At 40.0% G+C, this 72,089-nt stretch overlaps 1 protein-coding gene across 1 annotated transcript; it reads left to right on the plus strand.

Annotated features, from left to right (window-relative positions):
* The first annotated feature begins 27,439 nt into the window (after positions 1-27,439).
* Positions 27,440-58,362, plus strand: n4bp1 (nedd4 binding protein 1). Its single transcript, XM_063066916.1, has 7 exons — positions 27,440-27,897; positions 32,485-34,040; positions 47,143-47,273; positions 47,588-47,684; positions 48,537-48,644; positions 51,668-51,772; positions 55,500-58,362. Exons 1-7 carry the CDS (start codon positions 27,538-27,540, stop codon positions 55,747-55,749), a joined length of 2,607 nt encoding a protein of 868 aa, XP_062922986.1. The 5' UTR covers positions 27,440-27,537; the 3' UTR covers positions 55,750-58,362.
* The last annotated feature ends 13,727 nt before the right edge of the window (positions 58,363-72,089 follow it).

Genomic DNA, 72,089 nt, shown 5'->3' on the forward strand with positions numbered 1-72,089 from the left:
ATACACCAGGTTTCTGAAAGATGTAGCTGAAGAGATTGTGAAGGCATTAGTAATGATCTTTCAAAAATCAATAGATTCTGGCATGGTTTCAGAGGACTGAAAAATTGCAGATGTCATTCCACTCTTCAAGAAAACAGGGATGTAGAAGAAAAGAAATTTATAGGCGAGTTAGTCTGACCTCAGTGGATGGGAGGATGTTGGAGTCGATTGTTAAAGATCTGATTTCTGGGTACTTGGAGGCACATGACAAAATAGGGCAAAAATGGTTTCCTTAATGAAAAATCTTATCTGACAAATCTGTTGGAATTCTTTGAGGCAGGATAAGCAAAGGAGAATCAGTGGATGTTGTGCAGTTGGATTTTCAGAAGCCCTTTGACAAGGTGCCATATATGATGCTGCTAAACAAGGTAATAGGCCAGGGTATAACAGGACAGATACCAGCATGGATAGAGTCTTGGCTGATTAGCAGGAAGCAAAGAATGGGAATAAAGGGGACCAATTCTGATTGGCTGTCTGTGTCTAGTGGTGTTCTGCTGGGGTCATGTTGGGACTGCTTCTTTTTACGTTTTATGTCAACGATTCTCAAGTCGGAGAACTTGGAAAAAAAGTGACGCAACAGACTTTGTCATAGAAAACAACGTAGAACATAGAAATCAACAGCACATTACAGGCCCTTCAGCCCACAATATTGTGCTGACCACATAATCTACTCTAGAAACTGCCTAGGATTTCCCTACCGCATAGCCCCTCTATTTTTCTAAGTTCCATGTACTTGTCTAAGAATCTCCTAAAACACCCTATTGTAACCACCTCCACCATAGTTGCTGGCAAGGCAGTGCGTTCTACACACCCAGCACTCTCTTTGTGGAAAAACTTGCCCCTGACATCCCCTCTGTACCTACTTTCAAGCACCTTAAAACTATGCCACCTCGTGTTAGCCATTTCAGTCCTGGGAAAAAGCCTCTGGCTATCCACATGATCAATGCCTCTCATCATTTTATACACCTCTATCAGGTCACCTCTCACTGTCCGTTACTCCAAGGAGAAAAATACAGGTTCACTCAACCTATTCTCATAAGGCATGCTCCCCAATCCAGGCAACATTCTTGTAAATCTCCTCTGCACTCTTTCTATAGAATCCACATCCTTCCTGTAGTGAGGTGACCAGAATTGAACACAGTCCTCCAAGTGGGGTCTACCTAAGGTCTTATCTCACTGTAACATTACCTCAAGGCTTTTGAACTCATTCCTATGGTTGACGAATGCCAACATACCTTACGCCTTCTTAACAACACTGTCAACTTGTGCAGCTGCTTTTTATGTCCTATGGACACGGACCACAAGATCTCTCAGATCCTCCACACTACCAAAGAGTCATACCATTAATATGATATTCTGTCTTCAAATTCGACCTGCCAAAATGAACCACTTCACTCTTATCTGGATTGAACCCCACCTGCCACTTCTCAGTCCAGTTGTGCATCCTATTGATATCCCATTGTAACCTCTGACAACCCTCTAGACTATTCACAACACCCCCAACCTTTGTGTCATCAGCAAAATTACTAACTCACCCTTCTATTTCTTGATCCAGGTCATTAATAAAAATCTCAAAGAGGAGGGGTCCCAGAACAGATCCCTGTGGAACACCACTGGTCCCTGACCTCCATGCACAATACAAACCATATACAACCACCTTTTTCCTTCTGTGCGCAAGCCAATTTTGGATCCACAAAGCAAGGTCTAATTGGATCCCATGCCTCCTTACTTTCTGAATGAGCCTGGCATGGGGAGCTTTATCAAATGCCTTGCTGAAATCCATATACACTACATCCACTGCTCTACCTTCATCAATGTGTTTTGTTACATCCTCAAAGAATTCAATCAGGCTCGTAAGGCATGACCTGCCCTTGACAAAACCACGCTGACTATCCCTAATCAGATTATGTCTCTCCAAATACACATAAATCCTGCATCTCAGGATCTTCTCCAACAATTTGCCCACCACTGAAGTAAGACTCACTGATCTATAATTTCCTGGGTTATCTCTACTCCCTTTCTTGAACATGGGAACAACATTTGCAATCCTCCAATCCTCCGGTACTTCTCCTGTCCCTATTGATGATGCAAAAATCATCGCTAGAGGCTCAGCAATCTCCTCCCTTACCTCCCACAGAAGCCAACGGTGTATCTCATCTGATCTTGGTGACGTAATGCTTTTGCACATCCTCTTTCTTAATGTCTATATGCTCAAGTGTTTTAGTCCGCTGTAAGTCATCCCCACAACTGCCAAGGTCCTCTTTACTGATGAATACTAAAGTATTCAGTAAGTACCTATGCAACTTCCTCCGACTCCATGCACATGTTTCCACCATTGCACGTGATTTGTCCTGTTCTCACACAGCTCATCCTCTTGCTCTTCACAGACTTGTAGAATGCCTTGGCGCTTTCTGTAATCCTACTCACCAAAGCCTTCTCAAAGCCCCTTCTGGCTCTCCTAATTTCATTCTTGAGCTGCTTTCTGACACCCCTGTGATTTTCTAGAGCTCTCACAGTGTCTAGTTTCTTGAACTTCTCATAAGCTTTTCTTTTCTTCTTAATTAGATTTTCCACATCGTTTGTACACCATGGTACTTTTACCCTACCATCCTTTCCCCGCCTCAATGGAACATACCTATGCAGAATGCCATGCACATGTTCCCTGAACATTTGCTACATTTCTAGTGTGCTTTTCCCTGAGAACATCTGCTCCCAATTTATGTACCCAAGTTCCTGCCTAATAGCATCATATTTCCCCCTACCCCAAATAAATACTTTCCCAAATTGTCTGCTCCTATCCCTCTCCAGCACAATGGTGAGGGAAACAGAGTTGTGGTCACTACCTCCAAAATGCTCTCCTGCTGAAAGATCTGTCACCTGACCAGGCTCATTTCCCAAAACCAGATCAAGTACAACCTCTCCTTTAGTTGGCTTTTCTACATATTGTGTCAGGAAACCTTCCTGAACACACCTAACAAACTCCACCCCATGTAAACCCCTTGCTCTAAAGAGATGCCAGACAATATTAGAAAAGTTAAAATCTCCCATCACAACAACCCTATTATTATTGCACCATTCCAGAATCTGCCTCCCTATCTGCTCCTCGATGTCCCTGTTACTACTGGGGCAGGGGTTCTATAAAAAACACACAGTACAGTTACTGCCCTTTTCTTGTTTCTGACTTTCATTAACGTTGACTCAGTAGATAATCCCTCCATGACCTCCTCCTTTTCTGCATCTGTTACACTATCCCTAATTAGCAATGCCAGACCCCCACCTCTTTTGCTTCCCTCCTTGTCCATCTTGAAACATCTAAAGCCGGCACACTCAGCAGCCATCCTTCCCCTAAGACATCCAAGTCTCTGTAATGGCCACAACATCATAGTTCCATGTATTGATCCATGCTCTTAAGTTCATCCACCCTGTTTATGATGCTCCTTGCATTAAAATAGACACATCTCAATCAACAGGCTGAGTGCATCTTTGTTCTATCATCTGCCTAACTTTCCACAAGAACTCCCTACAAGCTGTCTCTACTTGTGCAACCCATCCTTTTTGTACAGGTCACACCTGCCCCAAAAGAGGTACCAATGATCTAGAAATCTGAATCCCTGCCCCCTGCTCCAATCCTTCAGCCACACACTTATCTGCCATCTCACTCTATTCCTGTCCTCACTGTTGCATGGCACAGGCAGCAATCCCAAGACTACTACCCTTGAGCTTCCTTCCTAACTCCCTATATTCTGCTTTCAGGACCTCCTCCCTTTTTCTACCGATGTCATTGGTGCCAATATGTACCACGACCTCTAGCTGCTCACCCTCCCATTTCAGGATATTGTGGACACGTGGAGAAATATCAGGAACCCTGACACCCGTGAGGCAAACTACTATCCGTGTTTCTTTTTTCACGCCCACAGAATCGCCCATTTGTCCCACTAACTATACAGTCCCCTATTACTGCTGCCATTCTCTTTCATTCCCTATCCTTCTGAGCCACAGAGCCAGACTCAGTTCCAGAGGCACGACCACTGTTGCTTCCCCCAGGTAGGTCGTCCCCCTCAAATAGTGTTCCAAATGGAGTACTTATTGTTAAGGGGGATGGCCACAGGATGCTCTCCACTACCTCTGTCTCTCCCTTCCCTCTCCTGACAGTCACCCACTTATCTGTCTCCTGTGACCCCAGTGTGACTACCTGCCTGTAGCTCATATCGATCACTTCCTCATTTTCCCTTCTAAGCCAAGGGTCATCAAGCTGCAGCTCTAGTTCCCCAGCTCGGTCTCTCGGAAGCTGCAGCTCAATGCACCTGGCCCAGATGTGGCCATCAGGGAGGCTGTAAGACTTCTGGGAATCCCACATCTGACACTCAGAACAGAAAACTGGCCTCACAGTCATACCAGCTACTCTTAAGATAGAGAAAAAAAAAGGGATATGAAAGGTAACTTATGTCCTTACCTCATCTAGGCTCATTCTTACCAAGGCCCCGATGAGCCAAAGCCCTACTACTCTGACTCATGCTGCCCCAACAACCGCTCCACGCAGTGTCTCCCTTTTATTGCGAAACCTTCTCAGCAGCCTTGCACAAATGACAAGCTACTGCATCTGCGCACTTCTCCCAACCAATCGAATCATCACAAATCAGTGAGTTGTTTTGTTATGTCTCCCTCTAATTGTGAACGGGACATCTCTGTATCCCTTTATTGGGGAGAGAGAGAGAGCCTGTGGTGTGTCAAATTGTCAGGGGAACAATTAGTTTTAGTTGTGCTGCAGATCATCATCTTTCGTGGGGGCATTACTATTGCCTGCTTATAGAGGGTGGGTTTTTTTGCTGAAGTAAGTGGGGGAGGGGAGGGTCGTTGCTTTGCTGCTGTTTGTGTGAGGGAGGGGGAGTAAGGCGTGCTTTGTTGATCTAACTTTTTACTGTTACTAATTCACTGGGGCACACTTCTGTTTTCATGCATGTCTGTGAAGAACAAGAATTTCAGGATGTATATTGTATATATTTCTCTGATATTAAATGGAAGTATTGAACTATTGAAATTGTTGGCTTTGTGGAGAAGTTTGCAGACAATACAAAGATTTGTGGAGGGGCAGGTAGTGTTGAGCAAGTAGAGAGGCTGCAGAAGGACTTATCGACTAGGAGAATGGACAAGCGGGGAGAAAATTCAAAAAATTGAGGTGCAAAGGGGTTTGGGAGTCTTGGTGCAGGATTCCTGAAAGTTTAGTTTGCAGTTTTAATCAGCAGTGAGGAAGGCAAATGCAATAATAGCATTCATTTCAAGAGGATTAGAATGTAAAAGCAAGGATGTAATCCTGAGGCTGTATAAAGCACTGCAGAGGCCTCACTTGAGGTATTGTTAGCAGTTTTGAGCCCCCTTATTTAAGAAAGGTGTGCTGACATTGGAAAGGTTTCAGAGGAGGCTCATGAGAATGATTCCGGGAATGAAAAGGTTATCATATGAACTGCGACTGAAGATTCTGGGCCTGCACTCACTGGAATTTAGAAGAATGAAGGGGGTTCTCATTGAGCCCTATCAAATATTGAAAGACCTAGATAGAATGGATGTGAAGAGGATGTTTCCTTTGGTGGGGAGTCTAGAACCAGAGGGCACAGCCTCAAAATAGAGGGACGTCTATTTAGAACAGAGCTGAGGAAGAATTAGCCAGAGTGGGTGAATCTGTGGAATTCGTTGCCACAGGCGGCGATGCATTTAAAGCAGAGGTTGATAGGTTCTTGATTAGTCAGGTCATGAAAAGTTATGAGGAGAAGGGAGGAGAATGGATGGGATTGAGAAGGAAACGGATCAGCCATGATGAAATGGCAGAGCAGACTCGATGGGCCGAATGGCTTAATTATGCTTCTATGTCTTATGGTCTTATGATGTTAGTGGCCCTCTTCCAGCTTCTTTCCGTATATTTGTCTTTGATGGCAGCTAGGCTGGTGCTGCTGATGTGTTGGGCAGTTAGAGCCTTTCTCTCCTCCGCAGTGGAGTATCCATACCAAGCAGTGATGAAGCTTATTAGGATGCTCTCCGCTGCGCATCCTGTACAAAGGCGTGAGTATGGATGTACATAGTCCAGCTCTCTTCAGCCTCCTCAGAAAGTAGAGGCATTGGTGATCTTTCCTGACTGTAGAATGTGTTTTGGGACCATGAGACCACTATAAAACTCTGGTTAGACTGCACGCGGAGCATTGTGTTCATTTCTGGTTAATTCATTATAGGAAGAATGTGGAAGCTTTAGAGAGGGAGCAAAGAAGGTTTGCTGTCTGGATTAGAAAGCTGGTCCTATGAGAATAGGTCGAGCAAACTAGGGCTTTTCTGTTTGGAGAAGTGGAGGATTAGAGGTGATTTGATAGATGTGTACAAGATGTTAAGAGGCATAGATAGAGTGAACACCAGAGAACTTTTTCCCAGGCTGGAAATAGTTAATTAGAGGGGGCATAATGTTAAGTAATTTGAAGGAAAGTATAAGGGGGAAATCAGAGGAAGGTTTTTTACACGGGGAGTGGTAGTTGCATGGAACACGTTGGGGAGCAAGTGGTCTGTACCATGCTGTACTGTTAACAATCTCCTTATTCTCCTATGAAAGTAAAGACACTGTTGTGCTTTCCTTGTGATAACATGTATGTGCACAGCCCAGGACAAGTCCATTGATATGTTAATGCACAGGAATTTTAAGTTCACACCCAGTACCTGAGACACAAGTCTTATCAAAGAATTTAATTGCCCGGTGCCATACCTCATGAGAATATGAGAGAATAGAACTGTGTGTTTGTCTTGCCAGTTTATTTTGTCTATGGTTTGGTTCTCGCAATACATGCTGAACGGTAACAATCTGTTTTTTTTAATTTAGGTTCAAGCAGGTCAATGTCAAATCTAAATCTGTTAAAATATCCAACAAAAAGTTAATCAAATGCATCAATAATGCTGGCTTTTTTCTAGGTGTAGAATTACATAATTCAAGATGGCAATGTAAAATTATTTCCATTAAATAAAGTTTTAATGGTTGACATCACACAATACATGCCACTTCTGAATGAGAAGAATAGCAACTCTGTTAGAACAAAACAAAAGCCAAGTTCCTTACTTGTTGACCCTCCCAAATTAACAAATATTTTTCACTTAGTTAACTTCCTTTCCTCAGGTTGGAGCAAGTCTTTTTGGTGCTTAGACATCATTTTTGCAATCAACCTGGCCAAACATTTTGGCACCACAAAAAGATCCCAATTAATAACCTACAAATAATGTGCAGCTGTGTTACAACCATTATGTTTGACGATTTTCAACAATGGATTTAAAAATTCATGCTAATGTTCCAGCATGGTAAGTCACTTGTCCACATGGGTGATCTCCGGAATTTGTTTATAATTTGTTATCAGGGTGTTGTTATTTTCTCCTTCTTAGGCAATCTTTCTGGATCAATGATCACACGCCGGGGTGATCTCTTGCTAAATCCAATCTGTTTGTTAAGCATTCAGCAGTTATGGATTAATGAAATATACCTCATTCTATGTTATATAATACATGGTATTAAGGACCAGTCTTTAGTTCTTTATATAAATTGCAAGCAGTAACCAAACTGAAGATAAACAGACAGCTTTGTAAAAAATCAATACTGTCTACAGAGCCCACAGCAGCAGTTGGCTGCTCGAGAGATGTGGTTTGCAAAGTGATGTGACCATGAAATGTTCTTGTATGCATATTGTGGGTTTGTAAATACTCCTACCACAAACCAAGCAACTATGGTTAAATTATTTTGCACTATTGACTCAGTTCAAAGAAGTTTGCAGACCAGGCTGATGGTGTCACATGGTCTATCGCACATGGCCACAAGCATATTTGCTCTATTAATTGATGGGATATTTATACCCTCATTGAGCCAGCCCTCACAACATTAGGACTCCAGGTTCTCTGTATACAGTACTCACTGTGCCACTGGTTATGCCTTTCCCTTCCCTGATGTGAAATTGACGTCTCCACTGGAAAGGACCTCAGTAAAAAGAGATCACGTATTCAGGACTTAGATGACAATTTTTTTCACTACCATATAGGGCAATGAAGGTTTAGCTGCTGAGTATATTCAAGGCAGGTATATAATTTTTTAAAGTATTTGACATACGGGGCTAATTTACGGAAAATGGCTTTGAAATGGACAATCAGCTGTAGTCTTATCAAATACTGGAGAAAGTGAGAGAACTGACTGGCCTTCTCCACTGATATTTTTATATTCTCATGTTATCATGATCAGTCAAAAAATCTCCATTAATCATTTTAGAGGTCTAACCTTCACCCATTACACGTGTATTGTTCAAGAACTATCACACCCCTCATATGTGGTCTCCTCACACCCCTCATATGTGGTCCAATCATCCTGAATCAAGACATTATTGGGTGACTCCTTGGCCCTATCTATCTTAAGCTTGTTTTATTCCTCTCTACATGTCCTCTTTCTAAGAAACCTTGAAATATTTGTTGTATAGGAATATTTTCCTTGGAGTGCCAAGAACAAGGGATCACAGTCAGAAGAGGTCACATATTCAGAAAATAGACGAGAAGATTTTTTTTCACATGGAACATAGTGAATCTTTGGAATTTACCACCATGCTGCACATTGATTCTGCATTGCATTTAAACACTTTCCTCACAGTACTGTTCTCAAAAAAATTAAACCATGATATCACTAATCATGGGTGGGTTCTAATCTGTTAATACCTATCCTTATTGAGTTCGAGGATTGTTATTTTAATCCCAAGTGAAATAGTAAATTCATTAGTTTTGATTCACAATATTTTGCACTAAATGTGTCAACCAGACATGAGGTTAAAAAATCCCCTAATGTTTCTTGAGATTGCTTTATCTTCAAAATACATTAAAAATGTGGCTTTGTCATCATTTTTTTTGCATTCTGTTCTGTAGGCCTTCAGGTTAGAAAATCTTACGTTTTAACAAATGCCACATTCATCAACAATTGTAAGTTTGACTATTTTGAATGCAGAACCACTTAAAACAGATTAGAAGAATAGGCAAAGAAGCAGCAGATGGAATATAGTGTTGGGAAGTGTATGGTCATGCTCTTTGATAGAATGAATAAAGGCATAGACTATTTTCTAAACTGGGAGAAAATTCAGAAATCAGAGGTGCAAAGGAACTTAGGAGTTCTCTTGCAGGGTTCCCTGAAGATTAACTTGCAAGTTGAGTTGGTGGTAAGAAAGGCAAATGCAATGTTAGCATTCATTTCGAGAGGACTAGAATATAAAAGGAAAGATGACATGTTGAAGCTTTATAAGGCATTGTCACACTGCATTTGGAGTATTTTGAGCAGTTCTGGGCCCCTTATTTATGTAGCAATACAGCATAGAGTAGACCCTTCCAGCCATGCCACCCCAACAAACACGAGTAACTGTAAGCTAGTTACAGGACAACTTACAATGACCACGTAACCTACTCGTAACATCTTTTAACTCTGGGAGGAAATGGGAGAGCCCAGAGAAAACCCACGCATTCCACACTGAGGATATACAGAGGCTCCTTATAGATCAGGGCCAGAATTGAACTCCAAACTCTGGAATGCACTGAGCAGCAATAGCACTGTGCTAACCGTTACGCTACCGTGCTGGCATTAGGAAGGGCCCAGAGGAGGTTCATGAGAATGATTATGGGAATGAAAGGGTTAACATGTGTGGAGTGTTTGATGGCTCTGGGCCCGTACTTGCTGAAGTTTAGAAGAATGAGGGGGCATCTCATTGAAACCTATCGAATATTGAAAGGTCTAGATAGAGTGGATTTTTCCTATAGCAGGAGATTTTAGAACCAGGGGCACAGCCTCAGAATAGAGGGACATCCCTTTTGAACAGAGATGAGGAGAAATTTCTTTAGCCAGACATTGGTGAATCTATGCAATTAATTGCCACAGATGGCTGTGGAGGCCAAGTCATTGGATATGTTTAAAGCGGAGGTTGATAGGTTCTTGATTAGTAAGCGCATCAAAAGTTCTGGGGAGAAGGTAGGAGAATGGAGTTGAGAGAGATAATAAATCAGCCGTGATGGAATGCTGGAGAGGACTGAATGGCCTAATTCTGCTCCTAAAGCTTACGGTTTTATGAACTCTTGTGTTCAGGTACAAAGTTTGAGCAAGCAGCTAACCTTGAAACTTCCAACTCTCACAACTCCTCTTGTTAATTCTTGAAGAAATAAAATTTCAATGAACATTTGCTCACAAAACATCTTCCGTTGTATTCTATGAGACAAATGCCATACCGTACTGCAACTCAATTGATTGTAGACTGGTCAATAGTCTACAAATGTAACCAATTTAACTCTTCAAGGTTGAATATAATCTTCAGAGCAGAAGCTCTTAATTCCAGCATTCACTATGCTTTTTAATCCTTTTCTTAACTTGTCCTGCTAATATCAATGAATCATACAGATGTGCAGTAACATGTGTTGTCACCCAAAATAAAACAAAATAACTGAGCCCAGAACACACACCCTCTTCCAACTCAAGCCTTCTTCTATTTCACTTGTGCACAAGGAGCATGGCCCCTGTCACCCACACTCTTCTGAAGTCTGAACAGAAAAAAAACTGCTATTTTTATAAAGAATTGGCTTATCAATTACCGATATTGACCATTTGGTAAATTGTATATGTTTGAATTCCTTACTTGCAAGGTAAATTACCATTCAGAATGGAGATTTTAGAAGTCAATTCAAACTTCAAGCTGACAACCGATGATGCACAAACAGGAGGAAATCTACAGATGCTGGAAATCAAAGCAATCCATGCAAAATGCTGGAGGAACTCAGTAGGCCAGGCAACATGTATAGAAAAGACTACAGTCAACATTTCAGGCCAAGGCCCATCATCAAGACTGGAAAAAAAAGAGATGAGAAGTCAGAGCAATAAGTTCGGGAGGGAGGGGAGGAAGGAACACAAGGTGATTGGTGAAACCATGAGAGGGGAAGCGGTGAAGTAAGGTGGGAAGTTATTTGGTGAGATACAGTGCTGGAGAAGGGGGAATATGATAGGAGAGGACAGAAGGCCATAGAAGAAAGAAAAGTGGGGAGGAGCACCAGAGGGAGGTGATGGGCAGGTAAGGAGATAAGGTGAGAGAAAGATCAGGGGGGAAAGGGAATGGGGAATAGTGAAGAGGAGGCAATTACTGAAGTTCATGCCATCATGTTGGAGGCCACCTAAATGGAATATAAAGTGTGGCCTCATCACGACAATAGAGGAGGGCATGGACTGACATGTCGGAATGGGAATGGGAAGTAGAATTGAAATGGGTGGCCACTGGGAGATCCCGCTTTTTCTGGTGGATAGAGCATAGGTGCTCAGAGAAGTGGACTCCCAGTCTGTGTCAGGTCTAACTGATACACAGGAAGCCACACTGGGAGCCCCAGATACAGTAGATGACCCCAACAGATTCACAGGTGAAGTGTTGCTTCTCCTGGAAGGACTGTTTGGGGCCCTGAAGGGAAGTGAGGTAGTAGGTGTAGGGGCAGGTATGGCACTTGTTCCACTTGTAAGGGTAAATACCGGGAGGGAGATCGGTGGGGAGGGACAAGTGGACAAGCGAGTCACGTAGGGAGCAATCCCTGTGGAAAGCAGAAAGTGGGGGGTGTGGTGAGGGAAAGATGTGCTTGGTGGTGGGAATCCCATTGAAGATGGCAGAAGTTATGGAGAATTATGTGTTGGATGCAGAGGCTGGTGAAGTGGTAGCTGACAGCTAATGATATTTTTAAGTTAGTAAAGCAATTATACCTTAGCTGTTGGGTGTATTTCACATCCTTCTGTCATTCCTCTAGCTCCTGTCTCCAACACCCCCTACTGTGTCAAGGGATGCTTTGTATTACGAAGACCTTTCTAGAAAGATCTCACTACAGAGGCCTCACATGTCTGGTTTGAATACACACTACCACAGTCATTCCCACATATCATCTGGGATAAGCAGAGGTGTCTCCGGTGTCATTTCAAAGGTGTCCCTTGACTACTAATGCCCTAGGCTATTCTTGCCTGGACACTGTCTTTAATCCTTGCTTTAACACAACTTCCACACATGCCCATATCTTTCACTTCAGTCTTCTTCAATACATTAATCTTTTGCTTTTTTTGTAAATAACTTTTTGAAACCGGCTTAACTTTTAACCTAAAATATGACAAAACAATTAGAATGCCAAAGATCATAAGCAATCATTGGCTTTTGAAAAATTAGTCTGATTGAGGAAGATAGCAATTGAGATAACTGATAATTAACTCAATTTGCTTCTCTAAATATCAATTCCAATTTGCAAATATATATGAGATGGGAATCGTGTACCAAGAATTGGAGATTTTTAAATCTTTCGCAATATTAACAAAGGACTGCATTCAAACATTGTGGAACTCTGTCCTTATTTCTTTCAATATTATCTCTTCCAAATTACAAATAATTAAATCTTAGTAGCTTTAAAATAACCAAAGAGGAAATAGAGAACTCTCAGGAAAAGAAACAAAACCAAGGCTTATAATTTCCGCCTTTAGAAACCTTTAAAAAAGTTTAATTTCCACAGTGAAATAAAACCTTAACACTCACAATAAAAGCTAAGGGAAAATATTAGAAGATGAAGCCACAAACTACTCTTAAATCACATTTTAAAAAGGCACTGGCTCTTAAAATATGAGACTCTACAACTTAATTTCTTATTAAATAACACACAATCATTCCTTTAGTTGCATCATTCATTTTACATATTGGGTTTAGATGGAGCATATGATTGCTTCAGATTTCCTCCCAGCAGAGGCTTAAACATACGTAACTGCTTTTTGTAACTTCCTTTCCCTCTAAAGCTCATTCACTCTTCCTTTCTCTCTCACTCTGCCTCACCCGCTCATTCCCTTTCTTTTCCTTTCCGCTTGTAAATGAAAGTAACATCCAATGTTTAATTTAGATAGTACCTGTTGTTATTTCAAACTATCTCTTAGCACAGTATTTCTCATTTCCTTTCTCATTCTTGCTCACTCACACATTTTCTTCTCTCCCTCTCACACACACATACACATATTTTCTCTCTATCATCCTGTTTGAATCAATAGGAATGTCCTATGCCTGGTACCTTCTTACTTTAGACAGAAAAAACTATTCCAGTTTCATCCTTGAAGCACTGACTTACAAATACCCCGCATTATTTTTCACTTCCTCTCTAAGCATGATTCAAGTCTCAATGTCTCAAGTTTAATGGACTGAGGAGAGATGTGTAACCAAAAAGCAGAGTTAATGTCACTTTTTTTAAGTCAAGGGAAAACATACCTATGAAGGTTCAGAAGGGAGGATCAAGAGCACTGTAACTAAAACACTCTTGGTCAACACTACACAGGGTACTGGGATACATATTCTTGCTACAGTTCTGCCTACTATAATAATAGTTTTTAAGACTAGTAGAAAGGCAGAAAGGTGGCAGATGAGATTTGGTTGCAAGGTTGAAACCAGATTGAGATAATTAAAACCATAAAGGAAGTAGGAAAGGTACACAGAAAGAAACTGTTCCAAAGGCAGTTAAATGAAGAGTAAGGAGATATAATATAGTCAGAGTGTTGTAGAGTTGTACAGCATGGAGATAGGCCATTTGATTGATCTCAGATCCATGCTGACCACTCGTATTAATCCCATCTTCCAGCGTAAGGCCCATAGCTTGCTCTTCCTAGGTGATTCAGCTGCTCATCTAGACACTTCTTAAATGCTGTCAGCAACTCTGCTTGCACACCCTCTGAGGCCGTGTATTCCAGGCACTCACTGCTCTCCAGTTAAAAGATATCCCCCCCCCGCCCCCCCCCCAGATTCCCTTGAAATCTATTATCCCTTACACTAAATCCATGCCTTCTAATTTTGTCTACTTCTGATACCGGATTAGGGAGCTTAGTAAAATAGATTGCTGTGCGGTAGGGTAATTCTAGCCAGTTTCTAGAGTAGGTTACTTGATCGGCACAACATCGTGAGGCGAAGGGCCTGTAATGTGCTGTAGAGTTCTATGTTTCTATGTTTAACATGTACATGCCCCTCATAATTTTATAGACACCAGCCCTCTCTTAATCTCTCCTGTTCCAGGGAAAACAAACGCAGGCTTTCCTCATTAACTGAAATGCTCCATCCCAATGAATCTCCTCTGCACCATCTCCAGGGCTATTGTACCCTTCCTGTGCCTTGGTGACCAGAAATGCACACAGTGGTACTCCAGCTGAGGTCTGACCGATGTTTCATAAATTGGAACATCATCTCTGTGCTCTCCTATTTGACGTGCTGGCTAATGAAGTCCTGTATCCCATATATCTACGTAACTATGGGATCTATCTGCATTGCCACTTTCAAGGATCCTTCGACTCATACACCAGTGTCTTTCTGTTTCTCTGTACTCCCTAAGAGCTGATCGTTCAATTATAAACATCAAAATGCATCATCTCATTTCTCAATCCATTCAATCAATACTTCAATCTCACCTGTACCTTAAGATTACCCTCCACTCCAATAACACCACCACCGTTTCTCAAGTAACTTGCAAATTTACTGTTCCTTTTTCAATATTTTTATTGATATTATATAAATTACATGAATACAAATACAAAATTCATAAGGATATAAGTAAATAATATGAATTACATTACATTTAAATCACAGTAATATGATCACAGTATCCCATATTCCAAAACAATCATGTATAAAAAATATTGAATTATGAAATGAAATAGAATAAAATAATTGTATTTTATTTTAAAAAATCTACCTCCACTACCAAAATGAGCTGGTTGGTAAAAAAAAAAGAAGAAAAAAGAAAAATACCTTACCATATGATATTATAATAATAATAGCACAGATCCACACTTTAATAACAGTTCAAAGATTGTGAAAATAATCCTGAAAGGGTCCCCATAACATTAAGAAATCATGTTTAGAATCAGAAAGCGAACAATGAATCTTCTCTAGATTAAGGCATAACATAACATCAGATAGCCATTGAACATGAGTGGGTGGGGTGGCCTTCTTTCACTTGAGCAAGATCGCCCTCCTGGCCATAAGAGACATAAAGACCAATACCCACAAATTAGATGGCTTCAATTTTGTAGTACTATCCTCAACAATATCAAACAAGGCAGTCAAAGGATTGGGCTTAATGCTGACATTGAAAAGTGCAGAAAAAGTTTGAAATACATCTTTCCAGAATTTTTTTAAGGCTCAGACATGACCAAAACATATGAATTAGTGTGGCCACTCTATTAGTACATCTCTCACAGTAAGGGGTAATACCTGCATAGAAACTGGAAAGCTTATCTTTAGACATATGAACTCTATGTACCACTTTGAATTGTAATAAAGAATGACGAGCACATAATGATGAAGAATTAATCAATTTTAAAATAAACTTCCAGCTCTCATCAGATATGAAAATCTGTAAATCCTTTCCCCAGTCTTCTTTAATTTTATCTAAAAGGGCCATTTTCAGTCCCAACAGTAGACCATAAATGTAAGATATTGAACCGTTATCAAAGGGTTTCAGATTAAAAATTGTATCTATTATATTCTTATCTGGACTTGTAGGGAATGTAAGTAGTTGAGATCTTAAAAAATCTGTAACCTGCAAGTATCAATAAAAGCGAGTGTTGGAAAGGTGAAACTTCATTTAAAGTTGCACAAAAGAAGAGAGATTCCCTCCATCAAACAAATCCTGAAATCACTTAATACCCAATCTATCCCATTTTTTAAAAGATGAGTCAATTAAAGATGGATCGAGAAAACAATTAGAAAATATGGGACTTGAGAGAGAGAATCTCAATACAGGTGTCCCCTGCTTTTCAAACGTTCGCTTTACGAAACCTCACTGTTACAAAAGACCTACATTAGTACCCTGTTTTCGCTTTCAGAAGGTGTTTTCACTGTTACAAAAAAAATCAGCGCACGAAAAAATCAGTGGCGAAAAAAGGCAGCGTGCGCCCCGAGCAGCCGCTCTCCCCCGGATTCAGAATGGCATTGCTTAAACACGTTGCATTGAGCAGCCGTTAGCAAGATGAGTTCTAAGGTGTTGGAAAAGCCTGAAAGAGCTCGTAAGGGTGTTACACTTAGCGTAAAACTAGACATAATTAAGCATTTCGATCGTGGTGAACGAAGCAAGGACAAAGTGAATTTGGCTTGTGGAAGCTGACGAACATGATGTTGGAGAGGTTTTGGCATCCCATGACCAAGAACTGACAGATGAAGAACTGATGCAATTGATAGAGGAAAGGATAACAATCGAAACCGAATGCAGTAGCGAAAGTGAAGCAGCTGCATGAGATTTTCACTGCAATGATAAAGTATGACTTTAATTTTGAAAGGGTACGTAGGTTTAGGGGATATTTGCAGGATGGTTTGAGTGCTTACAAAGAAATGTATGATAGAAAAATGCGCGAGGCTCAGCAGTCAAGCAAGCCTTCCACACCAGCTACAGCAGACGACGAACCTCGACCTTCGACATCAAGCCGGGCAGTCATAGGAGAAGATGAGCTGCCTGCCCTGATCAATGATGAGATGACACCCCCGTGTCCCACCACCTCAACCCCTGGGCCCCAGACAGATACTGTACCGATTCGTAGAGAATGCAGCAGTAGCCGGGAGGCACATAGCACATCTTTAAGAAAAAAGCCGATGCAATCGGCAATCGCCTCTGATCTGCGCCGACATTTACGTGCTGGGCAGCACCTAATTAATTAGCATGTTTATTTCGGCTTTTTTCTTAAAGATGTGCTGTGTGCTTCCCAGCTACCACTGCGTTCTTCGCGGCAATGTATCGGGTTGGCGGCCCGGAGGGTGGGGGCCACTGCACCACCCCAACCTGCGACGACTCAACCTAACACACCATCATCAGTGTGCTCGGCGCTGTTTTCCCAATTCCGGTAAGTGATACCACACTGTACATACATTATTTCTACTTTATATAGGCTGTGTATTTTTACCTGTTATTTGGTAGATTTGGCAGCTTCATAGTTTAAAGGTTACTGGACAGCGTGTTTATGCCAACAGCGCTTGCGTGAGATTTTCTGCTGAGAGTGCTTGCGTGAGATTTTTGCTATGGAGATCTGTGCAGGCAATCGTTATAGAGAAGTATTTCTACTTTATATAGGCTGGGTATTTATCATATCATTCCTGCTTTTACTGTATGTTACTGTTATTTTAGGTTTTATGTGTTATTTGGCATGATTTGGTAGGTTATTTTTGGGTCTGCGAACGCTCACAAAATTTTCCCATATAAAATGAATGGTAATTGTTTCTTCGCTTTATGACATTCCGGCTTACGAACCGTTTCATAGGAACGCTGTACCTTCGGGTGGCGGGGAAAACCTGTAAACCAAAATGTTTTCTAAACTGTAACCAAATCATCAATGTATGTTTAACCACCACATTGTCAATTATTTTATTTAAAGATAAAGGAAGCGAGGATCCAAGTAAAGAAATAATGGAAAATTTTATAACAGAGTTGACAAAGAAACCCATATAGGGTCATTCTCATGGTTAATGTAATATATCCAGAACGTAATATTACGTATATTAACTGCCCAATAATATAACCTAAAATTGGGTAGAGCAAATTCTCCATTCTGTTTGGTTTTTTGAAGGTGAGCTTTATTTATACGAGGTTTTTTTATTTTTCCATATATAGGAAGAAAGAATTGAATCCAAAGAGTCAAAAAAAGATTTAGGAATGAAAACAGGCACAGCTTGAAAAAGGTATATAAATTTAGGTAAGATATTCATCTTAATAGAATTGATTCGGCCAATCAATGATAAAGAGAGAAGCGACCAATTAGAGAGTGTTTTTTAACATAATTCAATCAACTTTAAAAATTTTCCTTAAATAATTCTTAATAATTCTTAGTAATTGTTACTTCTAAATACGTAAATTGTTTTCTTAAAATTTTAAAAGGAAGGTTAATATCAGTTGGTATTAAATTGCTTAAAGGAAACAGTTCACTCTTCTGTAGATTTAATTTATATCCTGAGAACTGACTAAAATTAGTCAGTAAACGGCACACAAATGGTAAGGAGGTTGTAACATTAGATATAAAAAGCAATAAGTCATCAGCATAGACCAACACTTTATGAATAGTACCTCTCCTTAAAATACCAGTGATCTCTTTAGACACTTGAAAAGCAATTGCTAAGGGTTCTAATACCAAATCAAAAAGCAGAGGGCTCAAAGGACAACCTTGTCTAGTTCACGTTGGAGTTTAAAGGGTTTAGAATTCTGAAAATGAGTACGAACCTGAGCAGAGGGAGATAGATGAAGTAATTTAATCCAAAGAATAAAATCAGGTCCAAAATTAAATTTTTCTAAGGATGTAAATATAAAGTTCCATTCAACTCTGTCAAAAGCCTTCTCCGCATCCAAAGATATCACATATTCCTTAGATGGAGAGTGCATAACATTTAACAAACACCGTATATTAAAATGGGAATATCGATATTTAATAAATCCTGTCTGATCATCCGAAACTATAGAAGATATAATATTTTCAAGTCTGCGAGCCAACACTTTAGATAAAATTTTAGTATCAAAATTGAGTAAAGAGATAGGTCTATAGGAAGAACATTCAGTCGGATTCTTATTCTTTTTGAGAATGAGTGAAATGGAAGCTTCATAAAAGGACTGCTGTAGTCTTTCTACCTTAAAGGAATCAGTAAGGGTGGAACTTAAGTGTGGTATAAGCAAGGAGGAAAAAGCCTTATAAAACTCTCCAGAGAATCCATTGGGTCCTGGGGATTTCCCAGAATGCAATTAATTCTCGAATAGCCTGAGCAATTTCCTCCTGGGAAATACATTGATCCAATTGCCTACAATCATCTAACAAGAGATTAGGAATATTTAATTGATCTAAAAAATAATTTATTGCAATATTATCATTAACAGAGTCAGAACTATACAATTTAGAATAAAATTTCCTATAAGTGTCATTAATTTCAAGGTGGTCAGTTGTCATGTGCTCATTAATTTTTTTTAATTTGCCGCTTGGCTGAAAATTGCTTCAATTGATTAGCCAGTAGCTTACCAGTTTTATCTCAGTGAATATAAAATTGACTTCTATCTTTTAAAAGCTGGCTTTCAACTGGATACCTTAGAAGAAGATCATATTTAGTTTTAGTTTTAATATGTCTCTTATATGCTTCAGGATCACGTACCGAAGCATATTTATGGTCCAGTTGCTTTAACTGATTGGCTAATTCATTCCTCTCTTTATTAGCTTTTTTAATGATGTTTGCAGTATAAGAAATAACTTGACCCCAGATGTATGTTTTAAAAGTATCCCACATAATAAGGCTAGATGTCTCTTCCAACGTATTTTCTTCAAAAAAAAGAGTAATTTGATTCTCCATAAATTTAAAAAATCCTCATCAGATAATAGAGTTAAATTAAATCCTCAAAATCTACTCATGGGGATAGGACCAGGAAGATTTAAAGATAGAATTACAGGAGAGTGGTCAGAAATAGCAATCTCTTTACATTCGATCGATCGGACTAATGGAATCATTTGACTATCAATAAAAAAATAGTCAATCCTGGTATAAGAACAATGAATGTGAGTGAAAAATGAGTACTCCTTGTCCGTCAGATGGAGAAAACGCCAAGCATCAACTATACCATATTTAGTTAGAAAAGATTGGATAAACAAAGCTGATTTATTAAGTGTGGCTGGATTAGTAGATGAGTGATCTATTACTGGATCTAACCAGCAGTTAAAATCTCCTCCCATCACAAGGTAGTAAGTACATAAATCTGGCAAAAATGAAAATAGACGTTCAAAAAATCCTGAATCATCTACGTTGGGGGCATATACATTAGCAAAAACAATCAATTTACTGTCTAAATTCCCTGATACAATAGCAAATCGACCATTAGGGTCTGAAACAACTTTAAGCTGAATAAAGGAAACTGTATTATCTACAAAAATCGAAACTTCACGTGATTTTGCATTAAACAAAGAATGGAATTGAATATCCTTCCACCGAGTAAAAAACCATAAGCTATCACAGTTGTGTATGTGAGTTTCTTGTAAAAAAAATAATGGGTGCTTTTAATTTTTTAATATAAGCAAACACTTTGTTCCTTTTGATGGGGTGATTCAGCCCTTTCACATTCAAACTAAATAAGTTAATATTTCGAACCATTTTAAATACCAATCAACATGTAATCAAAAGATCTGGCCATAAGTTATTAAAACTAGAAAGGAAACCGTAAAGTAAGGTATTCAAACAACAATCATATATTCAACCCAACACAGCTCCCAGAGGAAAATAGGCCTTATCCCTTCCCCCACCCAAAGCGAGACAGCTGACCAATAGACAGTCAGTGAGCTAAGAACTAAGTACCCACCCCAAAAAATCCTGTTGACAGAAAAAAACTCCAGTCCTGGAAGGTCATTATGTCCCTGCCAAGACACAACATAAAAAGGAAAATAACCCAGTATTCAAAAATATGAAAGGATCAGTTTAAACAAATTCAAAGAAAACTGTATTAAAATAAAGCCTCAAAAAGGGATAAAATAAAGAGGTATCAAAAAAAACATAACAAAAGACAATATATGAACAGCCAAAATGTAAGCTTAATGAAACCTTATTTCAAATTCATATTAACAGAAGAAAAAACTTGATCAAATAAGAAATATAACAGTTTTAGACTTCATTCTTCAGAAACTCTTCTGCATCTTCAACCGACTTTATTCTTTTTCGCAATCCATTCTTCAAAACAATACTCAGATGGGTGGGGAACTGAAGGGATGGTTTATATCCTTTGTTGTAAAATTCCAACATAACTTCTTTATACTTCATGCGATCAGCCATAACTTCAGGTGAATAGTCTTCCACAAATCTAACCTTGTAATTTTGGAAATCAATTATTCCTTGTCACCAGGTATGGCAAATTAAAAGGTCCTTAATATGAAATTCATGAAAGCTTTGTACGACCGATCTGGGTTTCGCCACCGAGGACAGCAGCTTCAAAGTCGGGGAGCGATAAGCTTGATCAAGCTTCAGCTCGGAAGTGAATAAAGCAGGGAAATGCTGCTTCAGAAAGTTTGCAAAAAACTTTGTAGGGTCAGCGCCTTCAATTGATTCTCCAAGACCCAGGATTCGCAAGTTATTTCTCACAACACGCTGGAGGAACTCAGCAGGTCGGGCAGCATCCGTGGAAACGATCGGTTGATGTTTCGATCCGGAACCCTTCATCAGGACTGTAGCGGGGAAGGGGCGGAGGCCCTATAAAGAAGGTGGGGGGAGGGTGGGAAGGAGAAGGCTGGTAGGTTCCGGGTGAAAAACCAGTAAAGGGTAAGATAAAGGGGTGGGGGAAGGGAGGCAGGGAGGTGATAGGCAGGAAAGGTGAAGAAAGAATAGGGGAAAACACAATGGGTAGTAGAAGGAGGTGGAACCATGAGGGAGGTGGTAGGCAGCTGGGGGAGGGGGCAGAGTGACATAGGGATAGGGGAAGGGAGGGGGAGGGAATTACCGGAAGTTGGAGAATTCTATGTTCATACCAAGATTATGCGGATCCACAGATTATTTTGTGTTTGCAAATTATTTCTCCTGTTTCTATTTTTGAGACTGATAATCCTTTTCAGCATTTTATCATTGGATAAAGATAACTCTTTGCAGAGTTTAATTGTATCTTCAACGTCCTCTTCAAGTGTCATTAGCTTCGCTGTATTTTCCTGAATTCGGTTCTCATGCTCAGATAAAGTTTGTTGAATTGTATCCAATTTGCCGTTAAGTCGCTGAAGCTCCTCAGAAAATTCCAATTTTTGCCGTTTACAGAAGTCACTGATTGAATCCAAAGTGACTGGGGATTCACTTTCTGTTTCTCCTTTATTTGCAAACACTTTGGTTCTTTTCCCAGCCACAGTAAAGCAATGTTGAATATAATAAGGTTTCAGAAAAAAGACTGGTAAGAGACAATTAAGTAAACAGGGTAGGAGCAATTGAAAAACTATGTTACTCCATCAGCTGCCAACAGGGCTCTGAAGCAAATTTACTGTTAATGCATCCAATGCCCAAATCTAAATAGTTCATGCATATTACTAACAGCAAGGGTTCCAGTGCCAATCCCTGTGCGGTTACGTTTCACACAGACATCAGATCACAAATGCCAGCCTTGACCATAACCCTCTATCTTGCATGACCAAGCCAATTTCGGATCCACTTTATCAACTTGCCCTGGATCCCATGGTCGTTAACCTTTTGGACCAGACTCCAACATGTGTTCTTGACAAGAGCTTTGATATTATCCAGATCGACGACACTGCCCTCATCCATACACATTGTTACTGCTTCAAAAAATGCATTCAGGTTGGTCAGATTAGGCCTGCTTTGGATAAAGGCATACTGGCTTTCGAGTGATCATTCATACTGTCCCTATTAGGCTTACAGGTTTGTAATTACCAGGCCCTATTTTCCTTCTTGAACAGAGGAACTATATTTGCCATCCTGAAGTCATCTAACCTCACTTGTAGCCAGAACTTCAGTCAAAGTCCCCACAACCTTCTCCCTTGCCACCATAGATAAATCTCATCTGGCCTGTGAATTTATCCAACCTTTGGCCATTGTGTAGCTCATCTTCAATTATAGAAAAATGTGCCAGATTTTCATCTTCCCCTTCTCTGAAAGTCTCTTTCCACTACAAAGTCTGTTTCCTTTGTAAATACCAATGAAGAGCACTCATTTAGGACCACATCTATACTTTCTGGTTCCATGGTTATATGTAAAGGTGACTAGCAAAGGAATTACAAGATCACGGTCCTTAACAAAAGGATGATGTTACAAATGTATTTTTTTCTGCACAATGAATTGTTGGAAGCACTGATATACAAGACATCCTACAACACGTTGATGACACCACAATTTAGAATACTATGTACCATTCTAAACGAAGGAATCAGAATCAGCTTTAATATCACTGGCATGCATCGTGAAATTTGTTGCTTTGTAGTAGAAGTACACTACAATACATAATAATTTTTATACTGTAAATTACTGTGTATATATATATATATATATATATATATAAAGCAAATTAAGAAAGTAGTTCAAAAATAGAGAAACAAATTAGTGAGGTAGTGTTCATGGGAAAGAAGCTGTCCTTGAAATGTTGAGTGTGTATCTTCAGGCCCCTGTACTTCCTTCTTGATGGTAGAAATGCAAAGAGGGCACATCCTGGGTGATGGATGTCTTTGATGGTGAATGTCCTTGATGGTGGATGTCATTGATGGTGAATGACCTTGATGGTGAATGTCATTGATGATGGATATCCTTGATGGTGGATGTCTTTGATGGTGAATGACCTTGATGGTGAAGGTCCTTGATGGTGGATGTCTTTGATGGCAAATGTCATTGATGATGGATATTCCTCAGCCCAAAATGTCGACTGTACCTCTTCCTATAGATGCTGCCCAGCCTGCTGCGTTCACCAGCATTTTTTGTGTGTGTTGCTTGACGGTGGATGTCTTTGATGGTGGATGTCATTGATAATGGATGTCATTGATGATGGATGACGCATTCTTAAAGTATCACCTTTTGAAGGTGTCCTTGATGCTGGGGAGGACAGTGCCTGCTATGGAGCTAGCTCTGTTTACAACTTTCTGCAGCTTTTTCTGATCCTATGCAGTGGCCCCTCCACACCAGATGGTGATGCAACCTATTAGAATGCTCTCCCCAGTACACCTGTAGAAATCTGTGAAAGTCTTCAGTGACGTACCAAGTTTCCTCAAACTCCTAATAAAATATGGACGTATTATGCCTTCTTTGTAATTGCATCAATATGTTGTGCCCAGGATAGATCCTCCGAGATGTTGACACTCAGGAACTTGAAACTGCTCACCTTTTCCACTTCTGATCCCTCAATGAGTGTGTGTTCTGAGTTCCCCTTTCTGAAGTCGTCAATAAATTCCTTGGTCTTACTGACATGACAATAAGTGCAAGCTGATCTATTTTGCTCCACATGTCATCCGGTCATCACCTGAAACTCTGCCAACAATAGTCGATTCATCAGCAAATTCAAAGTTCAAAGTACATTCATCATCAAAGAATGTATACTATATACAACCTAGAGGTGCATCTCCTTACAGGCAGCCACAAAACAAAGAAACCCAATAGAATCCATTAAAAAGGACTGCCAAATACCAAATGTGCAAAAAATAAGAACAAATCATGCAAACAATAAAAGGTAAGCAAATAACATTCATAACTAAAGTCCATGGAAGTGAGTTCACAGCCACGAAGCCAGCTCATTGCTGTAGCTGGCCCAGGAGCCCATTGGTTGCAGGCCACAGTTTCAGTTCAGTGCAGGGATGAGTAAACATCGCCAACCATGGGCTTAACCCTCGCCTCAAAACCCGACACCCTGACCTTTTTAATCTGGCATGGCACTTAAATTAGTCAAACATTAGCTCGTTCTTTGCTCTCGAAACCAGGCCCTGCTGCCTCCACTCTGCCTCACCTCAGATCTACCGCTTCAACTTGGCTATGTTCACTCCAGCAGAAGCCACATTGGCTCGCTCCTTACTCTCGAGTCTGGGCCGTCACCTCGATTCAGCTGGTACATGCCACACCACAACTGTCTCACACCTTCAAGACATCAGCTCACACTGCAAAAATGCCAGGTTGTACAGGCAGTTCAAAAGCTCAACTATGAAGGGGAAGTACCAAGATATTGATTGCAATGATCGTTTTCCAGAAAAAATGTGAGTAGCAAAGAAGTTCGAAGCTTTATTTGCTGCCAGTAATGTGTCACTGTATTTCACCAGTGCCTTCTTAAAAGGCTATGCCTAACCACACAGTCGTGGGTGTAAAGAGAATAGAGCAGTGGGCTAAGCACACATCATTGAGATGCACCAGTGTTGATTGTCAGTGAGGTGGAGATATTATTTTTGATCTGCACAGACCGTGGTCTACCGATGAGGAAGTCAAAGATCCAGATGTAGAGGGTGGTACAGAGGCTCAGAATTTGAACTTGTTGATTAGTAATGAGGATATGATTGTGTTGAACACTAAGCTGTAATCAATAAAGAGCAGCCTGATGCAGGTATTACTGTTGGCCAGGTGATCCAAACATGAGTGGAGACCCAGTGAGATTGCATCTCCTGTAGACCTATTGGGGCGAAATGCAAACTGCAGCATGTCCAGGTCCTTGCTTAGGCAGGAGTTGATTCTAGCAATGAGCACCCTCTCAAAACACTTCATCATGGTAGATGTGGATGCTACTAGTCAATAGTCATTGAGGCGTTCACCTTCTTCTTGGGCAATAGTATGATCGGCGCCCTTTTGAAGCAGTGGGAAACTCCGACTGCCAGAGCTGATGTGCATCCGATTCCATCTCGAACTTCAATCGAAATTGTTTATTCGGCCTTAAAATAGCCTTCTGTAGGTAATAACTGGACTTCTTGTGTTCTGGATCACCAGTCTTGAATGCCACAGATCTAGCCCTCAGCAGACTACAAATCCCCTGGCTCATCCATGGCTTTTGGTTTGGGTATGTTTTCAAAGGCACACGCTCATCCACATAGGTTGATGAAGTTGGTGACAATTGTGGTGTATTCATTCAGACTCAAAGACAAGACCCTGAATACTGCCCAATACACCGACTCAAAGCAGTCCTGTGAGCGCTCCTCTGCCTCCCTTGACCATACCTGCTTGGTCCTCACCTCAGGTGCCACGATCTTTATTCACTGCGAGTAGAAGTTCAGCCAAGTGGGTGGACCTTCCAAAGTGTGGGCATGGGATGGCACTGTAAGCATGCTTGATGGTGGTGTACCCGTGGTCGTGTGCTTGCTCCTTTGGTTCCGCAGGTGTTATGTTGGTGGTAATTGTTTAGAAACGTCCTCAAAATGGTCAGGTTGAAATCCCCCACAATGATAGGGAAGTTATCAGTGTATGTTGCTTCATGCCTGTTGATCATGGTGCCTAGCTCCTCCAGCCTGTCTACATTAGCCTGAGGTGGAACGTACACCACTACCAGGATGATGGCAGAGAAGTCCTTCAGCAGATAAAATGGACGATACTTGACCACTAGATGTTCCAGGTAAGCTGAGCAGGACAGAGACAAAATCACCCGTCCGTGCACACAATGAGTTAACCATGAAACATTCTCCGCCTCCTCTACCTTTAAAGGACTGAACTGTCCTGTCTTTGTGGAGAATGGTGAAGCCATTGGGCTGCAGCGCTGATTCTGGTATGGCTTTAAACTGGAAATGGTGCAGAGAAGGTTCACAAGGATGTTACCAGGTTGGGACAGCTATAATTAGAAAGAGACAAGGATAATGGATAATGTGGGGCTGTTTCCCGTGGAGCATAGGGAACTGAAGGTGACCTATTCAAGGTATATAAATTCATGAGGAGCATAGAAATGGTGATAGGTCAGTCTTTTTCCCCAGGGCAGGGGAGTCTCAAATAGGTGAAAGAGGAAAGATTTAAAGAGATCGGAGGCGCAACATTTTCACATAGAGGTTAATAGCTACATGGAACAAGCTGCCAGAGAACGTGGCAGAGGCGGCTATATTTGCAAAGTTTAAAAAACATTTAGACAGTTACATGGATAAGGCTTGACAGAGTAGATGTAGGGAGGTTATAGAGTCCAGAACTAGCCATCACAATCTCAGAATAAGGGGTAGACAAGTTTGAAAAGAAATTTCTTCAATCAAGAGATGATGAATCTTTGGAATTCTTCATCCAGGAGGCTGTAGAGGTTTAGTCAATTGGTCATTCAAATCAACATGCGTTTGAGGAGGTGGTACAAAAAACAGAACAAAGGAAAGTCAGCCATGTTGAATGGGCAGAGCAGACATAGTGTATCAGGTGGCTAATTCTTATATTCTTCTGTACAGAGGGAAAGATCCTCTCAGCATCTTACTTCACGGACCTACTCAGAAACTTGCATTCCTGTTTCTGTATCTTCTTGATACAGATTCCATGGGTTAAAATGACGAAGACCCAACATAAACTGGCAGAAGTCCAGTTCTGACGAAGGATCATCGACCAGAAGCAATAAATAGTTACCATGTCCACGGATGGTGCCTAACCTGCTGACCTACTGAGTAGCCTCAGCATTTTCTCCTTTTACTTCAGATTTCCAGCAAATCAACTGGCAAGTTTTTAAGCAAACTCAAAAGGGCCTCGTTAATAGTAATTCCACCCTTTCTTAATGTGAATGCATTGTGTAATTTGCAGGTATACTCCCGTTTACACATAGAACACGGAACTCCCCAATATGGCATCATCGAGCCCAGGAAAGTCCCTATCCACTGCTCGCGCCCGTGCTCGTGCCCGAGCTTGTGCCCGTCCGCGCACTAACGGAGCCCGCCTATGGGCGAGCAGAGCGCACTTCCGCGCTGACGTGACGTTTGCTGCGTGGTGACGTCAATGCCCGGGCAGTCTGGTTTCCCCCCACCTCCTGTGTTGAGGTGGATTCGCGATGTCGAAGAGTGGAGACGGAGCTCGGCCCTGGTCACGGTAGCGCTTCATGGCCACCAGTAACTACACCGAGCGGCCCATCATGGCTGGAGTGGCGACTTCGAGCCATCATATGGCTCAAAACCAGCCGTACAGAATAGGTCCTTCCGGAAGCTCGGACATAATTCCCCGCCGATGCCAGGCGCAGGACATCGGCCAGGTCGAGGCCCAGGTTAGCGATGAGTTCGCCGTATCCAGAGACAAGCAGATTTACCTGGAGAACAACAAAGACGTAATTCAAGAACTCTTCCAGGTTGTCCTGACCATCTTGGCGCCGACGCCTATGGCACAATACCTATCGGAGTCGGTTGACTCTCAGCAGATCTGGGCCCAACTGAAGGGGACTCAGGAGCATGTGAAGAAAGCGAAGGTAGGCTATGGGAATGCCTTAGGGCGAGTTCTACCTCGGCCTATTGGCCTCAGACTTGGTGTTTCTGTTCATTCTCGATCTTCTCCCCAAGGAGGGGTAAAGCCGGAAATAGGCCAACAAAAATAACCCCAGTCGGCCGTGTTACACGAACGTTTTAACAGTAAACATTATGGATGATAGACTTCTTCACAAACGATTTCTTTGTTCTGGTTTTGAAATTGTTGCTTAGGCCGGGAAACTAAGTTTGGTACTTCCCAAGTGTTTGGGCTAACTTTGGGACTTTTTAATACACGAAATTTAACTTTTAATGTATACTAATTCCATGATAAATCCTTGGTGTCTTCAGATACGGAATAAGAATCTAGTTCTGAAAGGGGAAGTTAATTGTGTTACTTTAATTGGATTCGCTGTACACTTCAAGACAGGACGGTGACTTGTGTTTTAGCAAAAGCTTGATTCTTGAGAGGTTAAATTTTCCAGCCAATGCTATTAAATTTTAAAAGGCAGGTTCTTTTTCTTCAAAAAGAAATTTAGGGTTCTTTCAGGCTTGGTGTGAGTTTGAATGGAACATAATACTGTTGACCTATGGGAGAAAAGCAAAATGTTTAGAATACTTGACATGTAAGTCATGGCATGTTTACAGAAAATTCCATGGTTGCAACATTCAAAAGCTGCAATTTAATTGAATCATTAGTTTGTTAAACAATCTTTTATAAAAATAGGTAGAATGATGCTAAATATACAAACGTTTGTAATTTTGCCCTTTGTTTTTAGTCAACCAATTGGAGCAAAATGAAAACTGAACTGAAAAGTTCAAATAATACCAGTGGGGAAAGAAATCAAGTTGGCAAGGCTAAAATTTTGGATTAAGGACTCATCCTTTGGGGAATCATAACACTGGGTGTTTTCTGTCTGCAATTTGTGCTATTCTATTTGATCTATAGAATGCTCTGTAGAGTGTTGTTTTTTGCTGGGTGCTCTAGTTCCCCTTGTTCCCCAATTCCTAAGGCTATGCCTGATTGGCTACTGTAAATTACCACTTGTTATAGGCAACTGAATAAAAATGTAATTAATAGTAAATGTTACAGGGTAATAAAGACAAAATAAAATTGAGATTGCTCTGCTGAGGATAGGCTTGAATCTGAGGGGCCAAACGCCCAACTGCAGTTGTCATTAAATATTTTAAGAACATGAAAAGCAAGAAAATGAATATGTTGCAAAGATTGAAAGATGTGCAGTGTCTGCGATAGGTTGCTGATTAAGGTGACTAGTAACTAAGAAGATAGGGCTTTCCCTCGGACTGAACAGTGTCTTCTACATAGTGGGCATCCAATCTGGATATAGTTGCAACACACATAAAAGTTGCTGGTGAACGCAGCAGGCCAGGCAGCAATCCTGACGAAGGGTTTCGGCCAGCAACGTCGACTGTACCTCTTCCGAGAATTGCTGCCTGGCCTGCTGTGTTCACCAGCAACTTTTATGTGTGTTGCTTGAAATTCCAGCATCTGCAGATTTCCTCATGTTTGGACATAGTTGCTCCAGTTTTTCTCCAGCATTTGAGCTAATAGGCTTTCAAGGTGAAGTAGCAATGTTCCTGGGTGATGAAAAGTGAAGAAATAAAGAGCAGGTATTGCAATTGCCATGTTTGCATGGGAAGTGCTCCAAGGAGGAGGATTGGTTTTGGATGGGAGCGGCTATGAGGGAATCATGGAAGCAACAGGTCCCTCTGAATGCTGAAAGGGGAGGGGAAGACATCTAGCTGTGAAATTTTATTACAGACGGCAGAAATTGTGGGGGCTAAAAGTGGAGGCTGATGGAATGCAAGATGAGAGGAACCATATCTCTCTCCATTGGGGGGGAGGTTGGTGAGAGCCTGTACTGGAAGTATAGTCGGCCAACTATGGTTAAAGGAAACTCAAACAACAGGAATTCTGCAGATGCTGGAAGTTCAAGCAACACACATCAAAGTTGCTGGTGAACGCAGCAGGCCAGGCAGCATCTGTAGGAAGAGGTGCAGTCGACGTTTCAGGCCGAGACCCTTCGTCAGTCCTGAAGGGTCTCGGCCTGAAACGTCGACTGCACCTCTTCCTACAGATGCTGCCTGGCCTGCTGCGTTCACCAGCAACTTTGATGTGTGTTGCTTAAAGGAAACTCATGGTTGAGGACAAAAACACAAATATTAAAGGTACTGGTGTGGAAAGTCTTGTGATCAGACAAAGTACATTGGAGCAAATAGAGTCCTTGCAGGAAGTAGGGTAGGAGGAGGTGCAGCCAGCCAAGTTGTGGGGGGGGGGGCGAGGGTGGTTGGTAGGCTTGTAATGGATACTAGTTGCTAACCTATTCCCTGAGACGAGGTGATAAAAGTAAGGGAAGAATCATATATGGGCCAATTGACAGAGCAGGGTGGAAATTGTCAGTGAAGAGCCCAGAGCTACATTTTTGATTTGCAGAAAATGAGCAGAGGTGAAGGCGAATTCTTTTCAAGAGTTTAGCCAGGTGAAGAGGAGTGGTGATGAAACACGACTGCCTCGCCTCAGTTTAGGGAAGAAGTGAAAGTTTCACCGTGGATTGAAAACTGTCACAGTTAGGGTGGTACTAAATTCAACACTAATAAAAGTGCGAAGTGCTAGACAAGTGGAAAAACAGAGTTAAGGGAGGAAGAAATGAATCTTGGGACAAAAATGGTGGAAATAATAGGTTTGTTGGGGTACTCCTGCTTCTGCATTTTTGGAGAGGAATTAATACATAGGTTGACTGGGATCTGGAGCCTGTGGGGCTGTTGACTAGATAAAATGAGGCCTGTAATTGTCTGGAACTCAGTGGTCTTGATGTTTAGCATTGGTATGGTAGGATGTATTTTACACTTGATACAGTTTCTGAGGTAGAGGTCAGTTTGCAATATCACATACATCTTGGGTTGTTTGATGGAATTGGTCTCTAGTGAGTGGGGTACAGTAAGTTCAGAGGGGGTAGATCAGAATGAGTAAAGACTGTTGAAATAGTCAATGTTGTGTCATCACTTATCACAGAATAGGTTTAGAGGGGGTAAAAGCTGAGAGTCAAATTGATTTGAGAATTCAGGAAACGAAAATGCATCCACCATCTGAGGTGAAGAATTGTAGCTGAAGAATAGATGCAGCGATAAATGCAACAGCTGATGAGTTCAGCATCATGTCAGGTTCAGAATTCATTATGATGGGGGAATAAAGAATTGAAGCTGAGGAAGTTCAGAATGGATATAGTGAAAAAGTCAAGTGAAGAGATTGGGTTGGAAGAAAAGGAAGGGGAATCTTAGAAACATAGAAAGAAACATATAAAACTTACAGCACAATACAGGCCCTTTGGCCCACAAAGTTGTGCTGAAAATGTTCCTACCTTAGGGTTACCCATAGCCCTCTATTTTTCTAAACTCCATGAAAAAGTCTCTTAAAAGACCATATTGTATCCGCCTCCACCATCATTGCCGGCAGCCCATTCCACGCACTCACCACTCTCTGCATTAAAAAAACTTACCCCTGACATCTCCTCTGTACCTACTCCTCAGCACCTTAAACCTGTGCCCTGTTGTGGCAGCCATTTCAGCCCTGGGAAAAAGCCTCTGACTATCCACTCAATCAGTGCCTCTCATCATCTTATACACCTCTGTCAGGTCATCTGTCATCTTCTGTTGCTCCAAGGAGAAAAGGCAGAGTTTCCCCAATCCAGGCAACATCCTTATAAATCTCCTGTACACTCTTTCTATGGTTTCCAAATCCTTCTGTAGTGAGGCAACCAGAACTGAGCACAGTACTCCAGGTGGGGTCTGACCAGAGTCCTATATAGATGCAACGTTACCTCTCGGCTCCTAAGTTCAGTTCCACGATTGATGAAGGCCAATACACTGTATGCCTTCTTAATCACAGACTCAACTTGAACAGCTGCTTTGAGTGTCCTGTGGACTCAGACCCCAAGATCCCTCTGATCCTCCACACTGCCAAGAATCTCATCGTTAATACTATAGTTTTCCCCCTCTGTAACTTAACACACTACTCACATGATCCACTGAGTTTTTCTAGCATTTTGTTTGATCCTCCACATTCCATTTTGTTGTTTTTTTTAATGAAGCACCCTTGGCCCAAAACTTGACAGTTTTTCTCCAGTTAATGCTGCTGGATCCCCTGAGTTTTCCAATATTCTCTTTTTTTGGGGTATAAATTGATTTGCTTGGGCTAGACATGATCAGTTTCAAAACGAGTTGTTTCTAATTTTATCCAAGGTCAAACATAATTTTTCATAATTCTCCATTCTGATGTAATGATGCTCTGAATATTGGTCATTTTACTATATAATTTTTACAGCTAAATGTTAAATTATTTTGCCTTAGAATATTCTATTAAGTGCATTGTTCTTGTATCTCGTTTCAAAATTGCCAAGTAACATTTGGAGTTGTCACTTGGATCAACAATAATACTACCTTTCCTTGTCCATTTTACAAAAAAAAATCTTGATCTTCTCCCCCCCCCCCCCACAAAGACTGAGAATAGACCATTTGCAGAAGTAGAAGTGTTGAATGAATAGCCATCTAATTTTGTTTTGCCTTTCTTTTAGGAATATATCAAAGGCATTTGTAATCCAGAGCTTCTTCAAATTGAGTGTTATCCGAAGGATATGCATTGCATTTTTGCAGGAGCCAGGGGCTTGTTTCTGAAGAGTCTTATACAAGACACTTGTGCTGACATCTCCATGAAAAGTGCCGGAGTGATTGCCATTAATGGATGTGCCGAGGCAGTGATAATGGCAAAAACCCGAATACAGCAGTTTGTGAAGCTCTTTAGAGACAATCAATGCTTACCACCCGGAAGGGAATCTTACATTAAAAGAAAGTTCAAACTTTTTGTAGAATTACATACTGATAAATACACAATGGATTTGCTGCTCTTGCCAAGTTCCGTACAGGAGGAGCTACTGAATCTTACTCAAGAAGTACTTCATCTTAAAACATGTATAGATCTTACTTTGGATAGTGATCATTCCCAACCTGTTGTCCACGATGCAGTTAATTCTTCTCTAGAGACACAGTGTCCAGAGGAAAAATGTGATGATCTGTCTTTTGAAGAATCTAGAAAGCAGGCTGGCACACCTGTATCTGAACTAGCTCACCAAATGGACACAGTGTTTACACAAGATACACAACAGTCAGGAAGAGAAACAGAAACATCTCACGAGGAGACATCAGTGGTTAAGGAAAGACAGTCATGCAAAAGAAGATCGTCTGCTAGTGAAGACAGACATACAAAACGGCAGTTTTCTGGCGATATTGATGAGTTCACTGCAATTAATGCTACAACAAAATCACCTTGCATTGATTTGGTCTCTGATTCTGATGTATTGGTTCATCACTTAAGTGGACAGCAAGATAATCAAATTGAGGAAGACTCTACCACTGCTACTTCAGAAAAGGAGTTCAGAATGCTAGTGGAGTTTTTTAGGTCAATGGGTTATTCCATTGATATTATTAAAAAAGTCATTAAGGAAATGGGAGAGACTGAGGAACCTATGGAACTGCTAAAGAAAATTGTTGAAGAAAGTAACCGTTTGGAAAAAGAGCAGGCCAGTGAGACAGATCAAAAATCTGTTCCAAATACTATTCGTGAAAGGCTAACAAATAAAGCAAGGAATTCACACGTGAAGAAACTTGAAGTTTGTACTGTTGGAACTGCTGAAGATAGACCGAGAAAGCAAATATCTGGTTCAAGCACCAGTTCTTTTCCACAGAGAAATGAGTTACTTAAAGAAAATTTCCGTTCTGAAGATGTAGCATTGATTGGTAAGGCACAGAACAACAAAGACAAAGTCTTAAAGCTGCCTGCACTCAGACCAACTAAAGGCGCTGAAAGTTTTTGCTCGGCTAAGCTTTGGACCTCTGACTTGACTAATGAGAGAATGCTAAATGAAAATGATATTGTAGCAAGAGGAAGTTCCGAACAGACTAATTTGCCTGTTAATTGTGTTGTGCCTTCTAATCAACAAGTAAGAGCTTCAGTAACTGGAGTTGAACGTTTCCATGATTTACTTAAAGGGCCTTACAAACTAAACCTAACAAACGCTCCTGGGAAACAAAATTTAAAACACATCGTAATTGATGGAAGTAATGTTGCAATGTCGTAAGTATGAAATTATTCTCAGGGTTAATTGGGTGGTATGAGCTCGTTGTTCGGAAGGGCCTTTTACTATGTTGTATATCTAAATAAATATATAAAAATGCTGGAGGAACTCAACAAGTCAGGCAATATCTTATAGTGAGGAATATACTTCATTCTTCTCCATGGATGCTAACTTGCTGAGTTCCTCCAGCACTTTGTGTGTGTTGCTCAAGATTTCCAGCTTCTGTTTGTTTTCAATATGTCATTCACAAGAGTAAGATAATCTGCTGAACATGACACTTGAAAGAAAGAATTTCTTCAAAGAAGCAAATGAGGAGGAGCTTGGTTAGGATGTGCATGGTTGGAGTTGCAGATGCAGTTACAAGACAAAAATATTTTTTAGCAGGATCTCAGAACCCATGTATACTTGGTGCCAGTGTGATAACTTCACACTTGAAAGCATATTGCAGAGGGAAATAGATAATTGATTCAGTCATTGCTGTCCAGGTTATGATCAAGAATATATGAAAATGAATGCATAAGGCCCTGTGTAGAGAGCACAAAATGTGGATGTCAGTGAGGTGGGGTTGGGGAGAGACTAAAGAATATAAATTCTGAATTGCTACTTGGTGAAATAAACTGATTTACAGATTGTCTAAAGTACTACTTTAATCTGGAGCAAAATTTAGCTTTCTTTTTGGGTAAAGTTCTTAATCACGGTGTGTTAAGGATACTTTTGGGGAAAGGCTATTTTTGATATAATAGTTTGCCACAAGAGAGAATTAGTTCTTATAGTTGTGATATTAAGGAGAGCAAGCCAATAATATAAAAGAGGATACCAGAAGTTTTTTTTTCCCAGATATATAAAGAGTAAAAGAAAGGCATGAGTGGATTATCATCCTGCTGGGAAAAAGACGCTGGAGAGTATGGGGAAACAAAAATATGGCAGATGAAATTAATAAGTCTTTTGTGACAGTCTTTACTGTGGAAGACATTAGCAGTATGCCAGAAATTCAAGTTTGTCAGGGAAGTGAGTGTGGTTGCTATTACTAAGGAGGAGGGGCTTAGAAAGCTGATAGGTCTGTAGGGAGATAAGTCACCTAGACTAGATGGACCACACCCAGGGTTCTAAAAGAGGTAGGTGAAGAGATTGTGGAGGCATTATTAATGATCTTTTTAAAAAATCACTAGATTCTGGAATGGTTCAGGAGGACAGGCAGATTACAAATGTTACTCCACTCATGAAGAAGGAGGGAGGCTGAAGAAAGGAAATTATAGGTTAGTTAGCCATGCTTCAGTGGTTGGGAGAAGTTGAAGTCCATTGTTAAGGATGAGGTTTCAGGGTACTTGGAGGCACATGATAAATAGGCCCAAGTCAACATGGTTTTCTGAAGGCAAAATCCTGCCTGACAAATTTGTTGGAATTATCTCAGGAAATAAGCAGAATAGGCAGAGAAGAATCTGTAGGGGTTTTCAGAAGGTCTTTGACAAGGTGCCACACATGAGGCTGCTAAACAAGAACCAATGGTATTACAGGAAAGATACTAGCATGGATAGAAGATTAGCTGACTGGCAGGAGGAAAAGTGTGGGGAAAAAAAGGGCTGCAGTGACTAGTGCTTTTCCACAGGGTTCATGTTGGGGTTGCTTCTTGTCATTGATTTACATGATGGTATTGATGGCTTCATGGTCAAATTTGCAGTTGATACGAAGATGGAGGGGCAGGTAGTGTTGAGGAAGCAGGGGGTCTGCAGGACGGATGGGAGAATGGGCATCGAGGTGGCAGATGAAATATAACATAGGGAAGTGTATGATGGTGCAATTTGGTAGAAAGATTAAAGCTGTAGATTTATTTCTAAACAGGGAAAAAGTTCAAAAATCAGAGGAGCAAAAGGCCTTGAGACCCTTGTGCAGGATTTCCTACAGGTTAACTTGCAGGTTGAGTTAGTGGTAAGGAAGGCAAATGCAATATTAGTATTCAGTTCAAGAGGACTAACATATTAAAGCAAAGATAATAAAGCTTCAGCAATTTAAGGCATTGGTCGAGCCATACTTGGAGTTTGGTGAACAGTTTTGGCCACCTTAACTAAGAAGAAATGTGCTAGCATTGGAGAGGGTCCAGACAGTGTTCACAAGAATGGTTCTGGAAATAAAACGGTTAACATGTGAGGAGTGTCAGGCTCTGGGTCTGTACTCCCTGAAGTTCAGAAACTGACGGGGAGGGGTTGAGGGATATACTATTGAAAGGCCTAGATAAAGTGGATGAGGAGAGGATGTTTCATATTGTGGGGGAGTCTAGGACCAGAACGTACAGCCTCAGAATAGAGGGACGGCCATTTAGAACACAGATGAGTAGGAATTGCTTTAGCCAAAGAGTAGTGTATCTGTGGAATTCATTGCCACAGATGGCTGTGGGGGCCAAGTAAATGGGTATATTTAAAGTGGAGGTTGGTAGGTTCTTGATTAATTAGGATGTCAGAGAATGGGGTTGAAGTGGATAATAAATAAGCCATGATGGGCTGAATAGCCAAATTCTGCTCCTATGTCCTATGACATTTCAGGAAGGGAGATTTTAATGTTTTGGTATTTTAAGTTTTTGCATAATTTGATTCAATCCAAAATTGGGACCTTTAGTCAAAATGGAAACAATAATAGGTATTCAATTTAAATTGACTGCGATAGATTTAAAATCTTTACTATAAGGTGTGACAAAGGCTGATGTTCAGAGAATTAATGGATAATGTACCTCAAATGTATAGTAATCAAGAAGGAAAGGGATATTTCAATAGTAGATGAAAAGAAACATTGTAATAGATTTAATCAGTGGAAAAGCTAATATTGTTTGAAAAAGAAGTTAGGCCAAAGATTGGGAAAATTTTGAAATTCAGCAAAAGGCCAGGAAATATTTATTTGGGAAGTATAATGAGTAATCTTGTATCAGAAACACAATGGACTGTAAAAGCTTTCATTAATGTACAAGAAGAAAAAAATGACCAGATGTGAAGGATTAATTATCTTGGAGGAATAAGAAGTGGCAGAAATTAAATACACACTCCTGCCGGGTGTTGTTAATCTACTGAGCACTTCAATATTTTCTGGGGGGTTTTTTTTGTGCTGCATAGGAATAATTTCCAAACCTCATACATGTGAGTGTCTAAGTTAAGTTTGCTGAGATGGGATGTACAAATGCAATTTCTGACATACATAACTTTTTCTACTTTCCTGGAACATATGGGCCATCTAGTCTAGCGATGTGCATACCCCATCCCACTTCCCTGTCTCCTTTATTGACCTATTGCATAATCATCCTTCGGCATTTTGATTTTCATAGTTTTATTATATAGGAGGAATAATTTCCAAACCTCATACATGTGAGTGTCTAAGTTAAGTTTGCTGAGATGGGATGTACAAATGCAATTTCTGACATACATAACTTTTTCTACTTTCCTGGAACATATGGGCCATCTAGTCTAGCGATGTGCATACCCCATCCCACTTCCCTGTCTCCTTTATTGACCTATTGCATAATCATCCTTCGGCATTTTGATTTTCATAGTTTTATTAATAGGCAGATTTTTAACATCTCACTAATGGATCAATGAAGTAAAGAGATTTGGTGTAAATTATGGTATAGAGGCTCTTTCTGCTTCCTCCCCCATCCTGCAAGCTGCTTGGTTCTTGCTCTTTTCATCAAGGCCCAGCACAAACAGTAACCTTCATGTCGACCTTGCTGGAAACCCTCTACCCTCAAATAACAGCCAAGCAAATCTTCATTCAGTCCATATGGAGACAGTGTATGCTTGTGTCCTTCTTGATCCAAAGCCTGTTTTGGATCCATTTTACCTATTGAAATCTATAAATTGTGGACATAACAAATTGAACACCCTGCTGCGTTTTATAAAAGTAAATAATCTATAATCAGATCTTTTCCCTTTTAAAAGATAATCGAAGCATTAAATTGTTAATATTTCCAATTAGCAATTTTGGTCTTGTCTTGAAGATTTTCTTGTGCCAAAATTAAATTAAGTCTAAATAGCATATTTCTCAACTCCTTGAGACTACGGCCAATTCTGATATACAGAATAATCCACTTCATTTTCTTTCTGCATTGAAATCAACTGCCCTACTAATGGCTCAGCTTGCAAAAAGTGCAATACGTATCAGTTAATCAACCTACCAAGCGCTCGTGTCTGGACGTGGGAGTAAACTGAAGCCCCAGGGAGAACAGGAAAACTGCACCAGAACAGCATTTGAGATTGAGATTGAAACTGGGTTCCCAGAGCTGTGATTCTATACTCAGAAGGAAATGAGCAATGTTGCTCCTATAGTTTTGTCTTGCAGATAGTTTTTAAAGTGGATGATGCAATTGTGCATATTTTGGAAATGAATTATTGCAGGTGGTAGAAATCTGAAATAAAAGCAGTAAATGCTAGAAATGCTCAGCAGTTCAAGTAGTATCAACATCTGGCCAATTGCCTTTTATCAAAATCGTGTCTGAGGAGGGAAGGGGAATAGGTAGATAGTGCAGTGTTCCACTGTCGCTGTTCCCCTCAAAAAAAGGTATAGCACTTTTGGATACTGTTGGGTGGGGGAACATCCTACGCAGTGAAAGCCATAAGGACCAGGTCCCTGGCACTGAGACTAGTTCTGTTAGGGGAATGGGAGTTTGTAGACTCACAGATGGTGTGTTGCCGGGGTCAGGGACATCTCAGATAGGGTCCACATCATTCTATGGAGGGAGGGGGCGTGAACAACTAGAAGTCATGGTATCTATTGATACCAAAGACATGGGTAGGAAAATTGATGAGGTGCTGAAGAGCATAAAGGGAGCTAGGTAGGAAGTTGAAAAGCAGGGCCTCAATTGCAGTAATCTCTGGATTGCTGCCTGCACTGTGCACCAGTGAGATGAGAATAGGTTAATTTGGCAGTTGAATATGTGGCTGAGGAATTGGTGCAGTGAGCAGGGTATCAGATTTGTTAATCATTGAGATCTTTTCTGGTGAAAGTATAACCTGTACTAAAAGGATGGGTTACACCTGAACTTGAAGAGGACCAATATTCTCATGGGCACATTTGCTAGAGCTGTTAGGGAGGGTTTAAACTAGTTTGACAGGGTAATTAGAGCCACAGTGATAGGTCAGAGGGTGAGGCAGTTGGTGTAGAGGTAGATGCAGCATGTAGAGAGACTGAGGAAGGACAGACATAATTGCAGTCAGTTGGATGGGTTGTTACTGGAGACTTGACTGTCGCAAGGGCAGGAATGGTTCCCAGATACTCCTTGGTTTAGATGTTTCAAAAGGGACAGTAAAAGGTGGAAGAGTGACATTGCTAATCAGGAATAGTTTCATAGCTGCAGGAAGGGTGGACATCCTCACATCCTGAGGATATTATCTACTGACTCTGTGTGGGTGGATGTCAAATAGGAATGGAGCAATCACTACTGGGAGTATTCTATAGAACTTCCCCCCCCCCCCCCATAGCAAAAGCAAAAGAGACACTGTTGATGCTGATAGGAAGGCAGATTTTGGAAAAATGCGAATATACAGGGATGATTTCAGGGATTCTTGGAGACAGGTTTTATGAGCATTTGGATAAGTTTAATCTGATTTCAGGGATGGTCATGGATGATTTCAGCTTCTCTAATATTGATTGGCATCTCCTTAGTGCAAAAAAGTTTAGATGAGGTGGAATTTAAGTGTATCTAGGAAGGATTTCTGATACAATATGTTGACAGGTCAACAAGAGGAGAGGCCATACTGGGCTGATACTATGCAATGAACCTGGTCAGGTGTCAGATCACTCGGTGGGTGAGCATTTTGGAGACAGTGGCCATAGCTCCCTGACCTTCACTGTGGCCTTGAAGAAGGATAGAAGCAGGCAGTCTGGGAAAGTATTTAATTGGAGGAAGGTAAATCGCAATACTTTTAGGCAGGAACTTTGGAGTTTAAACTGAGAACAGGTGTACTCAAGAAAATGCATAACAGAAATGTTGTTTAAGGAAATCTTGCATGGCATTCTGGATGTCCCATTGAGGTAAGGAAAGAATGATAGGGTGAAGGAAGCATGTGGAATATCTGGTCAAGAAGAAGAAACAGACTTGCATAAGGTTTAAGAAGCAAGGATCAAGCTGGTCTAAAAAGTTCTCACCTTCTTTGTAAAGAGCTTAAGAAAAGATTTAAGAGAGCTAGAAAGGGACATGAGAAGACCTTGTGGTGAGTAGGATTAAGAAAAACTCGAGGCATTCTACACGTATTGTACATGAAGAACTGGAGTATGACGAAAGTGAGGAAAGCACTGATCAGGGATAAAATAAAAAACATGTGCCTCAAGATAGAAGTGGTATGGGAGGTCCATAATGAATACTTTCCTATATTATTCACCAGTGATAGGGACATTGATGAATGTGAAGTCAGTGTAGAACAGACTGGTGTGCTGGAACATGTTGATCTTAAGAAAGAGAATGTGCTGGACTTTTTGAAAAATATTAGGATGAATATCCCCAGGGTGGGACAGAATATATCCTAGGTTACTATAAGAAGCAAGACAAGAGATTGCTGCACCTTTGGGAATTATCTTTGCATGTTCACTGGCCACAGAAGTAGTACCAAACGTTATTCCTTTGTTCAAGAAAGTTAATACGAATAACCCTGGGAATTATAGTCAGTCAGTCTTGCATCAGTGTTGGGAAAACTATTGGAGAGGATTCTTGGAGACAGGTTTTATGAGCATTTGGATAAGTTTAATCTGATAAAGGATGGTCAACATGGCTTTGTGAGTGGCAAGTCATGCCTCACGAACCTAATAGCTGGTATAACTCGCTTCTGTACACCCTCTCGTCTCCAGCTGAGGTTCTACCAACAATGGTTGTATCATTAGCAATTTTTTAGTTGGTATTTGAGCTATGCCTAGCCACACAGTCATGGGTACAGAGAGAGTAGAGCAGTGGGCTAAGCACACACCCCTGAGGTGCACCAGTGTTTATTGTTACCGAGGAGGTAATATTATCACCAATCTGCACGAATTGTGGTCTTCCAGTTAGGAAGTTGAGGATCCAATTGCAGAGAGAGGTACAGAGGCCCAGGTTCTGCAACTTATCAGGTTTGTGGGAATGATGGCGTTAAATGCTGAGCTATTGTCGATGATCGGCATCCTCGCATAGGTATTTGTATTGTCCAGGTGGTCTAAGGCCATGTGAAGAGCCATTGAGATTGCGTCTACCATGTTTTTTGCAGTGGATCCAGTACAATCTCACTCTTGTATTGGGATTGCAATGAGATTTAACTGATTCCATCAAATTTAGCACAGTAACTAAAGTATGACTAATATTTTCTCCTCCTTCCTCATTCTGTGCTTGTGAGTGCATATGTTAGATATGTTACTGAATATGCGTGCACATCGTTATTCACAGCAATAAAGCACGTCATGACGTTCTGAATCATAAGTAAATTCCTTGCATAATTGTACAATGGAGATGCAAAGTATATATGCTTTTCAGTGGAACAAAGTAATGAATCACCATTTGTCCTCTGACTGGGGATTCCCATACTGTCATATAAGCATAACTTCTTTGCAATGATCTTTGTACTTTTGACCTTTGCATAACCATGTGAATAAAATTTTGTTAATAGTTTGTAGTTTTTCTGATGCAGTAAAATTCCAGTACTGAATTTTTCATGGCTTTGCTGCTGGACTGGCAGATTTTCCAGGTTATGAATGACATTCCAGTTCGTACCCAATAGACTTTTAATTTGCTTTTTAGATAATTAAACTGTTGAAAGTTGTAAGTTAAAAGGGAGCACATGAATGGGAGACCCAGAAGGGAACATGGCAGTGGGCACCAAGAGAGTGGAAAAACATTATGAAATGAGCCAGGTATTGAATCATGTAGTTGGAAAGCACATCATGGTAGTTTTACTGTAATTGTAGAAATGTTCAGTTTCTATGAGAACGTTGAACTGAGTAGATTTTTATTTTTGAGGCATGTGAAAATTTTGAGAGTTAATTCTGGAAATTGTGTTGGAAGTACTAATTTTGTAATTGGATATGATTTCTCCACTGATTCACTTTTTACAGTTGGAACAAAAAAAATAGCAATTGATAGCTCCTTGTAGGGATCTCCACAAGTGTGAATTACAGTGCCTATAAAAGTTGCTCAACCCAACCCCCCCCGTGAAGTTTTCATGTTTTATTGTTTTACAACATTGAATCTGTGTCAAAAAAGTCAGATTAAATCCTCTCCGATCACAGAAAACTCTTATGTATTTCTGTCAAACAAATTTCTACAAATTGGTCTAAATTTATTACAATTATTAAACACAAAATAATTGATTACATAATTACCCCCTTCAAGTCAGTATTTGGTAGATGCACCTTTGGCAGCAATTACAGCCTTGAATCTGTATGGCTAGGTCGCTATAGGTTTTGCACATCTGGACGCTGCAAATTTTCCTCATTGTTCTTTACGAAGCTGCTCAAACTCTGCCAGATTGCATGGGGATCGTAAGTGAACAGCCCTTTTTAAGTCCAACCACAAATTCTCAATTGGATTGAGGTCTGGACTGTGATTTGCCCACTCCAGAACATGAATTTTCTTGGTTTTAAACCATTCCTGTGTAGCTTTGGCTTATGCTTGGGATCGTTGTCTTGCCGGAAAACAAATCTTCTCCCAAGTTGCAGTTTTCTTGCAGACTACATCAGGGTTTCCTCCAGAATTTCCCTGTATTTTGCTGTATTCATGTTACCCTCTACCTTCATAAGCCTTTCTGGGCCTGCTGCAGTGAAGCATCCCCACAACATGTTGCTTCATGGTAGGGACTGTGATTCAATATTATATATCAATTAAACAAGAAAACTTCCATGGAAGTGAATACTTTTTATAGGTACCGTTATAGATGAGTAATTTCTTTAGCCAGAGAGTGGTGATCTGTGGAATTCTTTGCCACAGGCAGCTGTGGAGGCCAAGTCTTTCTGTATATTTAAGGCAGAGGTTGATAGATTTTTCATTGTTCAGGGCATGAAGGAATACAGGGAAAAGGCAGGTAATTGGGGCCGAGAGGAAAAATGGATCGGCCAGGATGAAATTCTGCTCCTATATCATGGTCTTGAATGTGAATTTAAGGAGCTAAAAAAATCTGGAGCAGTTATAAGAGTTTTAGTTTCTAATTCAAATGATGCATGGGGTTGTAAAAAGAATGGTGGGGAAGATCAGTGATTATGTTTCTTGAAGCTGTGTTATCAAGGTGGCAGAGGTCATTGAAGAACATTGGAAACCTATTCATTGATAGGATGGAAGAAATTGTGGAATTGTTCATTTGGGTGGACATGATCTCAGTTTTATGAAGATGTGTTAAGTATCAATAATGCTTGAAAGTGTCAGAAAAGTTTGAGAACAAATACCTATTTGAGTACTAGCATTCGGGAGTGGCAATGGTTTTGTGAAAGGGAAATTTTTTACTAAGTTAGATTATTTTGAAGATATAATGTGCAGAGAATAATGGAAAACCAGTATTTATCTCTACTTAAATTTCCAGTCAAGCATTTGATAAGGTATCATGTTACATGTAATGGAAAAAAAAATTATGATGTAATATGCTAGCCAGGTTAGAAGGCTGACTCTTCTAACAGGAAAGGGAGCAGATATGCAGTCTCTGTAAAAAGTATTTCTCTTCTCTCTTCCCCCCCCCCCCGGAAATTCTCATGTTTTTTTTTACAACATTGGATCACAGTGGCTTTAATTTGGCCTATTTTGACACTGATCAACAGAAAAGACTTCTTCAAAGAGAAAACAGATCTGTACAAAGTGATCTAAATTAATTGCAAATATAGAAACACAAAAAAATTGACTGCATAAGTGTTAACCCCCTTCAAGTCAGTATTTAGTAGATGCACCTTTGGTTGCAATTACAGCCTTGAGTCTGTGTGGATAGGTCTCTATCAACTTTGAAAATTGTAGTTTTGGCTTTATGCTTGGGGGTATTGTCTTGCTGGAAAACAAATCTTCCTCCAAGTCGCAGTTCTTTCAGATTGCATCAGGCATTCCTCCAGGATTTCCCTGTATTTTGCTACAGTCATTTTGCCCTCTACCTTCCAGGGCCTGCTGCAGTGAAACATCCTCGTAGCATGATGCACCCACCACCATGCCTCATAGTAGGGTATATTGTGTTTTGATGATGATGGATGTTTGGCTATTTGTTCTCATTTAGTCTGATGGCCACAAAGTTCAATTTTAGTTTCACCAGACCATAGAACCTTCCTCCAGTTGACTTCAGAGTCTCCCACATGCCTTCTTGCAAACTCTAGTCAAGATTTCACCTGCTTTTTTTCAGCAGTGACTTTCTCTTTGCCAGTCTCCCATAAAGCTAGAACTGGTGAAGCACCCAGGCAACAGTTGTTGTATGCGCAGTCTCTCCCATCTCATCCACTGAAGCTTGTAACTCCTCCAGAGTTGTCATGGGTCTCGGTGGCCTCCCTCACTAGTCCCCTTCTTGCACAGTCACTCAGTTTTTGAGGATGGCCTTCTCTAGGCAGATATATAGCTGTGTCATATTCTTTCCACTTAATGATTGACTTAACTATACTCCAGCGACTTGCAAATTTTCTTGTATCCATGTCCTGACTTGTGCTTTTTAATAATCTTGGAGTTGATTGGAATGTTATTTTGTCTTCATGGTATAGTTTTTGCCAGGATACTGACTCAACAGCAGTTGGACCTTACAGATACAGGTGTATTTTTACTACAGTCAATTGAAACACCTTGACTGCACACAGGTGTCCAAAACAGATCTTCATTTAACTAATAATGTGACTGCTAAAACCTATTATGATCACTGATGCACCAATAATGATTTACTGTGTCATATTAAGGGGGTGAATGCTTATGCAATCAATTTTTTTGTGTTTTTATGTTCCTAATTAATTTAGATAATTTTTTAGAGATTTTTTTCACTTTGATACGAAAGTGTCTTTTTCTGTTGATCAGTGTCAAAAAATGCCAAATTAAATCCACTGATTCAATGTTGTAAAACAAACATGAAAACTTCCTGGGGGGGGTGGGCAGTGAATACTTTTTATAAACACTGTAAATGATACTTTCTCTGGTTAATAAGGTATAAGTGGTGTTCAACAGGGATTGGCGCTAGGACCTCATGCTTTCACGATTTAAATTAATGTCTTGGATGAAGACACTAAACCCTAAATGCATTAATGAAGAAAATAAGTTGTGCAAAGGATATTCAAAGCCAAAGTGATATCGATGGATTTAATGGGTGATCTGAAGATCCAGTTAATTGAGTATGTGGAGATTTGTGAGGTGGCCCTTTTTGGGAAGAATTTTTTAAGTTATCTAAATGGTAAGAAATTGCAGGGTTCATATTTGATAACCGTTACTTTCTTCCATCTGTCCACAGAATTTATTTCTCCCTAACAACTGTTTTGCTTCTTAACATTGCCTTTCCACTGACATACATTTTTCTTTATGTCCTCTGCAAACATCGATAGTTGCCATGTTTTTGGTCCCATACAGCTCATTTTCACCATAGCTGATCAATCTGTTCACATCTTCATACCACACACGCCATGATAGCTTGAGTGTCTTTCACTCCATTGAACAGATATCCAAATCAGTACCCTTCATCTGCCTGGTTGAACTTGTTCTTACATTGAACAACTGCTGTAATTCTGTTCACATTATCTGAGTGGAAGATGTCGGGAATTCACAAGAGCTTTTTGTTTGTGCGATATATAAAACTATCTTTGTTTCAGTCATTATTAGGCCCAGTCCTTCATCGCTTTTCCAGTACTTTGATTCTATTGGTGCTGTTTCCTGCAATGAAGCAAAAAATATGATACATTTGCTGTTAATTTCCGCCCTATTTTTACTTTGAAGATGTTTGTAAATGCTTTTTATCCTTGGTTTAACATCTTTATTGCCATCTCAGGCTAGGTTAGTAGCCAACATTCATTAGAAGCCCAGACTCCTACAACAATGTACCTCTTACCCTGCTACCTGTAAGAAGCCCATTCGATTTTCTAGCTGTGTTACTTCTGTTATACTGATGACACTTTCGACAGCAGTATTTAAGATATCTTCCTTTCTCTCAACCATGGATTTCCCTAGTTGACAGGGAACTATATCTGCTCTGTTTCCCACATTTCTTTTCTCATCCCTCCCACAATGCGCATAAGCAGGAACCACTTGTCCTTCCATTTTACCCCACCAGCCTCCACATTGAATAGATCATCTTGTGTAATTTCCACCACCTTCAACTAATGCCACCATTATTTGCATTTTCCCCTCCCTTCCACTTTCAACATTCTAAAGGCGTTGTCCCCTCTTTTTTTGTTATTTTTTTAAATAATCGTCAACCATTCTTTCTCACTGTATGTTCCCATATAACTGCAGGAGATGTAATACCTAACCATTTGCCTTTACTTGTCTCAGCATCTTGGACCCAAACAATCTTCCCTAGAGTTGAAGTACTTCACTTTCACTACCAGTGTAGTGCTTCTGATGTGCTTAATTTGCTAAATAGTTCTAGAATTCCTTTAGGCTTCCAACAACCATGTTACAACATTCTCCATGTGTTTTTGTTGCCCTCTTCTGTCCTTTATTTGTAAATCCTTTAAATCAGTTACACTGAATAAGCGTTCACCACCCTTTTAGAAGACTCGAAAGCTATACTTATTATCTATATCATAGTCGCCATCCTGTCCTATCCCTTCCAATGTATGGGGGAATGAGTTTCAGAACTAAACTGAGAGAATTGCTGTTATGTGGCTTCTATGCAATAACAATTACATGGGTCTTTTTGTTATGTATTAGGCTTTTAAACATACTAACATTTAAGGAAAAAGCCTTAAGTATTTAAAAAAGAAACTCCTACCAGAAACCTTTAAATACAGTATGCTATTTGTCTATCTGCCACAATTTTTTCTTGCTTTGTAAATTTTTTTCCTCCATTCAAAAGATGAGTAATTCAAATATTGATGACAGAGTATTGGGGATGCTTAAATTACTAGCTTTACTATCAGAATCTTGGTCTGGGCAGCATTCAAGGTTGATTTGAAGATGTATTAAAATAATCTGATGCTCCATAATTTTATCATATTATATTTTTATTTTCATAGACATGGAATGAGAAAAGTATTTTCCTGTCGTGGTATTGCTATTGCAGTAGAATATTTTTGGAATCGTGGTCACCGAAAAATAACTGCGTTTGTTCCTCAGTGGCGAACCAAACGTGATGCCAAAATCACAGGTATGCTCCATTAATAAAATGTGCAATAATTTTAAGTGACATTTCTATTGCTGGTAAATATAATAATTTGAATGTGTTTACACCATGAAATTAATTTCTTTGGCTTTGTATGAAAATTTTAATTACCTCAACATTCATATTTTACACTTGTTATATGCATTGGCTATCTTACAACTTTGGCTCTCAAAAGTATCTTAAAAAAAATTCAGTCTGAAAGCATTAGATGTTTTCAGTATAAACAATTTTTACTAAGCTGTTAGTGATTGTCTATAATTTGCAATGCAAGTGTGATTTAAAATTTTGTTTATAAACAGAGCAGCATTTTTTAAATGAACTTGAAGAACTCGGTGTACTTTCCTTCACACCGGCTCGAAGTGTGTGTGGTACAAGAATTGCATCGCACGATGACAGGTAAAATGACAGATTGGGCAGACCTTCAAGAGCTCTAATCATACTAGTAGTACAAATACAATACATATATTTTTGAAAATTACTTTAGTATTGAAGTTCTCACTCAATGTTTCTATTCCCCTGGTCTCCACTATCCCGATTTTTAAATAACTCATTCACCAGAATCTTACACAGTTACTTGTGCAGGGACTAATTGTATCTGCATGTTCTACATCGACTTTGGTATCCTAAAAAATTAAATAATATCCACGGTGAGGAATCTACTTGAGTCAAACTGAGAGGTTAAAGTTAAAATACTGTTTATGGTACTTAAAATTTTCCAAGTAAGAAAGAAATATTCATGAGGAAATTGCTCCCTGGACATGAATTACCCCATGGCTCAATGTGGAAAGGAGTCCTCATGAGGGCAGGTATTGAACACACAACCACTCTTCTAAATTGTCATTCAGAGCTGCATCACGACCATCTCTATATTTGCAAGCCATTGGCAGGGACTGACAGTATCTACTGCAGGTGTTCAAAGAGAGCCTAGATGCTACAGTTCCTCTTACCTTATATTGCACGTGGTAAATGCTGTTACTTACCCCACTCTCCCAAACTATAATGCCTTTACATTTCCTGAGCTAATCTGTTAGGAGCAGATGACTGAAATCTGACAAATAGAGAAAGTTTGAATGTGGGTTAGGTAAAACGTCAGTAGAATAGCCTTAGTTTGTTGGTTGACCTGAGATGCTAAAACAAGGTAAAGGAATATTGATAAGTTAAGACACTAACCAAGGGAGTGAAAATCTGCCCTTGGTTCCACCCTCGGTGATTGACAAACATTTTTGTCATTCTGTTGTTCCTTTACAGGTTTTTATTGCACCTTGCTGAGAAAACTGGAGGAATTATTGTCACTAATGACAACCTGAGAGAATTCGTGTATGAGTCTGCAGCCTGGAAATCAATAATTCAGGAAAGGTAAGCACACATTTATAACAATATGCATTGAACATTCTAATACTGGTGCAAAAACTGTTTGACTTGGATCATAGTAGATCCTAAAATCTGTAGTCATGAAACTGAAGATATTAAGTGGGAAATCTAAGGTCAAGCAATTTTGGGTGATGCTATAGTTCAGGTTATGCCTGAATTGATACAGAGTTCAACACAACTAACTTGTAATTTTGAAACATTAAAACCTAGTGTCTGGTAGCATAGATCGGGCTTTCTGAGTGGATCAAGCACTGAAAATAGAACTGTGAGTGAATCGATCTCAAACTGTGGAATACTTTTCAACTATTAGATTTCAGTGTCCATTCGTTTTGTAACCCTAAATATTCTCCTTACTCCATCTTGTACATTGTTCCTTTAGCCATCAATTTTATTTATTCATATTGGATCCATTGATGAGCATTGCAATATTTGAACATTTTTCTGCTTCATAAATTGAGAAAGAAAAATCACATGCTGGGTTGCTTATTCCTGGCACACTCAATATTTGTGCCAGTACTACAGAAGTAAGCGTTTAGTTTACTATTCATGGAATTCATGATTTTTGCAGTCATTAATGGGCAGAATTGTGTTCACAAAAGTTGTCAGACCGTTCAAATTCATTTTGGTTTTCTGCCTGCATTTTATATGAAAAGCATGTCTGAACGATGATTTAGATGAGATTTTAGCAGGTGAATATACATTGTCAGTCCATTTAAAGTTGTCTGTGGCTATTTCATTAACTTTCAGACAAATTTCATTAAATGAAATTATTGAAATAAAATATTCAGAATTTTGGTTTTTTCCAAACCTTTAAATGTATGGATTTAAATAATGAATGAAAGTATCTGTTAATTTAGATTAATGGGGAAATTCTGCAAGTTAATAACAGGCATTTTTCAAAAAGCATTTTGACTCATCAACAAAACTGGCAGTGAATGAAATGTTTTTCTTAGGTAGGGTATTTCCTACCTAAAAAAGATTTGTTATGGTTTTTCATTATTAAATATTGACAAAATGCATGGTTCAGAATTGTCTCATTTGCTTGGTAGCAGGCAATCTTTGAAAGAGTGAATGGTTTTATTTTACAACTTTTTCCCCGTTTTGTCATTTAAGTGATGTTTTATTTGAATGAAGCTAGCTTAATTCAAAAACTTCATCTGAGTAATCTTCATGCTTAAACTGCTGATACTTATTCCTTATCTATGAAGGGAAGCATTTTGGATGACTTTTCCAGCAGTAGTAACTAAATTGTGAACAAAAGCATTGACTATGATTTAATTGTCTGCCAGGGTGAGTGGCTTTAATTGCAATCCACCCACCGTTAGTTCATGCAGGTTGAGCAAACTTTCATAATTTGCATGTTGATTACAATCAGCACCAAATTGTTTCGGTTTAGCATTATATAAAATTATATGTTTACTTATCTTTGCTCCTTTGCAAAGGGAATTTATAAAGTCTGGTGACAACCAGAAACACTGATTCTTTGCTTGTCCTCTTTAAAAGGTTCATCGTTCTCACAGATTAGAAGGTAGCAAATGTAACCCCGTTATTTAAGAAACGGTGAGAGGGTAAAAAAGGGTGGGTGGTATGAAGCCCCAGTTGTCCTATCTGTATCAGGGATTTGGATAAAGAGATCAAGTATGTTGCAGCAATTGATGCTGTTGCCTCATGGTTCCAGAGACCTGGATTGCATCATGACCTCAGGTGTTTGTGTGGAGTTTGCAGATTCTCCCCATTTCATGTGGGATAGGGAGAATGTGTAAATTCCCATGTCATAAAGATGAGCTTTTGAGTTAATTAGCTACTGTAAATAGTTCCAGTGTAGGAGTGTTGCATATATGAGAGAAGATAGATTACAGGGATCTAAGTGGACGAATGTGAGTGATGGGTTTGCTCTGGGAGAAGGCACAGACATTTGTATATCACATTGATTCAAAATTGTAAGTAAGAATGAAGAAATAGTGCTTTCATGTATTCTGCTCCTACAAAGTTGGGTGGAAGATTGGTTTGTAAGGAGGGATGCAAAGGTTTGGGGGGTTGTGTTCCATTTATAGGTAAAAGGATGAGGAATAACAGATGGCATAGGTGAGAATGCAAGGGTGTTGGCTTTAAGGGACAAAACAGAAAAACCAATTATTATTTTAATGGTGAGAAATTGAAAAGTGTTGATGCTGAGGGATCTCGTTGGTACACTTTGCACCAGCCAGAAAGCATATCCCATATCACACTTGTTCCAGAATTCCCTTAAGAACACTGATATATCAGCTGGGTTTAGTGATTGAACAGTAGTCTTATGGTCATTATTACTAATAAATAGATTTTTAAAACCACAATTTAAGTTCAGTAGTTGTCAGGAAGAGATTTGAATTCTCATCTCTGGATAGTTACTCTGAATCTAAGTAGTCTATGCCACCGCTTTGCCAGTTCTGCAGGATCTACTCATTAGCATAGGAAACTAGGAGGTGATCACAGAAAAAATATACATCAAGTTTAGCAGAACAAATGCCAAAATGATGTGTGCCCTGGCTGGTGTGCCTGAAACCAGGATTCACTGCGTCAAGGTAAAGGGGTCTGCCATTCAGGATAGATGAGAAAAATAGTTGTTCAGCCAGTGTTAATGAAATTGTGGAATTTTGGAATTCTCTGCCTATTTGGATTGCAAAGACCCTTGCTGGCTGTTGAGGGAACCAGGGAAAAAGGCACTAGTGAAAGAAAGGAACACGAGGTAAAGGCCAGCTATAATTGTATTAAATGGCAGAACAGGCACAAGAGCAAATGTCTACTGCAGCAAACGTTTTTTTATATTGTTATAGTTGAGGCTGAGTTTGAGGCATTCTTACTGCTTGAAATAAATGAATGTTTAAGTAAGAAACTACAGATTTGATAGGGAAAATTAACGATTATGTGCCCAAATTCTTTAGGCAAAAATATTGCAATTATATACACACAAGTTATGTATTGAATTATCTTATTTGGGCAAGTAGTAACCTGTTTATTCTGTTTATTAGATTACTACAGTATACATTTGTTGGAGACATATTTATGATACCTGATGATCCCCTTGGAAGGAATGGACCCAGACTGGACATTTTTCTGCAAGCAGGAACTTCCAGGTACTGCATCCTAAAAGGATTTTATCCAGATGTTTGTGCTGTGGAAAGGAGTCAATAAGATTTTTGAATTTTTCCATGTTTCAAATGTTATCGTTCTAAAAGAAGTGAACTTTTATATGTTTTCATTTATTTTCTGCTAATGATTTTTATTAGAGTGCAGTTTCTTAAACCAGTAAGGCACTCCTGCAACTTGCTGGAATAGTTTCCCCTGAAAGTAAGTAGCATTAGTTGGCTGTTCACCACAGTGAAAACTGCGATTTAATTATGTCTTAGTTTGAGATGGGCATGTAACTATTCAGTTCCTGGGGCCAAAAGCAGATTTACAATTTCAAACAACATTTCAGTACAGACTGTTGTTTTTCAGTTGAGGTTGAATTCTCATCTGCTTGTTCAGGAAAAGTGAAAGGTCCCACAAAAAAAAATTTGCTTTGGATTTCCAGCGTCTGCAGATTTTCTGGTATTTGTGAAAGATCCCCTATGGCAATTTGTGAAAGATGATTAGGGAGTTATTTTGCTGTTTGGGTCAATAAAATGCGTTAATATTTGTATTTCTGATATTTATGGTGCTTTACATAAATTGGGTTCTATTTGCTTATATGGGGCTGTTACTTTTTTAAAATAAAAAATAAACTCCATTCAGGCAAATGAAACTGCACACAGCACCCTCTTCACCAATCAGAATCTGAGCCACATCTGCCCTTAATTTGCCATGGTAAAAGTACCATGGATGTATTTAAATTAGGGGTTCAGATACTGTATGTCCAGTTGATTCAATACATCTTGGGAGGGGGGAGGGAGGGAAGGAATACATCTTGAAAATGGTTGTATTATGCCTTATTTGAAAGTGACTCAGTGCACTGGAGAGCAGAATGACGCATTTCGTTCTTCAATAGTATTTTTAGCAGGAAAAAAACACTTCATCCTGTTGAGTTTGATTGCACATTTTCTTTGACGATACTGTCTATAGTGTGGATGTGATCCAGGAAATTTTCCCCCTGCTGAAATTAATTGTTTCTGTGCTTTTCAAGTGCACCAGTCCATATGCTCTTGCAGAGTCCAGGCTTCTGTGTGGCAAATAGCAGTATTGTGCTTGTTGAATTCAGTTAATTTAGAGTCAACTAAGGTTGTCAGTGTGTCTTCAATACAGTTGCTAAAAATGCTAAAAGATTAACCTAAGTTTATGCAAATTTGTATTTGAAAGCCAAAATATAAGCACTCATGTCTTGCATATTATACTGTCAGAATGTTGTATTCAGTCTCTGTCAGGCTTGAAGATTACCTTTACTCTGAATCTTAGACTTGGAATTTCTCCTTTTAAGTGTTGGTTCAAGGGCATTTTCATAATCCCAGGTTCTTAATGTTCTGGGGTTTCATAAGGAGTTAAGTTCCTGGATATCTTCAAGTTAAGTGTATTGTTCCTTATCACAGCTCACTTGATCTGGTTCTAGCTATTCAGTATAATCCTAAATTAGAATTCTGATATGGTCCCAAGCAACTTGCTCCTCAGTGTGAGCTTTTTATCGGCCTTCGGACTTGTATTCACTTTCATTCTCAGAACTTCGCGGACAACAAATCACCTTTGCAGAAGCCATCTCGGAATATTGATTAAGCCTATTTCAACAGTCCATTCTTCTATTCCCATGATGGTTGTGATAACCCTGTGACTACCATAATCATGAATAGCAGGCATTCACGATCTCCAGCAAGAGAATTTCATACCCTTTACTTGATGCTACTGTTTGCTTGTTCTGGCCAACAGCAATATGGAATTGTTGATCAGAAATTAAACTGAACCACCCCTGATGGCTGCAAGAGAAGGTCAAAAGCTAAATAACTTGCTTCAAGTGGTTTTGTAGTGTCCATGATTCTCCAAAACTTTATAATAACTGGAAAGAGAAAATTGGGTGTGGCTCAGAATGCATTCTTGTCACTTGGGTGAGCTACCCTAAAGATACTCACTACCAGCCAGAACATAGCTGTCCAGTTGATTGTTACCCACTCTTCTCTCTATACTGGCAGCGTAGAAGGATGCATTACAACAATCCCCAAGGCATTTTTAATGTCATCTAGAACCATCTACAAGTGAAAAAGCAACTTCAATCCCATTGCCAATTCTTCGTTATCCATTGGTTTAAATCCTGGAACTTGGTATCCTAATGCAGGGGTCCCCAAATTTTTGCACTGCGGACCGGTTTATTATTGGCAATATTCTTGCGGACCGGCTGACCCTGGTTGGGGGTGGGGTGGGTAGGGTTGCCAACGGACAAGAGGAGCAGTCAAATACGTTGTGTTTACCCCGAGAAAGATTACCATGACCATGAAGCTTTGCGCGGGCACCTGTGTGCGCATGCGTGTATGTGCCGATTTTTTTTCTACAAGTTGTTCTTGGCCATTCTGTTCGGGGGGGAGGGGTTAATCACAACCAGAATATAGGTGATAAGTGGCTAATACACTCAATTTCATTTCTAAAAGGGTTTATCTGACGAATTTAAAATTAAACACACAGTGCATATTTTCCTCGCATGAATATAGTGATAAGTCAATTATCAGGAGAGTTTGAAGTAAGTGTTGAACGAACTTCCAGTAGAAATGGTAGAGGCAGGTTGGATACTATCATTTAAAGAAAAATTGCATAGGTATATGGACAGGAAAGGAATGGAGGGTTATTGGCTGAGTTCAGGTCGGTGGGACTAGGTGAGAGTAGGTCTTTGGCATGGACTAGAAGGGCCGAGATTGCCTGTTTCCGTGCTGTAATTATTATATGGTTATATAAGTCACTTATAAGTCAATAGCATCATAACATTTTAAGTAACGTTTGGATATTAAACACACAGCACATATTTTCCCTGTATGAACATATAAAATCATTGCAACACACCAATATCGCTGAATCAGTGGGAGTCCTGGGCTTGTTTCCCTGCAACAAGACGGTCCTATCGAGGGGTGATGGGAGACAGCGATACTCGAAGGGGGTTCCTTATGTCCAGTTTATTCTGCAATTTAGTTTTCGTTGCATTCATTGCAGAGATATGTTGGAAATGGAAGGAACGTTTTCAGTGCTTTCGTGGCTATCTCAGGATATTTAGCCTTGACTTTGATCCAGAATGCCGGCAGAGATGTTATGTCAAACATACTTTTCAGCCTGCCGTTATTTGCAAGCTTGAGGAGTTGATCTTCTTCCCGCGCTGACATGGATGACGCGCGGGTAATGACCTCACATGCGTTCAAGCTGAACAGTGGGTGTGACAGGAAATGAGGAAATATGCAGCTGACTCATATTGCCAAATCGTACCGTTTCCTTGCGGCCCAGTTGTGGACCGCTGTCCTAATGCACCAAATAATTTCCTTCAGATGGATTACAGTGATTCAGATGGTGGTTAATTAATGCTTAGGATACTTTAGAAGCAGAAATAACTGCTGGCTTTGACAGCAATCCCTGCATCACATGGCTGGTTTTGATTATATAAATGGACAATTTGGGATTCGAGTGAAATCAGTAGGGGAACACCTACTGTAAATCTTTTTTCCAAGAGTTATAAAAATTGAAAATGTATTTCAAAAATGTGTCTGAACATCATTGCTATTTACGAGATTCAGTCTGCATTTCTGTTCTCAAAATGCTAGTAGAAGCAGTTGAATGTGTGCTGGTGTCATTATTATGTAATGAAAATACATCTAACAATTCTGAAAACTAAGCACCTTATGGCATTTGTTTTCTTCCTTTTAGGACTTTGCAAAATGCTGTGGTTAATCAAAGTGTGCCTTTCGCAACACCACCTGTTAATTACCCTCCACTCTTGGAGCAACCTGTGATTCCGCATTTGCGATCAAAAGAAGAAACTGAACAACTGAAACAGGAATTGTTCAAGATCTTTCCTGATCTTACCCAAAGAGAAAATATTGATCGAATTCTTTCAGCAAATCCACTCATGAGAGATCCCAATGCACTATCTGCATTGGTGCTGGATCACGAGTAATTTGCTGCATTTGTTTGTTGAAATGTTTGTTAAAACATAAATTTTAATGTTTCTGAAGTGAAATTTGAACTCAACACCTAAACTATATACCCTAATCCTTCGTAACATAAGAGCTTGTTTCGGGATTGAAGCAGTGCCTGGCTTTGAATGAAAATGTTCTTTATTCAAAGACTGGAGCCCTTCTCTACATCAGGAGCAACTGCTATATCTATCACATTGAATATGTTTTTGGCTTCCATCTTATTTTCCTATTACAGCTACAGAGAATGCTGAGTCAATAGTATCTATGTTCCTCTGTGTCCTTTCAATTGAGAGAGCACAAAGTGAGAATGGAATTTAAAAGCCTGATTATTTGTACTGGTACCTTATTTAGTGCTCCAAATTTTCCAAATGTGAGGCATGGATTTCTGGCAAAAAAAAAGGACATTGTAGCATTATATACATATATAGGCAGATGTGTTACTGACAGTGCTGCTATGCCAGGATTCTGGCATGATACCCTGCCTTCTCCACTGCAGCCACTACCGTGCAGGAGACCCTTTATAAATATAGCAATGAATGGCTTCTTGGCTAGGTGTGGGGCAGGCCACCTGTGGGTGCTGGTGCGGTTGTCTGCAGTGAGTGGTGCACCGCTCATTGCTGAGACTTGGAGCTCAGGATTGCACAGCAATTATGGGGCGTTGCTGCCAAAAATGCAACACCTGCCTTCAGTGGTGTCAACCCTCCCAAATCACTGTTGGTTGGATCTAATGGAAACTGCTGTTGTCTCCTCACTTGGTGGCACAGCCCTCTCCAGCCTGGAAATTTCACTAACCTCAACTGAGGCACATTATCACATTTGAGAAGGGGTGGAGATGACACTGGATGTGAGTAGTCTGCCTACAAAATGGACGGCTTCTATCAGTTCCCAACAATCACCTAAATTTACCTTTCCAGCCAGTGCAAAGATCCATATCTTAGCTCTTAAGTGGCTATATCGCTTGCCTTATCCTGTTCAATACCATTCCTCATAGGCTGTCTCTCCACACTAAGTCATGGGGTGATTTGTTGCTGGATCCGTGCAGCTTCCCTGCACAGCAGCTCACAGTAAAAGCAGAGACTTTGTGAACATTCAGACTAGAGCAGTGAGTGCTTAAATTGTATCGGTGGAGGTACCAGTATAACCTTTATTTTTGTAAAATATACATGTTCTGGGACATATTCTTTATTAATTTGTTTTTAATGGTTGTATTTCAAGATGCTGAACGTACAAAAAATCTTTGTAAACATGCCAGTGTGGAAACTGGGAGATTTTTTATTTATTTACTTGCTATAGGCAACATGTAAATAGCATGAATATCAATTATATATATTTTTTTGACAAACGTTAGTGTAAATTTTGAAAATTTGTTCATGGTTTAGAGGACTGATTTGTAACTTTCCTGAGATTGTATTTTGTCAAACCAAAACTAGTTTGTAAAGCTGTTGATGTAAGAGTTAAACAGATGTGCTCAAAATACTTCAGTTGATCACTACTGAATAACCTGTTGTTTGATTAAAGTCTTTCGTTGATTTTATGTACTGGCATGCCAATTTTTTAAAACCAATTTCCTTGGTATCAGATGACATTTTGTTACCATAGACAATGCAAAATTGGCAGTCAGATAAAGTGTTCCTTGGGTAGTTTGATGCACAGCAGTGTTGTCTGCACACTTTGATCCTTGATTGCAGCTGCTTTAACTTTTGAGGCTGTAACTGTAATTAAATAATCTCATTCTTTAAATACACGAGTATGAGTAGACTGATTTTATCCAAGGTACAGTCGGTACGAGAAATAGTGAAGAGAAAACCAGTAATATCTGGAAGATCCGTGAGAATTTATTTAACTCCTGCTTGGTATGTTTTTCTTAAGGAAATAGATCTTAAATTTTCAGAAAAGATCAGATTGACAATATATAGATTACATATAATTGAATTTTGGTCTGGATGCTTCCTTGGTTGCTACTTTTTAATTACAAATTTTTTTGCAAATTGTGTAAATTTTAAGCGCTGCTTGAAAAGTGAACATCTGAAACTCTGTGACTTAACCAATAACGTTCTTCAAGATATAAGCTACAGTTGTGGAGATTATTCATCATTTTATGCTGTTCAGAAATTGAATTCAGTAATATTTTTCTTCAGTATTAAAATTGATATCACTGCATTTTATATAAATGCTGTACTTTCCAGTATAGCATGTTTGATTCATATCCTCTAGTGCTAATTAAACTTCATAGGGCTCAGATAAGCATCACTCCTTCCATGCATGCATATAAATAATGCTGTTGGATGTCCTTTAAGTGATAGTGTCCTACAAGATATTGGCTTTTATTCAGGGCTACATCATATCCAACCAAACTCCAAGCAATCTTTAACTTCAAATTTCACATGTGTTGAAGTGAAGTCCAGTTTAACAAGCCACCTGGTGTACCATAGTTAAAGCTGTGTGTATATGAGAAGCCCAGGAATACTGAGTGACCAAAACACTGGGCTTCGTCGTCGTCACAGCCAAAAAATAGTGATGTATGTAATCTCAAGAATTTGAACATAGGAATTTTTCAATTTCATGCACTGAATGTTATAAAAACAATATTACAAATAAAATTTCACAACCATTCCAAGAGTTAAGGAGGTTGTTTTCATATAAGTATATTCATAATTACATTTCAAATTCATTGACGAAGGGTCTCGGCCCAAAACGTTGACTGTACCTCCTCCTATAGATGCTGCCTGTCCTGCTGCGTTCCACCAGCATTTTGTATGTGTTGCTTGAATTTCCAGCATCTGCAGATATCCTCGTGTTTGCGTTTAGAAGTCAATATTAAGTTTTACAGTCAGAATGATCCACATTTAAGATCAGTCTGCAATGGTTTGAAAGTCAGGATATATGTCCTTTACTAACAATTGACTTTTGTACCATTTAGTGAATGAAGGACATACAAACTGTTTCATCTACAAACTCATATTAAGATTCTTTTGACTTGTGTAGTACAATTTTGCCCTATTTTTGTAGTTAATCAAGTGGAGTTTATTGTCATTTAACTGCATATATGTATATAACATATATAACCATATATTGTATATGAGTGAGACAATGTTTCTCCAAACCAGGGTATAAAACACAGTAGTACACGTGACATAACTTATGAAGGAAAGGATGAAATCTACAGAGGAATCACGCATAAATAAAGTGCATTAATTTATATAATGATCTGTTTTCAAGATTCTCTTTAAAATCATAGAAAAGTATAGCACAGAAATAGGCACCTTGCCCCATCTAGTCTGTCTGAACCATTTTAAGCTGCCTACTTCCATCGAGCTGCATACCCTCCATAGACCTGCATACCACTACCATCCACTTACCCATCCAAACTTCTCTTAGATATTGAAATGGAGCCCGCATGCAGCGCGTTCCATACTCTTATGACCAATGTTCCCTTTGATTAGTAATGAAGTGTGTTCAAAAGTCTTGTGCTATGTAATTTTTTGCCTAGTTACATGTGTGAACTGAATAATTTCTTCAAAACAACAGTATAAATTAGTTCTAAAATCTGCAAACGAATCATTGCAAGCTCCACATTGTCAACACCATCTGCATCAGAGAATGAAAAAGGAAATGTGATTGTGTATGATCATGAAATAATACACACCAACTGGGTAGAGGCTGACAACCTTTTGTGTGCAATTTAACTTCTTTTGTGTGCTAGTGGCATAAGATATGTGTGTGCGCGTGCACCTTACAGGGAACATTACTCACAACCCTCTGAGTGAAGAAATTTCTCTTTCTGTTCCCCTTAATCTTTTCAATTTTCATCCCTGGCCCATGACCTCTAGTTGTAGTCCTGCCCAACCTCAGTGGAAAAAGCCTGGTTACATTTACTGTCAATCCCTCTCATAACTGTGTATACTTCTATCAAATCTCCCCTCAATCTTCTACATTTGCGGGAATAAAGTACTAACCTATTCAATATTTCTTTATAACTCTGGCCTGGCACCATCTTTGTAAATTTACTGTCTACTCTTTAAACCTTGTTTACATCTTTCCTGTAGGTAGGTGACCAGAACTCCCAAGATAGCCCTCACAATTTCTTGTACAACTTCAACATAACATCCCATCTCCTGTACCCGGTACTTTGATTTATGAAAGCCAATAGGCCAAAAGCTTTCTTTAAGACCCTATTTACCTGTGACACCACTTTCAATGAATTTTGGACCTGTATTCCCAGAGTGTTCTAAGTGCCTCACACTTGCTTGCAGTAAATTCTATTTGCCATTTCTCAGCCCATTTTTCCAGCTGGTCCAGTTCCCGCTACAAGCCATGATAGCTTTCCTCATTGTCCACTACACACCCAATCTTGGTATCATCTGCAAATTTACTCAGTTAGTCATTATTATCCAAATCATTGATATAGATGACAAACAACATGGCACTCCACTAGTCACAGGCCTCTTGTCAGAGAGGCAACCATCTAATGCTATTCACTGGTTTCTCCCACAAAGCCAATATCTAATCCAATTTACCACCTCACCTTGAATGCTGAGTGACTGAATTTTTTTGACTAACCTCCCATGCTGGACTTTGTCAAATGTCCATGTAGCCAACATCCACTTCCTTGCCTTCATCAACTTTCCTGGTAACTTGCTCGAAAAAGATTGGTTAGACATGACCTACCATGCACAAAGCCATACTGACTATCCTTAATCAGCCTATGTCTATCTAAATACTCATAAATACAGTCCCTTAGAATACCTTTCAATAACGTTCCCACTACCGACGTAGGTGCAAAGTGTTCCCCTATACAGACTTCTATCACCTGCCCTGTCTCATTCCCTATAGCAGGTCAAGTATTGCACCCTTTTTCGTTGGGACTTCTACATGCTGATTAAAGAAACTTTCACTTAAACTTTTTCACCCTTGGTTGTTCAGCCAGCTCTTTCCAAAGTGCAAGTTTCAGTTTCAGAATTAATTTCAAAAACGTATTTTAGTGGTGAATGAAGTTTCCGTGCATCATTAAACCTCTGCTGTGGCATTGATCCCTCCATGACGACCACAACCTTGTTGGTGGGTTTGCCTCAATGACCCGGAAGCTATGTTGGCTGGAGCCAGGACTTTGTGTTTTGGCTCTTGGAAGGGTCATCCATGCCAAACAGTAGAGGCTAGACTAAGAATAGTCCAAGAATCCTCCGGGTTTGGGGATTCAATTCAGGGCTAACAACCCTGACTGGTAAAATAAAATTGTTACAGAAACAACAATGAAGCATCTTTCTACATCTGTGTGCGACGGTATTCCTGAGTCTCCACCTGGGACTTGCATGACTGACGGTAGTGGAAACTGAGAGGAAGCTACTGACATGATGAAGGAAGCCCTCAATTCTGCCAGAGATGGTGGATCATCATAGGTGCCCTAAACACTAGAGGCGTAATGGGCAAAGATTATTTCTTGGCCACTCATAGAAAGCCCAATTATACATGGTGGCTTCAAATCAATAGTTGCCTCCGATACTGTAGTAGTAGCTTATTGAATACAAAGCAAAATAAAAATCAGATTATATATGGTACAATTCTTAAACTATTGAAAGTATATGACTTCGGCTCATGATGATAATTGTGGTTATAGTGCACGTTCGTACTTTTCCAGGAGATGGTAAAAACTACTTATTAAAAGATTGTTGAAGAGAACCAAACAAATTCTCTAGTGACTTGGATGAGAAAATCTGCAGAAGCTGGGAATCCAAAATAACACGCAGAAAACGCTGGAGGAACTCAGCTGGAGAGGCAGCATCTATGAAAAAGAGTAAACAGTCGATATTTTGGGCCGAGACCCTTCATCGGGACTAGAGAAAAAGATGAGAAGTTAGAGCAAGAAGTTGAGGGGAGGGGAGGAATAAGCACCAGGTGGTAGGTGATAGGTGAGAGGGGGAGGGGTGAAGTGAAGGGTTGAGAAGCAGATAGGTGAAGGGGATAAAGGGCTGGAGAAGGGGGAATCTGATAGGAGACAGTGGAAGACCATGGAAGAAAGGGAGGGGGAGGAGCACCGGAGGAAGGTGATGGGCTGGTGAGGAGATGAGGCGAGGGAAGGAAATGAGAATGGTGAAGGGGGGCATTGTAACTTGGACCTTCAGTTTGATGCAGAAGTATTTAATATGAAAGTTCTATTGACAAACAGCATGATATGAATTTTAACCTTACACAATATTTGGAATTTTATCATGATTATTAGTAAAAAGCCTATACTTAAGTGACAAATCCTGATATACTAATTAAACTGAATAATATATATTTTGATATCAGCTCAGAAGTTTGAATCACCTCCTTGCATCAGCAACTGATTGACTTGCTTATCAGCTGAAGTGAAAAGTTGAGGAGAAACTGAGCAGCTAAGATTAATTGTGCTTTTATCTCTCTGCAGAACTGGGCTTTCTCAAAGCAGTGATGCATCAGTTAATCTAAAATGAAAGCATAAAAGTGAAGGTATATGTCAATCAACTTTTGATTTATGATCTATACTGATGTGACAATGCATTGTGAAATCACTGCATGGTCAGAGTTGCTGTCCTTCAATTGAATCAGTAAATCATTTTCTATGTCCAGAACTGTACCACTTACATGTTTTTTCTTGATGTATTAGATTTACTGGATAGTTTTTTTGCTTCCATTTGCTGAGCAGACCTGCTCTTGCTTGATGAATAGTTGCTCCTTCCCCAGCACCCTATTCTAACCCCTATCTCTGAGGATCTAGGTTTCAATGAGCATGTCAAAGGTAGTCAGTGACTGATTGACCAGAGGAACAATGCAGAAAGCCTTATTGAACACAGCCTATGGAGACCATTACCTGAACGGCTTCAAAACTGATGAACAGTTTTTCTCTGTCAATTTTCAATTTTCCAATCCTAAATTTTATCATCTCTTCCCAATATTGCTGCCTTTCAAACTCCGTTTTTCTGTCCATCAATTGCTCCCATATGATCAGTCTCTTTCCAGGACCCTACATGGGTACGTGAAGAGGGGATTGAAGTGTTGCAAAGCCAAAGGTTATTGTTTCAGATTTAAATTCATCCACCGCAGTCAAAAAAATCCTCTGACTGACCTTTACCGTTTTTGATGATTTCCATCACGTTTTCTCCTTTAGCACCTGTGATCCACAGGCTGAAAGCTCTGTTTCTTTTCTTGTTCCCAATTATTAACACTACATGTGAGCTATTTACTGTTTTATAATGCAAATACAATACCTTTGGTAACAATTCTCTGAGGGAAGGAAACACTGCAGATTATTTCACTTTATTCTGCTAGTCTGGAGACAGAGAGGATATTTCTAATGCCCTTCTTAAGTTGGTAAAAAATGAAATCAAATCATTAGAAAGAGGTGACATGGGGTCGGAGGGTGTTGAATCATTGTTGGATAGAGCTAAGGAACTGCAAGGGTAAGAAGACTGTGATGGAAGTTGTATACAGACCCACAGACAGCAGTAAGCATGTAGCCAACACATTACAACGGGAGATAGAAAATGCATGCCAAGAGGGCAATGTTACAATAGTCATGGGGGGATTTCAATATGCAGGTAGATTGGGAAAATCAGTTTGGCACTGGATTACAGGAGTGGGAATTTCTAGAGTGCCTACAAGATGGCTTTTTATAGCAGCTTGTGGTTTATTTAGCCCACTAGAGCAGCTTTTCTCAACATTTTTGCCCTGGAGGAACCCTTGACATAATTTTCAGGTCTCAAGGAACCCCTGCTTAAAAATTATTACATCTATAGCTCAAGATATGTTGGTATGATCAGTAAGTTGCAGAGATAATAATCCAAAAATAATTGGCAATGCTCCTTTGAGTAGAGAATTGGTCTTTAGCTTACCTTTCTTGAAATCAATCTCTTTCTTTCCCTTTCATAAATTTTAAAAACTCATTAGGCAAACATAATAAATTTCTCAATTCTGGGTCGAACTTGAGATAAGCATGGACTTCACCTTCAACTGAAATGAGATGATTTCTAACCTTGCTCTTGATGCTTGTTAAACAAGAAAAAGCTTGCTCACATGTAGAAGAAGTTGAAAACTGCAGCACAATGCTCATTGTTTTCCTATGAATGGCAGGATACTCTTCTTTCACAGAAGTCAAAAGGCAGAAGGGCAGAAGGGCAGTGTTATGATAATTGCGGGGGATTTTAACATGCGAGTGGATTGGGAAAATTAGGTCGGCACTGGATCTCAAGAGAGAGAATTTGTAGAATGTCTGCGAGATGGCTTTTTAGAACAGGTTGTTGAGCCCACTATGGGATCGGCTGTACTGGATTGGGTATTGTGTAATGAACCAGAGGTGATTAGAGAGATTGAGGTGAAGGAACCCTTAGGAGACCGTGATCATAATATGATTGAGTTCACTGTGAAATTTGAAAAAGAGAAGCCGAAATCTGATGTGTCGGTATTTCAGTGGAGTAAAGGAAATTATAGTGGCATGAGAGAGGAACTGGCCAAAGTTGACTGGAAAGGGACATTGGCGGGAAGGACAGCAGAGCAGCAGTGGCTAGAGTTTATGCGAGAAGTGAGGAAGGTGCAAGACAGGTATATTCCAAAAAAGAAGAAATTTTCGAATGGAAAAAGGATGCAACCGTGGCTGACAAGAGAAGTCAAAGCCAAAGTTAAAGCAAAGGAGAGGGCATACAAGGAAGCAAAAATTAGTGGGAAGATAGGGGATCGGGAAGTTTTTAAAAGCTTACAAAAGGAAACTAAGAAGGTCATTAAGAGGGAAAAGATGAACTATGAAAGGAAGCTAGCAAATAATGTCAAAGAGGATACTAAAAGCTTTTTCAAGTATATAAGGAGTAAAAGACAGGTGAGAGTAGATATAGGACCGATAGAAAATGATGATGAGAAATTGTAATGTAAGATGAGGAGATGGCGGAGGAACTAAATGCGTATTTTGCATCAGTCTTCACTGAGGAAGACATCAGCAGTATACCGGACACTCAAGGGTGGCAGGGAAGAGAAGTGTGCACAGTCACAATTACGACAGAGAAAGTACTCAGGAAGCTGAATAGTCTAAAGGTAGATAAATCTCCAGGACCAGATGGAATGCACCTTCGTGTTCTGAAGGAAGTAGCTGTGGAGATTGCGGAGGCATTAGCAATGATCTTTCAAAAGTCGATAGATTCTGGCATGGTTCCGGAGGACTGGAAGATTGCAAATGTCACTCCACTATTTAAGAAGGGGGCAAGGAAGCAAAAATTAAATTATAGACCTGCTAGCTTGACATCAGTGGTTGGGAAGTTGTTGGAGTCGATTGTCAAGGATGAAGTTACGGAGTACCTGGAGGCATATGACAAGATAGGCAGAACTCAGCATGGTTTCCTCAAAGGAAAATCCTGCCTGACAAACCTATTACAATTTTTTGAGGAAATTACAAGTAGGCTAGACAAGGGAGATGCAGTGGATGTTGTATATTTGGATTTTCAGAAGGCCTTTGACAAGGTGCCACACATGAGGCTACTTAACAAGAGCCCATGGAATTATGGGAAAGTTACATACATGGATAGAGCGTTGGCTGATTGGCAGGAAACAGAGAGTGGGAATAAAGGGATCCTATTCTGGTTGGCTGCCGGCTACCAGTGGTGTTCCACAGGGGTCCATGTTGGGGCCGCTTCTTTTTACGTTGTAGATCAACGATTTGGATTATGGAATAGATGGTTTTGTGGCTAAGGCTGCTGATGATACGAAGGTAGGTGGAGGGACCGGTAGTGCTGAAGAAACAGAGAGTCTTCAGAGAGACTTGGATAGATTGGAAGAATGGGCAAAGAAGTGGTAAATGAAATACAATGTTGGAAAGTGTATGGTTATGCACTTTGGCAGAAGAAATAAACAGGCAGACTATTATTTAAATGGGGAGAGAATTCAAAGTATTGAGATGCAACGGGACTTGGGAGTCCTCATGCAGGATACACTTAAGGTTAACCTCCAGGTTGAGTCGGTGGTAAAGAAAGCGAATGCAATGTTGGCATTCATTTCTAGAGGAATAGAGTACAGGAGCAGGGATGTGATGTTGAGGCTCTATAAGGCACTGGTGAGACCTCACTTGGAGAACTGTGGGCAGTTTTGGTCTCCTTATTTAAGAAAGGATGTGCTGACGTTTGAGAGGGTACAGAGAAGATTCACTAGAATGATTCCAGGAATGAGAAGGTTAACATATGAGGAATGTTTGTCCACTCTTGGACTGTAATCCTTGGAGTTTAGAAGAATGAGGGTGGACCTCATAGAAACATTTTGAATGTTGAAAGGCATGGACAGAGTGGATGTGGCAAAGTTGTTTCCCATGATGAGGGAGTCTAGTACGAGAGGGCATGACTTAAGGATTGAAGGGCGCCCATTCAGAACAGAAATGCGAAGAAATTTTATTCGTCAGAGGGTGATGAATCTATGGAATTTGTTGCCACGGGCAGCAGTGGAGGCCAAGTCATTGAGTGTATTTAAGGCAGAGATTGATAGCTATCTGAGTAGCCAGGGCATCAAAGGTTATGGTGAGAAGGCGGGGGAGTGGGGCTAAATGGGAGAATGGATCAGCTCATGATAAAATGGTGGAGCAGACTCAATGGGCTGAATGGCCGACTTCTGCTCCTTTGTCTTATGGTCTAAGCCCAGAACTTGTCCAGGAGCAGGTCAGTAAATCTCATCTTGAGTGCACAATCAGATTGCAGCTCACAAAGTTCTTCCACTTCTCTCGAAATCAAGATCTCCGGCTAAGCAGAAGATTCAGAGAAAGTGTCCCTCACCCAGTCATACACTTGTGTTGAAAGGAAGGGAAAATACTGTTATGTTTTGTTCTGCAGTTCTTCCAGGTAGTTTTCAGTAAAACTCAAGGCTTTCTGATATCCTTCCTCACTCTCAAGCCCAAACAGCAGTGGAAACATTTCAATATTTCTTTAGCAACATGATTTTTCGAAAGATTCAATTTCATTTTAAATCCAAGTATCTTGTCACTTGAATTCAAAACATTTTCTCCAGGGCCTTGCAGAGACTTGTTCAACTGGTTCATGTGATGTAAAATGTCTGTTAAGTAGGCTAGGTTCTGCAGCCATTCTTCAACTTCAAAGCACTCAGTAAAACCTGGCCTACTATTTTCTTGAAAGTACTCCTGCAGTTCACCTTTCAGCTCAAACACCCTGTTGAGAACTCTTCCTCTGCTAAGCCACCGGATTTCTGTATGTAGCAGGAGATTGGTGTGCTCTTTGCCCAGCTTTTCACACAATTTTTTAAACATTCTCTAGTGAAATGGTCTTAAAGCTACTAAATAACTTGCTTCCTGAGTTTTTTTACTGACTGTGACTATATCTCCAAAAACTTTAATCCATTTGTTTTGGGATACCAATAGTTGTTTAAAATAATCAGCATTTTTGTATGTCGTATGAGATCATAAGACATAGGAGCAGAATTAGGTGATCTGACCCATTGAGTCTGCCCTGCCATTCAATCACGGCTGATCCTTTTTCCTTCTCCTCCTCAGTCCCACTTCCCGGCCTTCTCCCCATACCCTTTGATGCCATGTCCAATCAACAACTATCAATCTCTGCCTTAAATACACCCAACGACCTGGCCTCCACAGCTGCATGTGGCAACAAATTCCATGAATTCACCACACATTGGCTAAAGAAATTTCTCCGCATCTCTGTTTTGAAAGAGCCCCCTCTATCCTGAGTCTGTGCCCCCTTGTCCTAGACTCTCCCACCATGGGAAACATCCTTTCCATACCTACTCTGTCTAGGCCTTCCAACATTCGAAAGGTTTCAATGAGATCCCCCCTCATCCTTTTGAATTCCAGCGAGTACGGACCCAGACCCATCAAACATTCCTCATATGATAACCATTTCATTCCTGGAATCATCCTTGTGAACCTCCTCTGGACCCTCTCCAATGCCAGCACATCTTTTCTAAGATGAGGGGCCCAAAACTGTTCACAATACTCAAGGTGAGGCCTCACCAGTGCCTTATAAAGTGTCAGCATCACATCCCTGCTCTTGTATTCTAGATCTCTTGAAATGAATGCTAACATGGCATTTGCCTTTCTCAGTACCAACTCAACCTACAAGTTAACCTTCAGGATGTTCTGCATAAGGACGCCCAAGTCCCTCTGCATCTCAGATTCCTGAATTTTCTCCCCATTTAGAAAATAGTCTGCACATTTATTTCTACTACCAAAGTGCATGACCATGCATTTTCCAACATTATATTTCATTTGCCACTTTCTTGCCCATTCTCCTAATCTGTCTAAGTCCTTCTGCTTCCTACCTTTTTCCTCAACACTACCTGCCCCTCCACTAATCTTTGTATCATCTGCAAACTTGGCAACAAAGCCATCTATCCCATCACCTAAGGCTATGTTCACACTACGCTGGATAATTTTGAAAACGCCGGTTTTTAGTAAAAACGACAGGCGTCCACACTAAGCGTTTTTCAAAATATCTCCGTCCACATTAGGCAGATATTTGGGCGAATCTCCTCCTACTGGGCATGCGCAGGACACACAGAAAACAAGCGAAGCAGAAACGATATACTTAGTGCGCATTTGTCCAGTTACAGAGTAGAAAAACTTTAAAGGAATTGCTCTTGGCTGTTGCGCAGGAGGACCGACAGGGAGTTCATGGACAGTATGACCCGGCTGATGACGAACATTGAAAAACTGACTAACTCTGTTGCATTAATAAAGCACCTTGTTAAATGTATAAAATGTCTGTATCAGCGTTATCTTGTATTTCCATACAATGTTACATTAGACTGTTACACATCTATTGTCAGAGAAGTACTTGCATAAATAGGTAAACCACCTTCATACAAGCAAGGACAGAAAACAGGGCGAAGTGAGTATACTTATTCACTTCTTCACTTCGTTGTTAAAACAACGAACATCTGTTCCGGCACGTCATGACAGCATTTTTAAATAGTCAAAAAAGCTCACTTTACAATTTAACTCTCACGCCGTTCACACTGACTGCGCGTTATAACAGCAGTACGGCAGTGCTTGCGCAGTACCAAGCGGAAGCAGAAAAAAGCATTGTTGTTGTGGTGTTGTCATGACAGCGTTTTTAAATCTCTCCGGTTACCCTGTACACACTACGGTGGATATTAAGTGTTTTCAGATTTATTCACTCTGGAGAGTGTTTTCAAAAATCTCCGTTTTCGGGGGCTGAAAACGTCGGCTCAGTGTGGACAGGAGGACAAAACGAAGAGAAAAAGCTTTGTTTTCAAAATTATCCGGCGTAGTGTGGACGTACCCTAAATCGTTGATATACAGCATACAAAGAAGTGGTCCCAATACTGATCCCTGTGGAACACCACTAGTCACTGGCAGCCAACCAGAAAAGTATCCTTTTCTTCCCATTTGCTGCCTCCTACCAATCAGCCAATTCTCTAACCATGTTAGTAACTTTCCTTTAATACCATGGGCTCTTAACTTGGTAAGCAGCCTCATGTGTGGCACCTTGTCAAAGGCCTTCTGAAAGTCCAAATATACAACATCTACTACATCCCCTTTATCTATCCTACTTGTAATCTCCTCAAAGAATTCCAACAGGTTCGTCAGGCAAGATTTTTCTGAAGGAAACCATGCTGACTTTGTACTATCTTGTCCTGTGTCACCAAGTACTCATCACCTCATCCTTAACAATTGACTTTAACATCTTCTTCTCAACCACTGCAGTTAGGCTAACTGGTCTATAGTTTCCTTTCTGCTGCCTTCATTCTTTCTTAAAGAGTGGAGTGACATTTGCAATATTCCAGTCCTCTGGCACCATGCCAGAGTCCAATGGTTTTTGAAAGACCATTTCTAATGCCACCACAATTTTTAACACTACCTCTTTCAGAACCCTAGGGTGCAGTTCATCTGGTTCGGGTGACTTATGTACCTTTAGGTCTTCCAGCTTTTTGAGCACCTTCTCTCTTGTAATCGCAACAGCACCCACTTCTCTTCCTTCACACACTGTAGTTAAGTGTCTTTTCAATTTTGCTGGAGGCATTGCTACATCTTTAAGTTGTTTACCACAGACTAGGCACAATGGAATAGGACAACTTGAATGACCAGTCCATCTCAAACCCATTGACAAGTAGCTTTCATTGTAGAGATGGACTTTTTTTGTGTTCGTTGTTGCACTAGTGCAGGGAAATGACTCTGAAGATGGTAATTTTTCATTGTTAACCTTATCAGAATTGTCCATAGGCTTAGGCCTCGAATCCTGCTCTTCCATCTCACATCTCCTCTTCAAAAATCACCACAGTAGACCATCTTTAGAATGAAAATTTCCTTCCAATTTTCTACGACACTGGTAGTTTGTTCCCTTCTATAAGTCAGTCGGTGGCTCGTAAGGGGAAATTGGGGGAGGGGGGTAATTCCCCTCCATGCAATACAGCACTCACCAATTAACAGCCTATCGTCCTTGCCTCTGTGCAATACAGTACTCACCAATTATCAACATCCTCCTCTAACTCACATCAAAAACTCAGAATGAACTTAACCAAATAAACACACTCCTACTGCGCACTGCCATACTAAGGTGAGATTGCTCACAGGGCTGCTCAGTCATTGCCCACCACTGTGAGCACTAGCATCACGTGTTGTACCAAGTTTGAAAACTGTGCGTATCTTTTTTTAATCACGATAGTTCTGGAGGACTGGAAAATTGCAAATGTCACTCCACTCTTCAAGAATAGAGAGAGGTAGAAGAAAGGGAACTATAAGCCAGTTAATAAGACCTCAGTGGTTGGGAATATGTGAGAGTCAATTGTTAAGGATGAGGTCTCAGGGTACTTGGAGGCACAAGATAAAATAGGCTGTAGTCAGCATGGTTTCCTCAAGGGAATATCTTGCATGACAAGTCTGTTGGAATTCTTTGAAAAAATAACTAGCAGGATAGACAAAGGAAAATTGGTTGATGTTGTGTACTTGGATTTTCAGAAGGCCCTTTGACAAAGTGCCACATGTGAGGCTGTTTAACAAGCTACAAGCCCATGGTATTACAGGAAAGATTCTAGCATGGATAAAGCAGTGGCTGATTGACAGGAAGAAAAGAATGGAAACAAAGGAAATGTTTTCGGACTGGATGCTGGTGACTAGTGGTGTTCCACACTGGTCTGTGTTAGAACCAATTATTTTTACATTATATGTCAGTGTTTTAGATGATGGAATTGATGGCTTTGTTGCAAAGTTTGCAGACAACATGAAGACAGGTGGAGGGGCAGGTAGTTTTGAGGAAGTAGAGAGGTTACAGAAGGACATATGGATTAAGAGAAGAGACTTACATGGCAAGGAAATGGCAGATAGGATACAATGTATGGTGATGCACTTTAGTGGAATAAATTAAAGGGTTGACTATTTTCTAAGTGGAGAGAAAATACAAAAAACTGAGATGCAAAGGAACTTGAGAGTCCTTGTGCAGGATTCCCTAAAGGTTAATTTGCAGGTTAAGTCTGTGATGAGGAAGGCAAATGGGATGTTTGCATTCATTTCAAGAGGACTAGAATATAAAAGCAAGAATGTAATGTTGAAACTTTATAAAGCACTGGCGGGGCCTCACTTAGAGTATTGTGAGCAAGTTTGGGCCCCTTATTTTAGAAAGGATGTGCTGAAACTGGAGATGGACAGAACTGGAAACTAGATGTGGAGAGAATGTTTCCTATGGTGGGAGAGTCTAAGACCAGAGGACACAACTTCAGAATAGAGGGGTGTCCTTTTAGAGTGAAGCTGAGGAGGAATTTCTTTAACCAGAGAGATGAGAGTCTATGGAATTCATTGCCACAGGCAGCTGTGCAGGTCAAGTCTTTACATATATTTAAATTTGATAGATCCTTGATTGGTCAGGGCATGAAAGGATATGGGTAGAAGGCAGGAGACTGGGGCTGAGAGGAAAATTGGATCAGCTATGTTGAAATGGTAGAGCAAATGCGATTGGCCAAATGGCCTAATTCTTTTGCTATACCTTATGGTCTTAATTAAATTCAGTATATTTGGAATCACACTAGGCCATTCTGGTGTTTTATATGTCCCTAGCCCTCCATGCATTTACAATTGTTAACATAAATATTTATTCAGGATCCATTAACAAAAAATATTTATTAATTCTTTATTTATAATTGATTAATGCAGTCAGTTATACAATTGGAACATTTTTTGTGTTTTACTATTTTTAATGCTCTGTTTGAATAGTTTAGTCATAGTCATAGTCATACTTTATTGATCCCGGGGGAAATTGGTTTTCATTACAGTTGCACCATAAATAATAAATAGTAATAGTAATATTACTATTAGTAAATAGTAAATAGTAACACACATCAAAGTTGCTGGTGA

This window comes from Mobula hypostoma, chromosome 14 (genome assembly GCF_963921235.1).
Source record: "Mobula hypostoma chromosome 14, sMobHyp1.1, whole genome shotgun sequence".
NCBI lineage: Eukaryota > Metazoa > Chordata > Chondrichthyes > Myliobatiformes > Myliobatidae > Mobula > Mobula hypostoma.

Bases quoted from the DNA above. Each gene is read 5' to 3' on its own strand.
- n4bp1 (XM_063066916.1), top strand. From the start codon at position 27,538: ATGGCCACCAGTAACTACACCGAGCGGCCCATCATGGCTGGAGTGGCG. The intron at 47,274-47,587 runs GTATGCTCCATT...GTTTATAAACAG, and splicing joins ACGTGATGCCAAAATCACAG to AGCAGCATTTTTTAAATGAA. The intron at 47,685-48,536 runs GTAAAATGACAG...GTTCCTTTACAG, and splicing joins ATTGCATCGCACGATGACAG to GTTTTTATTGCACCTTGCTG.